The 66,992-nt window shown below is 41.9% G+C and overlaps 1 protein-coding gene across 3 annotated transcripts; it reads right to left on the bottom strand.

Moving 5' to 3' along the window:
• Window positions 1-14,960: 14,960 nt before the first annotated feature.
• Window positions 14,961-65,805, bottom strand: Dpp8 (dipeptidyl peptidase 8). 3 transcript variants are annotated; one of them, XM_048424218.3, is made up of 22 exons: window positions 65,666-65,805; window positions 63,247-63,380; window positions 62,794-62,853; window positions 60,954-61,226; window positions 59,221-59,333; window positions 58,030-58,203; window positions 55,211-55,379; window positions 50,367-50,477; window positions 47,912-48,040; window positions 46,677-46,738; window positions 42,658-42,758; window positions 41,876-42,053; window positions 40,909-41,068; window positions 37,700-37,779; window positions 33,519-33,671; window positions 32,693-32,828; window positions 29,764-29,909; window positions 27,592-27,738; window positions 26,330-26,482; window positions 23,922-24,064; window positions 21,477-21,588; window positions 14,961-19,066 (listed from the first exon to the last, which is right to left on the bottom strand). In XM_048424218.3, exons 2-22 carry the CDS (start codon window positions 63,260-63,262, stop codon window positions 18,944-18,946), a joined length of 2,739 nt encoding a protein of 912 aa, XP_048280175.2. In that variant the 5' UTR covers window positions 63,263-63,380; window positions 65,666-65,805; the 3' UTR covers window positions 14,961-18,943. The 3 variants fall into 3 exon arrangements, with proteins under 3 accessions (XP_048280175.2, XP_048280176.2, XP_048280177.2); XM_048424219.3 differs by lacking the exon at window positions 65,666-65,805 and adding an exon at window positions 65,466-65,487; XM_048424220.3 differs by lacking the exon at window positions 62,794-62,853.
• Window positions 65,806-66,992: the final 1,187 nt, after the last annotated feature.

Here is a 66,992-nt window from a genome sequence, read left to right as displayed (position 1 = left end):
TATATAAGGAGTTCAAGCCCAGGCTGTGATACATGACACTTGGTCTCAAAAACAAAATAAAAGATCTCTTACAATTTCCCCTTCTCTTCCTGTTCTCCTTCCCTGTTTTTGTTTTATTTGGTTTTAATTTTTCAAATTACATTTATTTACTTGTGTGTGTGTGTGTGTAAACGTGCCACAGAGCACATGTGACAGTCAGAGGACAAGTTTCAGAAGTCAGTCTTTTCTTCTACCTTGTAGGTCCCAAGGGCAACAGGCTTGGTGGCAGTCACCTTCACCCACTGACCCATCTCACTGCCCCCTGCTTTGTTTTTGTCTTTGCACTTAGAGCTCTACATTTTACTTAGTCTGAACCCCCACGTCCTCTGTCCATTCAAACTTCAGAAGCGTAGGATTCTTTCTCGCTAGGTTCACAGCTGGCCTCTCAGCATGTAGACGAGTTCCAGAGCTTAGAAGAGTGCTGGGTAAAAGGTATTCACCACTCAGGGGTGTGCCAGTACTGAGAGGTGTGGGGTGGCAGAGAGGGTGGGGGCAGCAGGAAGGATGCAATGTTTGTGGTGGGGACTTTGAGCCATGGACGAAGACTTCTGCAAAAGGTGGGTGGTTCTAATAGGAGTAGCGGAGTACAAACCTCTGGGGCTCCCAGTGCTGCAAGAGCACAGGACACATTCCAGCAGCGGCAGCTTGGACCTAGAATGTGGCCCAGAGGTTAAAGGGTACTTGATGCTGTTCCTAAGGACCTGAGTTCGTTCCCGGCACAGAAATAGTCAAGCAACTCATAACCACCTATAACTTCCAACTCCCGGGGATTCATTACCCTCTTCTGGTACCTGCGTGCACACACACACACCATACATCAGATACACAAACACACACACACACCACACACACATACACACACCGCACATCATATACATGCATCATATACACAAACACACACACATACACATACCACACACCATACACATACATCATACACACACCACACACACATACACACAAACATATACATACATAGACACCACACACCACACACACACACACCACACACCACACACATACATTATTCTCTCTCTCTCTCTCTCTCTCTCTCTCTCCTTTAAGGAGAGAGGGGTTCGGATCCACTGATGCCTGCATATGCATCACCACACCTCTAGTTGGAGCACAGAGCTGAAAAGTGTTCCCTGCCTTCCCTGTGTAGTGAATGAGTGCTTGGACTTCTGAGTGCAGCTCTAACGCTCTGAGGTTTAGACTGGGAACCAGGAGTCAACACACCCATGCCAGACTTGGTGAAACAGGGAGGATTTACTAGAAAAGTCTAGATAGGCAGAACCCAGGAAGTGTGAACTGGGCCGTGCACCGGAGCAGACCATGAAGCCAGCAGAGAGGCTGGGGATGGGCGGGAGGTCATGCATCTTCCCTGAGCAGTTGAAGAGCAAGGTGTGGAAGGAAAGTGTGGAGAAACCATCACTGCGCAAAGAGGGAAATCCCACAGGCCACCAAAAAGGTCCTTTAGCTTTTCTCTCTATTCCAGTCTCAGCTTTCGGGGTTCAGCTCAGGGGCAGAGAATGTGCTTAGCACATGCAGACCCTACGTTCAACCACAGCACCCAAAAGGAAAAAGGAATAACACAAACACATTAGTCCACAGACCAACCTTCCTACCGCTGCACCACTTGATACATATTGTTCCTCTTGCTGTGGTGATCTCTAACCGTAAAGTTATCTTCATTGCTACTTCATAACTTCTATTTTGCTACTGTTATGAATTGCAATGTAAATATTCTGTGTTTTCTGATGGTCTGAGGCGACCCCTGTGAAAAAGGTGGAGAGTGGGCAGGGGAAGGGAGGAGGGCGGGGCAAGACTGACGGGGGTGGGGAGCAGCCAAACCCAGAACAGTGAAGTAGAATGCGGTTCTCTGTAGACTTGGGTGACTTATATCCTCTCTCTGGGTTTTGGTTTATCATTGCTGAATGATGCCACCATGCCCAACTCCATTTCATTTATTTATTCTTTTAAATACTAAAAAAAATAAAAATAAAAACTCTCTGGTTTCTATAATTCCTTTTCTTTAATAGTCTAGGAAGCTTGCAGCCATTGGCTGTTCCGGTGGAATGTCACGTGCAATTGGAAATTCAGAAGCCCTGGGGGAGCTGTTTGTGTAAAGTACGTGTGTATTTTAGTCAGCTCCAGCAAAGGGATCTCTCTAAAATTAACCTCATTGCTTTTGTCTCAGCAAACTGACTTGGCCCCTCTGCACAGCTTCCCGGCTCCTGATGTTAGTGCCTGTTTTCTTTTACAGCAAATTTACGGCCATCGGTAGCCACTGGTTGACACAGCTTCACAGCTACCATGGGTTTCCTCCTCTCCATCCATTATTTCTTAGAAGCTTCTACTTTGATCCCGAGAACTTTAAGGACTTCATGGGGTGAGGTGTGGACACAGCCTGTTATCTACCTGCGTCTATAAGAAGTAGGCAGTGTTTGCTCCCCGTTTTAATTTTTAATCAACAAAACCAAACATTCTATTCTTTTCAGGTGGTCTCACAGAAAGCTTCCAAGTATGTGAGGAATGTTCTAAAGGCCAGCGAAGCTCAGTACAGCGGAAAGCACGGAGAAGTTATCTCATTTGCTTAGGGTCACAGGACAGGTACTGGGTCAGTGAGGCAGAAGGACAACTCTCAAGGTCAAAGCTCACACGCCTCTTCACTTCTGTCTTTTGGGGTTCACCGAGCAGCGCTCAGCTTAGCTCTCTTGGCACTGACACTTTTTGTTTACACGTCTGTCCCCACTACTAGACTGCAAGCCCTTTCAGAGGGGGAAAATCTAATTCTTTTGACAATTTCCCTGATCCCTGGATCCATCGGTGTGAGTCAATGGGATCAGGGTTAGCATTCCTGTTTTGTGGAAGAGGCCTACAATATCTCTGGGCTTCAATCTCATTCTCCGGAAAAATAAAAAACAAAAAAGACCTGGGAGTTTGAGTCTCGCCATTTTTCTTATTACACAGTGGCCAGCCAATTGTACATGTTGGGGCCCAGGCAGTGGCTTAGGGGATAGAGCGCTTGCTGCCGAAGCATGGGGAGCAGAACCAGAGGTAACAAGATGGGAAACCGAGTATCCATGAAGCTCGCCAGACAGTTAACCAGGCAAGTGCTTTGGTGAACAATCAGGGACGCTGTCTCAAACGAGGTAGAAAGTGCGGCTGGCTCCTGAGTTTGAGTTTGTCCTCTGACCTTCACACACCCACCGTGGCACCTTCTGGGAACTCAATGTACACGCATCAGCTGTTTGTGTCACAAGGATGATGTGTCACCTGCTCACTCGGTAAAATGTGTCGTTCTTACCAATGGCCTTGTTACAGTTAGAGTTGCGCGATTCAAAGCAATGCACTGTACTGCAAGATCAGGAAGGTGAGGAGGAGCTGGGGCCAAGCAGAGTCCTGTCATCATGATGGAAGCTTCTAGAACCCTGTCTTGCTCATGACCCAGAACCTGCCAATCTCTCAAGATCCCAGAGGCTGAGTCACAGTCCTTCCCCCACCCAGCATCTGTCATCTCCCTGTGGCTGTACATCCAGGTCCTGGATAGCAGAGGGCTCGCCCCCACTGGCAGCTGTGAAGGGGTGGGGTCAGACCAATGGCAGACCGCCAACTTCAGCTTCACAAATCACGGCCAAGCACCACCTCCTGCTCTCCAGTTTGGCTTCACAGCGGCTCACAGAACAAGTCTGGAAAACCCATGTTAAGTTAGAAACGCTTCAGCGAGGGAAAAAGAGGGTCGCTGGGAACCACAGCTGCTGGGCGTGAGCGGAGCACGGCTATATTCCAAGATGCCTTCTGTTTCCCATGCTCTCCCCCGTCCCTCGGGCAAGAAGACTCATCTCCAACACCTGTCCAAAGCCTGCTTTTTGTGCTAGACAGGTACTCAAGCTCTGAAGGAACTCAAATTTCAAGCAAATATTACACTTCTTTGATTTTAAGATACACATCCCTCGCGAGGTCGTTTCAACGCTGGGGATTGAATCTTGAACTTTGTAAGTCATGCAAACTCTCTTTCTATCCCTGAGGCACATACACAGACAATGTTCATAGTTAAAAAAATAAATAAAAATAAAAAATTAAGGGCTGGGTGGGGTGGCGCATGCCTTTAATCTCAGCATTCTGGAGGCAGAGGCAGGTGAATCTCTGTGAGTTCTGAGGCCAGACTGGTCTACAAGAGCTAGTTCCAGGACAGCTAGGATTGTTACACAGAGAAACCCTGACTCATAAACAAACAAACAAAAATTAAGGACCTGTGATAGGGTCTGTTGGGTGAAGTCAGGATTTCATTCCAAGCCAGAGGACCTGAGTTTGATCCCGGGACCCACCTAGTGGAAGGAGTGAACTTAGAGCAAAGCTATCCCTGCAAATTGTTCTCTGAGCCCGATGTGCATGCCATTGCATGTGTGTGGAGACACACACGCTCAAAATGAATGAATGAACGAATGAATATTTAAAAAAAAGTTAAAATAAACTGGGCATGGTGATGCATGCCTATAATTTCAGCAGGGAGGTGAAGGCTGGAGAATCAGAAATTCAAAATCATCCTTAGTAATGTGTAAGCTTGAGGTAACTTTGGAATACATGAGTCTGTGTCTCAAAAAAAAATTAAAATGTCCATACTATCCAAAGTGATTTATAAATCATGTCAAAATACAAATGTTAGGATTGCAGAGGTGGTTGCAGAGGTGTTATAGCAGTTCAGAGAACTATTGCTCTTCCAGAGAACCTGGGTTCAATTTCCAGCACCCACATGGTTGTTCACAAGCATCTGTAACTCCTGTCCCAGGGATCCAGTGCCTTCTTCTGACCACTAAGGGCACAATGCATGCATATGATGTTGTTGTAGAATATTAGTTAAAGACGTTACTTTTTTTTGTGTGCTGTGGAATATTTGTTTTGTGATGCAAAGATGTGCTGCATTCTTTTACGTTGCATTTGCTTAACTCTGTGAAGCTGTGTTACTTTACTTGTCTAAAACACCTGATGGTCTAATAAAGAGCTGAACAGCCAATACCTAGGCAGGAGAGAGAAACTGGCTGGGCTGGCATTCAGAGAGCATAAGCAGGAAGAGAAGCGAGAAGAGGAGGAGCGAGAAAAGGAGAAGGAGGTTGCCAGGGACCAGCTACCCAACCATACAGCCAGCTACAGAATAAGAAGTAAAGAAAGGTATATGGACTGGAGAAAGGTAAAAGCCCAGAGGCAAAAGGTGGATGGGATAATTTATGAAAAGCTGGCTAGAAATAAGCCAATCCAAGGTGGGGTGTTCATAAAAAAGAATAAGTCTCCATGTTTGGAAACTGGATGGTGGGCCCTTAAAGAGCAAAGAATTAAAAAAACAACTATACGATGCACAGGTATACATGCAAGCAAATCACTCATAAACATAAAATGATAAAATACACCTAAAAAAGTCATCATTCTGACACACTACTAAAGTTCATATAGAAACACAAAGGACCCTGAAGAACCAAAGAAGTCCTGAGCCAAAGGACACATCGGAGGCATGGAAGCAGCTGATTCTAAAGCAGCACAGGGTCACGGTTCTTTCTGTTGCTGTTGTTGTTGTGTTTTTTTTCCAGTTATTTTCTTTTAATTTGGTTTTTTGAGGCAGGGTTTCTCAGTGTAACAGCTCTGACAGTCCTGGCACTAGCTCTGTAGACCGGGCTGTTCTTGAACTCACAGAGATCTGCCTGCCTCTGCCTCCCAAGTGCTGGGATTAAAGGTGTGTGCCACCAGCGCCGAGCTAGTTGTTACTTTCTTAGTAGTATTTTAATTCATTCTTTGAGAATTTGATACTTGTATAAAACACATTTTTTAAAATTTATTCATTTATGTTTGTGTGTTTTGTGTGTATGTATGCATGCATGTACATCACGTGTATGCTTAGTGTCCTTGGAGTCCAGAAGAGGACACTGGATCCCTGGAACTGGAGTTATAGGCAGCTGTAAGCTGCTATGTGGGTGCTGGGCATGGAACCTGGGTCCTCTGGAAGAGCAGCTGGTGCTCTCAGCCCCTGCGCCATCCCTCTATCCTGCACAATGGTTTTGATCATACCCACCCAGTGCTCTCCTCAACGCCTCTCAACACGTTCTCCTACTAACTTCATGTCCTTTTTCTTTTTTAAACAGCTCACTGAGTCCAATTATTGTTGCTCATGGGAAGATGGGTATGGAGTCATCATTGGAGAATTGGCAATCTACTGTTGGCCACACTCCCAAAGAAAACTGGCTCTCTCTTACCCAGCAGCCATCAACTGCCTGTGTCTCCTCAGCGAGGGGTGGGGCCACCCCAATCAATTCTGGATTTTAGTTTTTTTTTTTAATGTGTATGGGTGTTTTGCTTGTATGTAAGTCTGTGTACCACATGCATGGTGCTTGTGAGGTTCAGAAAAAGGTGTCAGATCCCCAGGAACTGGAATTACAGTTACTATCTATTGATCACATGGATGCTGGGAGTAAAATCTGTGTTTTCTGGAAGAGCAACAGTGCTCTTAGGCCCCAAGCCATCTCTCCAGCCTCCAAGCTGGAATTTTCTCCATACCCCTTTTTGTTTATTGTTCTTTCCTTCTTTCTTCCTTCCTTCCTTTTTTTTTTTTTTTTTTTGAGACAGGGTTTCTATGTGTAGCCTTGACTATCCTAAACTAACTTGTTCTGTAGACCAGGCTGGCCTTGAACTCACAGAGATCTGTCTGCTTCTATCTTCCGCGTGCTTGAATCAAAGTTGTGTGCCACTACCTCCCGGCTCAAGCTGGAATTTTAACTGACTTGATCTTGTGCATCTAAGGACAGCGGTGTGAGCTCATGAGGGCATCCGTGTGCTGTGTCTAAAGACGGCATTTCACAGGACAGTGGTGTGAGCTCATGAGGACATCCGTGTGCTGTGTCTAAAGACGGCATTTCACAGGACAGTGGTGTGAGCTCATGAGGACATCCGTGTGCTGTGTCTAAAGACGGCATTTCACAGGACTCCTTGCCATCCTCCAGCTCTTACAGGCTCTACCCCTCTTCTTAAATGTTCCCTAAAACTTGAAGAGAGGGGGCTTGATGTAGATGTTACATTTAGGGTTGAGTATCCACTCACCTAGTCACCATGCTTTGACTAGTTGTGAGCCTCTGCTTTAAGTACTACCCACTGTGAAAAGAAGTTTCTCTCTCTCCCTCTCTCTCTCTCTCTCTCTCTCTGTGTGTGTGTATAAAAGATATTTAGAAGGCAGTTTGAAAAGATGACAGTTTAGTAAAAGACAGTAGATTTCTTCCTAAGGGTTTAGGGACATAGGTTTTTAGAACACAATTTTACTGTGTAGTTCAGACTGGCCTTGAACGCATTATCCTACTGTGTCCTACTTTCCAAGTGCTGAGATTACAGGTGCACATCACTGCGCTTGGCTGATATTCTGTCTCCATTCTCTTTCTCCTCTCTCATTTCTCCTTCCCTACCCCACCCTGTGTGTGGGGGGGGGTGGGGGTGCATGATGTGTGTGCAGGCACTGATGCCATAGGGGCCGTGTAGAGGTCAGAGAACAGCTCTGTGGAGCCAGGTCCCTTCTTACATCTTTCCGTGGGCTCAGGAGCTTGAACTTGGATTGCAAGCTTTGTGCAGCAGGCAGTTTCCTCCTCTGAGCCATCTAAGGCCTTCCACCTTATATTTTGAGGCAGGATCTCTTATTGAACTGCCCGACTTTGTATGTGGGTAGTGGGGATTGTAACTCGGGTCCTCATGATCACACAGCAAGTCATCTCTCCAGCTCAGTTTGGGGCATTTTCATTTACCATGTTTTCCCGTCACTCAGGAGAGAAAGCCCAGCTGCTCAGGATGGAGGAGGGCTAGACACCCAGAGCCCTCCTCACTCTCTATGGTCCACCCAGACACCTTCACTTTGGCGTTGGATCTGATATGACTTAGGAGGATATTGGGAGGCAAAAGCAGGTGGAGTTCAAGACCAGCATGGTCTACAAAGCAAGCTCCAGGCCATCAGGGCTACACAGAGAGATTTTGTCTTGAAAAACAAACAAACAGACAAACAAATATTTATTAACTTTTGTTTTAGGCATAAGAGTGGTCTTTCTGTGTATTTCTGAGCATTATATGCATACCTAGTGTATGAGGCTAGAAGAGGGCGTCAGATGCCCTGGGACTGAAGTTAGAGACAGTTGTGAGCTGCCATGTGGGTGCTGGGAATCGAACCCAGATCCTCTGGAGGAGCAGCTGTGCTCTTAAGCCCTGATCCATATCACCAGCCCCACAGACACGCTCTCCTTCTTCTCTCCTTCTCTCCCCTTCCTCCCTCCTGGCATGGCTGAAGTGTAATCAGCAGTCTCAGCTCCTCTGTGAAGCAATAGATTGGCTGCTTTCTCTATTCTGCGAACATCTTCAACCAGTCCACCTCAGAGGCTCTTTACTCTAGCTGTACGTTAAGATCACTTGGGGAGTTTATAAAAATTAAACGATGGCAGGACCCTCCTCTTTGTTTTGATGTAATTGATCCCAGGAAGAACTCAGACACCACGCTTTTAAAAGCTCCCCAGGCAACTGTAACAGCAAGCAGGCTGAGGAAAGCACTGCTCTTGGCTTGAAGCCTCAGTGGGACGTCATGAGAAAGGATCCCGATGCTCTGTTCTGTTCTGTTGAGCTCAGTGTCTGTTCTTCTGCTACCCCTGTGCTGTTCTGGTTACTGTAGCTGAGCTGAGATCAGATATTATAATGCCTCCAGCTTTATTCTTTTTGTTCAACTGTGTGTGTGAGTGTGTGTGTGTCTGTGTGTGCACTTGAGGAGGCTAGAGGTCAAACTCAGGTCTTCCTCAGAAGAGAGATCCATTTTGTGTGTGTGTGTTGCATGTACATATGGGCTGTGGGTGTGCATACCTATGTGTATTCACAGAGGCCCGAGTAAAACTTTGGATGTCTTTCTCTACCCTTTTTTGCCTCACTGATTCCAGACAGATTTTCTCACTGACCCAGAATCTCATCATTTCGGTTAGGCTGGCCAGCCAGAGAGCTCTCAGGATCTGCCTGTTTCTATCTCTAATGCTGGGATTACAAGTGTGCATTGCCAAGCCCAGCTTTTTATGTGAATCCTAGGGATTTGAACTCAGATCCTCATGCTCTACAAGTGCTCTTAGCCTCTGGTCATCTCAGTGTTTTTAGAGATAAGATCTTTTGTTGGTTTGGAGTTCACCAAGTAGGCTATGCCAGCTTCCATGGAGCCTTAGAAACCCACCTGGTTCTGCCTCCCTGGTGCTGGGGTTACAAGTGTTAAACCACTACACCAGGTTTTTCATGTGGGTTGTGGGGAGCAAATGCAGGTCTTCATGCATGCATGGAAGGCTCTGTACCTAATGCGTTGAGGATTTTCAGCATGAAGGCATAGGCATATTGGATTGTATCAAATACTTTTAGCTTGTTTGTTGTTTTTGAGGTAGTGTTTTTCTGCAGAGCCCTGGTTGTCTTGGAACTCACTCTGTAGACCAGGCTGGCCTTGAACACACAGAGATCCACCTGCCTCTGCCTCCTGAGTGCTGGGATTTAAGGTGTGCAACACCACTGCTCAGCTCAGCAGCTTTTGAGATGACTGTGTATATTTTTTTCCTACTGCTGGAGATTGAACCACTGAGCTGTATTTCATCAGGAACTGATTTTTCTTCTTCATCCTGGTAGATGACTTGCATACATTGAGCTATCCTTGTAACCCTTGGATAAATTCAGTCTGATCGTAGTAAAGGATCTTTCTGTGTGCTGTAGGGCTTGAGTTGCTAGAATTGGATTGCTTTTGTACATGTTTTGCATCTGTGTTCCTTAGGATATTGGTCTAGAGCTTTCTTCCTGTTGTCAACAGAGACCCCAGAAATAAATGCAAATATCTGCAGCCAGCTGGCGACAGATGCATAGAGAGCTCACCAGTGAAAGGACAGTGTTTTCAACAGGTCAAAGAAGATAAATGCTGAAGCCTAACACCCCATACGAAGATCAACCCAAAATAGATCAAAATTCAAAATGTAAGCCCTAAAACCACGAAACTCCGAGAATAAAACACGGGAACTATTGTTCAAGGCTTTGTACAGAGCTGGGCAAAGTGGTGCATGCCTGTAACCTATCACTTGGAAGGCAGGAGGATTGTGAGTTAGACACCAGTCTGGGCTACTCAGTGAGATCCTGTCTCAAAACAAAGTAAGACAAAACAAACAAACAGAAAACCCAAACCCACAACCACCTTCCTAAAAAACAAAAACCAGGGCTAGAGAGATGATTCAGCAGTTGGCAACACTTGTTGCTCTTGTAGAGGACCAGGGTTCAGTCCCCAGCCCCCATACAGTGACCGACCACCACTGGAGCTCCAATTCCAGATCTGACCCTCTTTTCTACACTCCCTGGGCATTAGTCACACACATGGAGCACATACACACACACACACACACACACACACACACACACACACACACACAGGCAAAACACTCATTGTATTAATGACTTCTCCATTGCTAGGATAGAATAACATGACCAAAGCAGCTTCTAGATGAGTTTATTTTGGGCTTATTGCTCCAGAGTCCATCACCATCACAGGGGGAGCACGGCAAGAGGCGCGCAGACACGGTGGCGAGAGCAGTAGCTAAGAGCACACATCTCCACCTACAGACAGGAAGCAGAGAGAGTGCACTCAGATAGCACATGGTTTTTGAAACCTCAAAGTCTGCCTCCAGTGACATTTCCTCCACAAGGCCACACTTCTTAAACCTACTCAAACAGTGTCACCAACTGTGGACAAAGGACTCAGATGTCTGGGAATATGGGAAGCATCTCATTCAGACCACCACAGTCATAGACAGTTTTTATTATTTATTTATTCATTTTTAAATATTTTTTATGGTTTATTTAACTTTTTTATTTTATGTGCATTTGTGTGAAGGTGTCAGATCCCCTGGAACTGAATCATCAGACAGTTGTGAGCTGCCATGTGGGTGCTGGGAATTGAACACAGGTCCTCTGGAAGAGCAGTCAGTGCTCTTAACCACTGAGCCATCTCTCCAGCCCCCCATAGACAGTTTTTAAAAAGTTACAAAAATCCAAACAAATATACAAACAAAAATAAATGGCTAACAAATTCATGAAAAGCACTCAGTCTAATTAGTTTCCAGGGGAAGGCAAATCTATACCATCGCCCAGTCAAACGGCTATCACTAACACAAAACAGAAAAACACATTCTGTGTGTAGAAGGAATGCCAGAATGCAGCCTGGGGCTGAGCACTGCCAACTGAACTACATCCCAGCCCTTCAGTATTTATTTTCTATTTCCTTCATTTTGTGTGTGCTGTGTGCGTGCAAATGCCATGGTTCATGTATAGAGGTCAGAGGTCAACCTTTGGGCATTGGCTCTCTCCTTGCTAGTCCCCAGTTTGAACTCAGGTCACCTGGCTTGGAGGCAAGTGCCTTTACCTGCTGAACCACCTCAGTGGTCATGTATTTATTATCTGGAAAACTCTGGAAGTAAGTATCTAGCAAGTGAATCCTACTTGTCTGACTCCACAGACACCCGAAGAGAAGCCAACTAGCTTAGGAGCGCTACCTCCAGAGTCTGTAATCCAACTAGAGGAAGAGAGCTGGCAGGAACTGTATGGCATAAAATGAAGTACTCATTCTGAGTTGACCGTCACTGAGTCCTCCAGCGCTGCAGGTGCTTTCAGGGTCTGTTGACGACGGATTTATCATTGCCAACTTACACCTAGGAACACAGAGGGTCAGGATACTGTAGATGGGGCCCAAACGCCTAAACTAGCAGGAAGCAAAGGTGCAGCCAGGTTTGAAAGCTAATGTGGCTGCCATTTTGCTTCTCCACCTCTCTTGGGCAACAATCCCAAACCCCATACAGGCAAAAGCTCTGATGGAGACCCATGCTATACTGACTGAAAATGGAAAGCCTCAAGAGCCTCCCACCCCATGTGCTGAGGAGAGGCAAAATAAAACCAGGTCAAGGGACACAATTCTTCCCAAGCCCCCTCCCACTGCCCCAACAAGGTCTTGCTATATTATTACCCAAGCTTCCTCAATATCTTGTACTCCCGTGGCCTCCTACCTTGGCCTCCTGAGTGGGACCATGGTGCATACCACTATACCCACTGGACTCTTCGGAAACTTATGTTGTTGCTGTGGTAGAAATAGGTCTTGCTGTGTAGCTAGCCTGGTCTCCAACTTGCAACTTAACTGCCTCGATCTCCTTAGTGTTGGGAATAAAGATATGTACCATCACACCTGCTCAAATGTTTCCTTTTTTTCCTTTCCCCCTTTTCAGGATTTATTTATTTTTTTATTTTGAGGCAGGGTTTCTCTGTGTAGCCATGGCTGTCCTGGAAATCCCTCTATTGACCAAGGCCTTTAACTCAGAGATCTGCCAGCCTCTGTCTCCCGAGTGCTGGGGATTAAAGGCGTGCACCACCACCGCCCACTGGCATTTTTTCTTTACCCCATCAGGCTAATGCGAGAGCTGCTGCAAGTATCCAGCAGGAGACAAGACCCACCCTGGGGCAGGAGCGGCGAAAGGAATGAGGAGGAAAGACTAAACTGCAGAGACAGCTCAGCAGCTTAACTGGCAAGGCCAACAACAGAGCATTGGACTGAAAAGTACAGGCCTGTGCAAGTGTATGGATATTTATGAACATGTGTTCCTTAACTAAGCCTAAACAGAGGACATGCTTCACAGAAGAGCCCGGTGGTTTCAGGACTCTTCCTACAGGCCAAAGAACTTCCTACAAACAGCAATCTAGACAATCCCAGTGTCTATGTTATAGCCGAAACCTCTATTTCTGTCAGAGGCAGCTTGTTTTCTGAATCGAAAAGCTAGGGCATCAGATCTGTGGAGCACTGTGGGCCAGACTGATGAGCACTTAAATCCCAGCAATTCCTGAAACCATAGCAGTCCTGCATGCTCTAATTAGAAGATTCTCACATTGCTGCTGCTTTAACTCTGCCTGCTTATTCACTGGGTGGGTGGGGTTACGCAAACAACAGTGGAAAGGTTCTGGGGCTGTGTTTGCTCCTGTAACTGTGGAAGCTGTGGCCACTGGCTATCTCTAATACTTCCAGCCCAGCATGCAGGTTGATGGGAAGCTGATTTCTCATCAGAAGTCAGTCCAGGCTGAATTACAGACAAGGTAGTTTCTGTCATGGTACCACACACAGACTATGTGCACATTCAGGGGCAAATCTTGGTAGTGGGGCCAGGGAGATGTCTCAGTTAAAAAGCCTATGCCACCAAGTCTAGTGACGGAGTCCAGTCTCCAGAATCCACATGTTGAAGGCTCAGAACCAACTCCCAGAAGTTGCTGTCTGCCTTCACATGCACACTTACACAATAAACACATAAATGTAATAATAATAATAATAAAAAAAATTTTCTTTAGAGATGGGCTGGGTCTGGCCGGTGACTTCTGGCTACAATCTCAACAGATTATTCTGGTGTTTCTCAGTTTACCCTTGTGTCGTACTTTTTTTTGCCCCTAAGACAGGACTTTTCCTAAGCTGTGTAGTTCTAACTGGCCTGAAATTCACTATGTAGACCAGGCTGGCCTCAAACTCACAGAAATATGCCTGCCTGAGTGCTGGGAATAGAGGCATTGATCACACTGACAATAATTTTGTGGTGTGTGTGAGACATGGTGAAAAGCTTAGAAGAAATAATTATACAATTACTTTAATTTTATTTTATGTGCACCATGTAGGTGCTTTGTGCCAGAAGTGGCACAAAGAGGACTCTAGATCCCCTGGAACTAAAGTTACAAATGGTTATTAACTGCTAAGTGAGCACTGGGATTTGAACCCAGGTCCTTTGGAAGATCAGCGAGTACTCTTAACTTCTGAGCCATCTCTCCAACCCCAAACTTTTATTCCTAATTTTATATACAAAAGACCCTAGCTGGGTGGTGGCACATATCTTTAATCCCAGCACCTGGGAAGCAGAGGCAGGAGGATTCTCTGTGGGTTCGAGGCCAGCCTGGTCTACAGAGTGAGTTCCAGGATAGGCTCCAAAGCTACACAGAGAAACTCTGTCTCGAAAAGCAAGCAAGCAAACAAACAAACAAATAAACAAAAAACCAAAACTAAAACCAAAAACGACCCTGATAGTCATGGTTGGTTCCTGTTTGTTCATGTGACGTTTTATACATAACCACAGAGAGCCACAGAACCCAGATAAACTCTGTTCTGGAACATCAACAAACTCAACTTGCTGTGAAAAATCAGAATTGTTGGCTTGGGGATATAGCTCAGAGGCTGAGGACTTGCTTAGAGTGCCAGGGGCCCTGATTTTGTACCACAAGTGGGAAAATAAGGATGGCAAACCCTCCAGAATTGTCAAAGGAAAAAAACATTACACAGGGCTGGGTAGATGGCTCAGCAGGTAAAGGAGCTTGTGCCGCACGTGACAGCCTGAGCTCAGTCCCTGGGACCCATTTGGTGGGAGAGAACTGACTCCTACAACTTGTCCTCTGACCTCCACACTCATACCATGGCACAAGTAAGTGTAACTTAAAAATTAAAGCATTACACTGAGCTCTCAAGACATCCAGAACTCGTAGATACCCCGATCAGTTGTCACTGGTATGTTCTGAAGTACATAGTTGTCCAGGGGGTATCTGTCAGTGGTATATCCCAGAAGCCCCCAGTTGTCCAGGAGTATCTGTTAGTTCCTGGCTCCAAGCACCCTCTGCCCTGGTTGGCATCTGGGAACCTCAGACAGAGACTGAGCAGCGCTCACACACTTCCCACTCAGTGCAGATGGTCGGTATTTGTACTGGAACTCCCACATAATCCTGCCCCTCAGCCCCAACTTCTCTCTTCACTGCAGTCACATGACCTTGTGTAGCAGTCACTCCACAGGTGTTGAGTCACCAAAGCAAAGGCTAGACAGACAGGGAAGGAGTACTGAAGTCAGTTAATTTTAGCAGCATCTTTATTGCAACCAAGAACCTGTAATAAAATGCAGCGAAACTAATGCTTCACATCACACGATTAAAAGCCCTGGGGCTGGAAATGAGAGACCCATATGCTTACTGGAGAGAGACATGCAGATCATGTACAGGTCAGCGCTGAGACAGCAGGCACTTTATGCGCTAAAATTAAAGATTCCCCCCATTTAACTTTGCTGAAAACAACATAAATTTGTATTAGGGTTACTTAAAACCAAACATATAGACACAGCTGCTGTGTCTGCAAGGGAGTTTCTGGAACAGCTGTCTAGAGCTGAGCACCTTCCTTGCACAAGCGGTCAGGAGGGCAGACTGGAGAGGAGGGGTGGGGCTGGGAAGGGCGCAGCTGGGGATGTTTCCAGTTCCCTCTCATCTGCTGGGAGAGGACACTCTCACATTACATAGTTTAGATCAGGCTGAGGCTCTTGTCTAACATCAAGTAGCTCAAGATGGGCTCCTGGGCCTGAGCAAGCACTCTGTGTCCTTATCTCCCAGGACACCAACCAAGACATTTAGTATTACAATTTCAGTTCACTTCTGAATGTTACACTCATCAGAAGTTCTGCTTCTAAGCAAGCCTAGCATTCACTAAAACAGATTAAATGAACCATTTTTATGTGGTTCCCTTTAAAGTGTTTCATAGGAATATATTAATAAATATTTTTTAAAAGCCCTGCCTTTCTTAACTATTATAACTACCACGAGGCAGGCTGCAGATGGAGGCTGGTCCTGTGTATTAGCCAACTGTGGGGTCTCAGGCAAACAGTCTTTTCCCCTAGCAAACAAAAATACTGGGTTATGCTAAAGATTTGTTCCAGTGGGAAAATTTATGATTCTGTAAAAATGCAAGCTCTGACTGGAGTCATCCCACCTGCAGAGAGAACCATGCGGTAAAGGCAGGAAACACCTGAACAAAAGCACACACCCCCTCCAGGGCTCACGGCTTTAAAGGGCCAGACGTGTATCATGACTGTACCTTCCTGTGTGAGGTTTTGGGAGAGTCAGAAATGGGAAAAGCCATTCCCCCCCCAAATAAAGAGTTACTTGTTTCTGTTTCTACAAGAAGAGGTCCACAATTATCACAGATGACAGTTTTCTTGACTACTGTTTTGGGCTCTTTTTGTTGTTGTTCCTTTTCCCCTGAGACAGGGTTTTTTCTGTAGCTTTGGAGCCTGTCCTGGAGCTAGCTCTGGTAGACCAGGCTGGCCTTGAACTCATAAAGATCTGCCTGCCTCTGCCTCCCAAGAGCTGAGATTATAGGTGTGTACCACCACCGCCTGGGGCCTGTTTTGGGTTCTTAACAATTATCCAAAGTAAAAGTCACCTTTTCTCTGACTCCAACGCTGTTCTTTACAGAACAGTTCCTTAAAGCCATCTACAGTGACCTGACAGAAGCACCAGGAAGCCTGCTGTGTTAGAAGTGCATGCTCCCAGTCTCTACCCAAACTGACGGAGCTTGTGCCCTGTGAGCTCAGGGTCCTGGATGAACCTCCCAGGCCTGCTGCTCTAAATGCTGAGGAGCACTACCTGCTGCTCAAGTGCACTGTATGCACTCACTCCATACAAGCCTGGGAAACTCCACTTAGATGCGCAGTGAGTGCTTCCTGGCTCCCATCAAACTTAGAGTGTCACGGACTGCTGCCTTTCTCGTTGGCATCCACAGTTAGAGGACAGACAGTTCTAGAGTGGCTTCCGATTGCTCCACTAACCGATGTAACACTGTGTAGAAGAGCAAACCCAGGCAAGCCACCTTGGTGCAAGTGAGCAAAGCACTCTCCCCTTGGAGAAGTAGAATGTGGTTTAAATGACATGGTTATAAATCCAAGAGAACCTAGCATAAGTGAAATTCTCGAAGGTTTGTTTGCATAAAATAAGAGATGTCCCATTATAAAGCAAACAAGGGTGAGAGATTTCAAAAGCATGACTGAGAGCTACTTTATGTCATTCCTCTTTAGAATGAAGCAGCACTTGGAGGCTAGCTGGTCCAGCGAATACCACCCTCAACAGCCAAGACAGATACTTAGGTGATGAGGGAAATACTTTGTTGGGGAAGGAAAGTTACCCAAATCAGTTTAATTTAACTTTGAAAAATATAAACAAATTTTGGCACGAGAAAATGTCATAAGCATTAAAGTCAAAATAGATAAGACAATTAAGAAAAACTGTGGACTCTATCATACAGCATAAATACACAGCCAGCAGATATCACCCTCCCTTCCCCCACCTCTGATCACCCATGACTGCTACCACGCTCACTAATGCAAACTGCTCTTGGGAAGGGACCTGCTGTGGAGGGAGAAAGAGACATAGCAAGTTTTTTGGAGTGACTTTTAAATCACTGTAACTTCCTAAACACTGGAGTTTGTGATTAAAAAGGGTCAAACCCACAGGAGCCTGGCTCCAATGGGACTCATCCAATACTGGAAGGCCCTAAAGAGCAGACACCAACCTTAAAAACTAATGTATTCCCTTCATAGTTAAGCAGGAAGGCTAAGCCAGGAGGATGTCATGGCCAAGTAAATAACTGCTGATAGGCTTTCAGCACTGAGAGCGTCATGGTTTGTCAGGGATTAGCTTAACAGCAAAGAAGCGGTCTGGAAACTTTTTATTTTAAACTAGTGATATCTAAATTACATTCAGATAAAAAAATTAGCTGGGTTGTGGTGGTGCATGCCTTTAATCCCAGCACTCTGAGGCAGAGGCAGGTGGGTTCTGGATTCGAGACCAGCCTAGTCTACAGAGTGAGTTCCAGGACAGCCAGGGCTACATAGAGAAACTGTCTTGAAAAATGAAAAAACATAAACAAAAGTTTAGGTTTAGATTTGTAAGGTTTCTAAAGTTGAAAGGAAAAATAACAATAAGTTGGAATTATAAAAGTCCTCCTCCGAATGCTGATCCTTTAGCGGTGCTGGCAAAGCCTGACTTCCTAGTTGATTCCCAGACACGCAGGGAACTTACATTTACCCGGGTTTTCTCAGGAATATTTCTGCTGAACTATTTTACTCAGTTCTTAAGCAGAGCCTGGCTGCCTCCTTTCCCCGTCACTCCCTGCACCAGGGTCTCCCCACTCCCTGTAATCCTTCTACCTCCTGGAAACTCTGGAATAGTTTGGTAAAGGAAAATGGGCATCATTACATTTTAAGAATACAAATGAATGTGTTCATTTTCTGTTCCTAAAAGGAGGAAAATTTGCCTGCTAATTTTCAAGTTCTCAAATAATTTGATTAAATTTTTTTTGTCTGTAATTGTCAACATCTTGAGACTTGTATAAACTCATGCTACATAGCCTTTATGTAAAAGGAAACCCCACTCCATCATATCATCAAAGAAAAAGGAGAATTATTTATACTAGATGCTGTTTAAATTGGTTAAAAACTTGTCAGAGCCCAAGTAAGTATCTTTAGGAGGCCACTAAGTTATCCTTGAAAAATCATTAATGACTGGGAAAGTCATAAGCTTAATAGTAATTAGTTCATGACATGCTGGATACACCCCAAGTGACGAAAAGCATAAGCTATTCAATTAGACATAAGTGCTATCGAATCCATAACTAGTCAGAGATCCTGGAATTGAATCAAACCAATCACTACTATCATATTTTAACAAACCCAGAAGTATACTGTGAAATCCACTAATTAAGTCCAAGAGGCTTACACTGCTAGTAAAAGTGAAAATAGGCTAGTGTGAATATGTGGTGCTGATGCCTTGCTTCTTTCATTATCCTCGTGGTACTGCTGAAGAATCTCTTGGAAATACGTCATTCGTTCTGTGTGGATGGATAAGGTGTTAGATTACTATCCATTAACTGCAGATTTCTGCATGGCACCAAATTTACTTTTAGAAGTAGATCTTACGTGGTGGGTACCAAAGTTCAATCATCAGTCTGGCTTTTCCACTGACTGACCCTCCTCGTGAGGTGTGACAGTGCACACCTGCACTCTGCAGTCACTTATATCACTTTCAGAGCAGCAATGCGTGATCCGAGGTTCTCCTGAAGGTAGTGCAGCAGGTGCAGCTCATAGTGCTCCCCAGACTCGGGGACTCTGATGCTGTGCCTCTCCTGAGGGTAGATCTTCACAACAAAGAGCAGAGGCAAGAAGAGAAAGTTTAGTGATACTCCTCTTTCCAAAACTTTCTAGACACAGTAATTTACTTGTATACTGCTTTTTGAGACTGGATCTTAGGTAGCCCAGGCTGAACTAAAGCTCACCACGCAGTCAGGGATAACCAACCACAAACTCCAGATCTTCCTGTCTCTAGGGCTCATGTGCTAGGATCTTTCCAGAGATTTCTAGTTGGATTATCAATACGGAACAGTCTCTCTGTGGTTTTATATTAATATATATTATCCTATGGCTCCTCTTAACACAGGTTCTCACCCTTCCTAATGCTGCAGTCCTTTGATATACAGTTCCTCATGTTGTGGTGATCCCAACCACAAAATTATTTTTGTTGCTACTTCGTAACTGTAGTTTTGCTATGGCTATAAATTGTAATGTAAATATATGATATGCAGGAATGTTGAGAACTGCTGCTCTAGAACTGGAGTTACAGGTGGTTGTGGGCCATCAGTAGATGCTGAGAATAGAACTCAGGTCCTCTGGAAAACAATAAGCGCTCTAAACCCTGAGTCATGTCTTCAGTCCAAGGAATAAGAGATTTTAATGTGACAGAGCATGGAAATGTTATAAATATGGGTTTAGTTTTCCACAAAAGCTAGCTGGAGGGCTAACTCATTCCTCCCACTTCTTCACATATACTTAGTGAGGCCCAATTTTTCTTCATATACTTAAATTTAAAATCTCTCCCTCTGTGCACGTGTGTGTATGTACCGTGTGTGGAGCCCCATGGAGGTCAGAAGAAGGTGTCAGATCCCTTGCAGATGGAGTTACAGGCACATGTGAGCTGTCTCACATGGATTCTGGGAAGTGAACTAAGGTCCTTCCTTTGCAAGAGCTCTTAACCATTGAACCATCTGTTTAGCCTCTTTTCATATACTTTAGTCAAAACAACACAACACATCAGACTCAATGCAAAAACATGTCTTCTTCAATGGAGTAGTAACAAAAATAAAATAACAGCATTTTTCTCTGTAAGTTGTTTTGGAATTATTTTCTCCCCAAGATGAATGCAATTTGTGTTAACATATAGTAATTTATTATTGTTCCTTTAAAATAAATATTTGTCTCTGTTTTAATTCTCTATGAGTTTTTCTCCCCTCTGGATTTTCCTGCTTCTGCCTGCATGTGTCACCATGGTCACCATCACTGCAGACATAACCTACACAAACAAGGCATTGAGCTATGTAAAGGATTTCTGAGATCAAAATGCTTGAAAACTGTTACTATAGACAAATGTGTTTAACAGGATAGAAATGTCAACTGAAACATCAAAAGAAAAGGAAAGGCTATAATTTCTCATGAACATACAATCTTAAAGAACAAGAGGTATCAAGCAATGAGTGCACGCGCGCGCGCACACACACACACACACACACACACACACACACACACTTGTTCTGGGGAGAATGTATTTCAGTAGCCTAGCCTCTAACTTGCCATGTAGTACTGTGTTCCTGAGCCTCTTGTCTCTACCTTCCAGGACATGGGCGCATAGCTCTGTGACAGTATACCTGGCTAAAAGCAGATTCTCCTAAAACCTTCTCAAAAAATAATTTTTCCCCTGAGACTAGGTTTCTCTGTGTAACAGCTCTAGGTGTCCTGGAACTCACTCTGTAGACCAGGCTGGGCCTCAAAGTCATAGAGATCTGCCTGCCTCTGCCTCTGCCTCCCAAGAGCTAGAATTAAAGGTTGTGCTACCATCGCCTGGCCACTCAAAAATCTTTATTCATTTATTTATTTTGCACAAAGGCGCTATGAAGGAGGGTAACCCATTAGTTTTTATTCACATGGCAATGTAAAAGAAATGAACAGTAAGAGATCTTGAAATCATATCTTAAAAAAATTTACTTATCTTTTATGTGCGTGTGTGTGTATCTAAGTGTATTATATGGAGCATTTGTATGCAAGAGTTCATGGAGACCAGCAGAAGGTGTCAGACCTCCTGGAACTGCAGTTATAGGCAGCTGTGAGTCACCTGATGTGTCATCTCTCAGTTCCACAATCAAGTCTTTGAAACCCTCTTATAACAAAGAGATCATGGAATATTTTCTCACCCATGAAATGGGAGAATGGAAGCAAAGAAAGGCAGTGAGTGGGTTCGGCAGCCATTTCCAGGCCTACAGGCTGAACAAACACAGACACAAAAGCTATTTAACTGGACAGGCCCATGTTTCAGTTAGCTTTCAGTAGAACCTTAATTTCTATCAACTAAAGTCTGGTAACTACGCCTATTACTGCAGTGTTCTTGGGCAGAGTGCAGGCACAGCTGTAAACTTAGCCTTAGTCCTCACTTTGTCAGATTCCAGGGTAATCTTTCACTATTCACCATCACACTGAATTGGAAAATGTGGAACAACTCACCTGTAAGTCATACGGTTTTCCAGCCCTCACTAAAAAACTCAGCAATATACTGGTGTGTGCAAAATGAACATTCTCATCCAAGAATCCATGTAAGAGGAGTAAGCGATTTGGTCTGGAGGAAAAAAAATACTGGAAGATTAGGAAGACAGAAGAAGAGCATTAGGGCTGACCACTTAGCTCCTTTAAACTGATAACAGTTAATGCTACTGTACTGTCAGGTAATGCACGAAACCATCCCACACCAGTTTGGATTCAAAGGGGATATTTATTTTAGGGGAAAACTTACAGAACACCGTCAGTCAGGAACGGAGTCTAGTCGCTGGAGCAAGAGCCAGAACCAAGAGAGAGAGCAGAAAACTGCCCCTCTTTTTAAGAGAGAAATAGACCACATCCCATGGGGTGGTAGCTTGGCGGCTATTGGCTGAAGGAGCGGAAGGCGCTCCTGCAGCACCTCCCCCTGTTGTTTAAGTAAGAGAGTTCTAAATCTACTACAAAATTATATACAATAAGAACAAATATCTTATCCTAACTAGTTTAAGTCTTGCATAATAAATAACTTGGCCAAGTCATGAGAGGAAAGTAGCTACAATTATCTAGTCTTCAACCCCATCGAAGATCTAACAAGGGAAATAATGTTACCTGAGTAATTAGGAAGTGCAGTCAAATAACTTTCAAAACGTGCAACAAATCACAGAGACAACTGGCTACCTGGGCAATCACCCAAAGGCACGTTTGCAGCATTGAAGCAACCAACTTTGGCTAAGGCCTAGAATAATTGGCAGATTATTTTTAACAGGCAAGAAATTTTTCAAAACCATCTTACCCTGTCTTGGCAAGATTTGACAGTTCTATTTATCCATTTCTGAATACTACGTATTTTGTCAGTAGTTGAGGTATGGGCAGTTCCTTGCTCAGTGGCCGGTTTTGCCAAGAAGAAGACAAGCTACAAGTGGAGTGTCTTTGGTGTTCAACAATCTCTCAGGAATAGATCGGTGTTGCCAGGAACAATTGTGTCTCACTACCACAGAACTCTAAGGTTAAATTAAATGCCATTTTCTACAGATCTTTGAAGAGGTTGAAGATTATTTATACAGAATATAATCTTTTTGTATCTAAAGAACCTGATTAGTCTAACTATAAATATGACAGACATAGATGATTATTGATCTACAATTCTTAATACCTATCTAACTTAAAAACTAAGAGAATAAACAACTGTGCAATAAATGAGGACAATGACCTTCAAATGTAAAAAATGTATATCAATACATAAACAACATATAAGTATCTTAATCAGAGGTATAAATGTACACTACAATATGGTAGATATATATATCAATACAATATATATATATATGAATACATAAAAAATGTTTTAAACATTAAAAAATGTTTAAATATTGCATGCATACAATATTCAATATAATTTAACTTTGTATCCATATACAAAAATCTATGCCAATGTAATTATCTATAAACAATAACTCACAAATACCAATCTATTATCCCATTATCCCATCATTCCAATTTTCCCTTTTTTTTCCCCAAAAAGATCTCTGAGCTTATAAAATTCCTCCCCCAACCCTCAACCGTATACTAATTATAATCAATCCCTAAATACTGTCCCTAAACCCGAGGACAAACTTTGCTGGGAGAGGGGACGTCGTCCTCTAGAATTACTTCCAGTTGTTGTGGGCTAGAAGCTTGGTGGCTATTGGCTAGAGGAGCGGAAGGCACTCCCGCAGCAATCAGGTTGAGGACTCATTGTTTTCAACATTAACTCTGTATTACAGCAATCAGATGCCACATGTAATGAAAAGCATCTTCAGCTTCTTATGAATATTTACTGCATGTTCCTAGAACACCTGTGTGAAGACCCTGTTGCTGACACAGACTTCCTTCCACTTTGACACAATTACAAACTTAATTTCCTTCAGTGTAACTGCTTCAAATACTATTTATAAAGATAAATAAATAACCCTAAATACAGCCGGGTGATGGTGGTGCACGCCTTTAACCCCAGCACTAGGGAGGCAGAGGCAGACGGATCTCTGTGAGTTCGAGGCCAGCTTGGTCTATAAGAACTAGTTTCAGGACAGGCTCCAAAGCTATAGAGCAACCCTGTCTTGAAAAACCAAAAAAAAAAAAACAAAACCCCTAAATACATAAAAATTCTTCTCCCAATACAGTATCTGAAATAGCTTTTAATCTGGTTCTGAGTGACATCCATCCCACTCGAGCAGTTTATCAGTTAGTGATAGAACATTTGTCTACAAATGGTTTGGGCTCAATCCCCAGTACTGAGGAGGCGGAAAAAGGAACTTTTTAGTATTTATAAAATATTAGTCTTAGTTTAATTTTCAGTATTTAGTTTTTATCATCACTCTTAAAGCTTTTAAAACACCATTTAAAATCGACAACCTTCATTTTAAAGCATGAACTTACTCTGAGGGGAACTTCTCTGCTTGCATGGCCACAGATCCTAAGTAATAGCCCTGTTCATTCTGGTCAGGGTGACCCATATAACGTTCCGTATATCCTGTATCATAGAAGATCCACAGAGTGACTGGGGCCCCAGCAATAGCAACCTGCATATGACAACACAGACAGTCAGCTGTGTCCCAGAGAAAGAGCGCTAGCAGACAGAACTTACAATGGCAAATGTATAAGCTAAAATTATCTTTGCAAGGCTTTAGTCCCAACTAAACTGGACACACATTTCAGGACATGCAGAAACCTGAAATCAAGTGCCAAGGTCACAAATCTGATACTCTGTGAGTCAGTAAGCTTCATGTGCCACAGGCACAACCGGTACCAACCCCTAAATCTGGGACAGCTGAAATACAAACTGAGTCTCTATTCAAAGCAGACACTGAGCGAAAGTATGAGGACCTCCGTGAAAACTATCCCCCATTGGAAATAGGTGTGACAACTGCCAACTTCATTAAAAATAAAGCACCTACTGTTTCATGTTTTTCCCCTTTCTTTGAGCTTTTTTTTCTTTTCTTCTTCTTATTTTTTTTAATTTAGCATTTAAAACAATTGGACTACACTTAAGTAAAACTTGCCTCGTTTAAGGCTCCTATATAGTTTTATATTTAGATATTCTAATTAAATTTCTTTTTTTAAAAGATGGTGTTTCATTATGTATCCCAGGCTGGCGCCAAGCTGACAATCCTTCTATCTGTCTGTCCCAGGTCCTAGGACTACAGGTGTACGCTACCATGCCTCACTATTTTGTTTCTAAAGATTACTTCTCATAAACAGGGCACAGTTCTGCACACCTATAAGCCCAGCACACAGAAGGCAGAGACAGGAGGATCAGAAGTTCAAGACCATCTTCAACCACACCAGAAAAGCCAGCTTGAGAGCACACACAAACCCCCAAAACAAATGATTAAAAAAACTGTTCTTTGTAAAATAAAATCATATTAATTACTGATATAAAAATTACTACTCTTAGTCGGGCAGTAGTGGCGCACGCCTTTAATCCCAGCACTTCAGAGGCAGGCGGATCTCTGTGAGTTCGAGGCCAGCCTGGTCTACAAGAGTTAGTTCTAGGACAGCCAGGGCTATTACACAGAGAAACTTTGTCTTGAAAAACAAACAAACAAAACAAAAAAATTACTACTCTTAAGCAGGGCATGGTGTACACCATTAGTCCCAGCACTGGTGAGGCAGAAGCAAAAGCAGAAGCAGGTGGATCTCTGTGAGTTCAAGGCCAGCCTGGTTTACAAAGTGAGTTCCAAGACAACCAGGGCTGTTACACAGAGAAACCCTGCCTTGACAATAGGGAAAAAAAACCGTACTGCTCCTAATTCAAATTTTCATTACCTTTTATCTTGTTTATACTTGCTTACACTATTTAGTTGTCTGAGTGTGTGGTCATGCATATGAAGTCAGAGTTTGTTCTTCCACTGTGTTGGGGCACTGAACAGTTCATTAGGCTTGGTACAGGTAGTTTACCTGCTGCGCCATCTCACTAGACCCTTTCTTTCTTTTTTTAACATTAAATAAACTATATCTTTATTTATTTGTATGTGCACAAGTATGTGTAAATTTGTGTGGGTGTACATGAGGCATGTCATGGCTGTAGAGGTCAGAGGACAACTTTTAGGAGGTTCTCTCTTTCCACTTCTTGAGTCCTGGGGATCAAACTCAGGTTGTCAGACTTAGTAGCAGGTTTACCTACAGAGACATCTCATTTATCCATTCATCCCTATTTTCTTAGTAACTAGCATCTTTATATATTTTCTTTATAATGTATAATTTTATAATAATATAAGTTCTAAGAATTTCAAGAATTATAAGCATGTAAAGATTCAGTTCACTCAGTGAGCTGGGTCTGTAGCTTGGTGGTAGAGCATGTGCTTCAGCATGCAAGAGGCCCTAGGTACAAACCTCACTGTCAAATAAATGAAATTCAGTTCAGTCAACATTCTTTTTTTTTAAGAGCTGGAGATCCAGCCAGGGCCCTGTATTGGACACAGATCTATTGAGGATTTACTTGTGCTAAGCAGTGCTAGCTGTTGAGAACATACCAGGGTAGAGGGCAAAGATGTAGTTTAGTAATTAAACAAGTTAACTGGAATCCAGAAAGTATATGTGTCTTTTACTAAGCATAACTATCAATCTTTGGCATATATAAGTAGTTATAAACTGGTGATCAAGCTGATGAGTGTTTTAAATCCGTGTTAACACTAAAGATACATTTCCCATGTTGTAAAACACATAAACCCAACATTCTACAATACCAACAACACCTGACCCTTCAAAAAAATCATTTTCATGTGCCTTCAATTAACAGAGAATTCTGGTCAATTACAAAAACAAATACAATAGTAGCTACATACCCTGAAGATATCTGATCTCTGCATCAGTGCCATCAAGGAGAGGTAGCCTCCATAGGACCAGCCGTGGATGCCCACACGATCCAAGTCAATGAAGTCATACTGAGACGCTAGGTACTGGAGTCCTTCCACTTGATCATCAATTTCTATTTGACCCTGTCAAACACGGGAAAATAGCTCACTGGTTCTGATGCACCCTAGGCTTAGAGAACTCTTTAAAGCTGCTCCATGTTTTTACTAAAAACTCCTGGAGGGTTTCTTTTCTCAGATTAGAGTTTATTAACAACTGATATTCTATTTTCCTTCAAGAAATTAAAAAAAAAAAGCATCTTATAGTTAAGAACCTGCTGCCCTGTGAAGAGTTTAGTTTCCACGGTCATGGAGTTCTTTCCTGTCACTGTCCATGCTGTCCCTAGCTTCAGGGTGTCTCCTACTCTATTTGTTCTGTTGTCTGCTAAGAGGCCAGCAACTTCCTTGTAACAAGCCTTCCTCTATCCAAAGACAAAAATTCAGCCCCTTTAAGAGATTGATGAAATTTACTTCTCCTTTTATCACTTAGTGAAGTAAAGCAAAGGGCATTACCCCTGAAGCCTGACCTTCCTTTCTCCCAGCACAAAACTTCTAGCAAAGCTCTGGATGTCCTAATTCCTATCAGTACCACTCAAGGTGTCTCTTGGCCTGCCAGAGCACACAGTCTCACCTCACTGAGCCAAACCAAAAAGTAAATCAACAACAAAAACTTACATGAGAATACAACATAAGGTCAAAGAACTGGCTGTGGGAGAGCATCCCATGTCTTACTCAGCATGTCCAACACACTGGCAGCCACAGGGACTGCCTTACTGTGCAAAAGGAACATCGGACTGTCATCATTTCCCAAAGCAGCAGAAAGGACCTGGGGCATCTCTAAAAGGTAGCATTTAAAGCTTCCTGCAGAGAGAAAGAGGCTTGTCACAAGGAGGAAACTACCCAGTTGTTTCCCTCTTCACAGAGGACAGAACAAACCTCAGGTATTCCTGAGGAGAATATGGGACTGCCTATGGCCAAGGCCAAAGTACAGGGCATTCTAACAGAAGTGGCTCTACCTCAGCTCCTGGGAGGCAGACAGGTAGACAGGAGTGAGCCTACTGTAAGGTGAACCTTTCATCCCACTGCTCAATTCTAACACATTCTTCCTCACTCTGTCACTCAGGTCCTCCCCCAACTCGAATAAAGTATAAGAAAATGAAAGCATGTGGGAAAAAAAGTGTTCTATGTTCACACACCATTTTATATTTAAAGGCGCCTTCAAATTTAAGCCCTCGGTGACAGGATCCTCTGTTGTCTATCACCACAACCACATAACCTAGGGAGGCCAGGGTGTTCAGGCGGAAATACTTGACTCCTTTAAATCGATTGTTCACCAGCTGCACCTGGAAAAGAAAAAGCTTCAGAGATCTTATGCAAGAGCATATAAACCATGAGACAGAAAGATACTGCAGAAGTCAGAAAGCTGAATGCACTTACTTGCCTTTAAAATGTAAGTGTCAAGTGATACATTTTGAAATTTACTCAAGTCTTTGTATGTTTATGCTGGTCCACGCTTAGTTTCACTCTCAACCCTTCACAGCAAATATACTAGACTTCACTCTAGCGCAGATACTTAAGTTTTAAGTAAGGTAAGAGAGTTACTCTATCCCAAGGAGAAAGTTGCTGAATTATATACTCTGAAGAGTTATGCCATTCAAGTAACAGTGAAAAAAGACAATTAAGAACATCTTCCCTCCCTGCTTGTCTCTTCTAGAGCTGCTGCTGAGTGACAGTGGGAAAAATGTAGCTTGCTTATTTATTTATTTATTTATTTATTTATTTATTTATTTATTTGAGACAGGGTTTCTCTGTGTAACAGCTTTGGATGTCCTGGAACTAGCTCTGCTGACCAAGCTGGCCTTGAACTCATAGAGATCCACCTGTCTCTACCTCTCCAGCGCTGGGATTAAAGGCGTGCATCACCACCGCCTGACAAAATGTAGCCTTTAATAAACACTGCGATCAGCACAGTTATCTTTTTCCTGTTAGACAAATTAGTGTGAAAGTATCATAATTAAATTTTTAAATTACTTTATTACCCTAGAGACTACACTTCAAACTGACCAAGAACATAAATGCATCTTGGTGTTTTATTAGAAATGGAGTTTTATCTAATGAAAAGACAATTCAAACACACGCAGTATGTTCATGTTTCAATCAGCTCAGGGCACTCATGAAATGGCAGTCCCATGGGATCGTGACGGAGCCAAGACGCTCCTGTCACCTAATGCCAGCACAGCTGGCATGACATGGTACATTACTTCTGTGTTTGGGGTAATGCTATATAAACAACTACTGCACTGCTAGTGTTATGAAAGAGAGCACATGCACCGGACAATGGCTGATAGACTAGGTTACTGGTCTATGTGTTTGTTTACGCATTTGGCAAATGTAGGGGCTGAACCTAGAGCCCTGCACATGATAGGCAATTACCACTGATCTGCATCCCCAGGTCCCTTTTTACTTTTTAAGAGAGAGTATCACTAAGTTGCAATGGCTGGGCTTGAATTCACTTAGTAGGTGAGTCAGGTTTTGGAACTTTCAATCCTCCTGCTTCCGCCCCCATCTCCCCCAAGGCTGGGATTACAGGTATGCACCACCAGGCCCAGTTTATATTATATTTTATATCACTGTTTGACAAGTCCTCCTGCTAAAGATAATGAAAAGAGTTTAGGGACAGGTAGTGGTGGTGTATGCATTTAATCCCAGCACTTGGAAGATAGAGGCAGGCAGATCTCTGTGAGTTCAAGGCCATCTATCCAGGTCTATAAATCAAGTTCTGGGCCAGCCAGTGCTACACATTGAGATCAAGTTCCAGGCCAGCCAGAGTCACACATTGAGACCCTATCTCAAAAAAATAGAAAAAAGAAAGGAAGGAAGGAAGGAAGGAAGGAAGGAAGGAAGGAAGGAAGGAAGAAAGAAAGAAAGAAAATGGGGATAAAGAAATGGCTCAGTGAGTAAAAATCTTGCTGTGTCAGACCTGAGTCTACCTCTCTCCTCCCACTGTGAGCTAAGTCCCTCCTACAACAACAATATCAAGGGGTTCTTCCTCCACGACCTTGTTCATTGTTCCTTCTGCCTGGGAAGAAGGCTTAACAGGTCTATTTTCTTCTCAAAGTGTATAAGATAGGACCTATTGCTAGCTACTATTTTGGGAATGAATGAATACAAATATAAGTTACCAGAGATTTGACACTCTCTTGTAAACGTTGCAGGCATTAGGCATGCACACGGTGCACAGACATACATGTAGATAAAAATATTCATAAATATAAAATAAAAATCACCTAAAATACACACACACACACACACACACACACACACACACACACACACACACATACACGCACACGAGTTTCTATACTCACCTGAGGACCACCATATATGAAGAGCACAGTGGGGTATTTCTTCCCAGGTTGTAGGTCATGAGGCTTATACAACATCCCATACAGTGTAAATCCAGTAGTACTTTCAAAAGAAAAAATTTCTGGAGGGGTGTAGTCAGGAAGAGGACCTGTGGGTAGCAACAGAGCCTGTAAAGAAGTTCTCAGAGGCATCTGCAAGCTGAAGTCAAAGAAGCAAGTATCTAAACTCAACTCTCCTCCCAATAACTACTATCCCTCTCTCAGCTTATCAGTTTATTGCTTATCTAAGCAATAAACAGGTATTTTTAAAACAAAATGAACGAACATCCATTGTCTTTTTCAGATTCATACACACTGAATTTTGAGTAACCTTTGGAACCTAGCAGGTGTTTATATGCAGAACTAAACAAATATCCAGTGCTAAATTCAGTCTTCACTTATTGGTGGTTAAAGCACACACCTACCTGATCAGCAACTTTTCAAAAAGTTGTGGGTAGGGAACAAAAACCCTATTTTTAACTTAGTCAATTTAGTCTGCTTATAGCAGGTGCTCAACACACACTTGTTTCCTTTTTTTCTTTTTGGTTTTTCAAGACAGGGTTTCTCTGTGTAGCCCTGGCTGGCCTCGAACTCACAGAGATCTGCCTGCCTCTTCCTGCCAAATGCTGGGATTAAAGGCGTGTGCCACCACCTCCCCTCAATGCCTGTGCACAGTGAAGTCCCCATCAGAGGTTATTACCATATTGGCAATTGTGCTCCCCGACATTAAAATATGCACAAATGCTTTGGTCTACAATAGTTTAAATTTTTAAAAAATTTATCTATCTATCTGTCTGTCTGTCTGCCTATCTATCTTTGAGATAGGGTATCTCTATATAGCCCTGGCTGTCCTGGAACTTGACTTGTAGATCAGGTTGGCCTTGACCTCAGAGATCCACCTGCCTTGGTCTCCTGGGTGCTAAGATTAAGATAAAAGGGGTGGACTACCACATCCAGCTTATTATTATTATTATTTGTGTGTGTGCCGCAATATGATGTGTGCATGGTGACGGTGCAAATGTTCAGGATCCTATCTATGCCTGTGCACACTTACGTGACAGCAAAAGAAAGACATCAGTGTCCTCCCTCTACCTTATGGCCTCGAAACACTCCCTGCATCAGAAGCTTGCACTTCTGCAAGGCTGACTGAACATCAAGACCCTGGGAACCACCTCTGTCCTCTCCAGTGCTGAGTTACAGGCTCACAATTCTGCTTTTATGTGGGTGCTCATGATCTGAACTTAGGACTTCACAGTAGAACAACAAGCACTCTTATCCACTAAGCCATCTCCCCAAACCCAAATTAATGCCTTGATCTCTTAGTCAAGTGTAAGGAGTGAAAACATTTAACATGGAAGTAGATTTGAAGATAAAGTGAGTTAAAAGACACTTTAAAAAGTTTATTCTTTACATTTAAGAAATTGAAGGGCAGGGGCTGGAGAGATGGCTCGGCAGTTAAAAGCACTAACTGCTCTTCCAGAGGACTTGGGTTCAATTCCCAACAACCACATGGCAGCTCATAGCTGTCCCTAACTCCAAGATCTGACAACCTCACATTGACATACATGCAGGCAAAATATCAATGCAAATGAACAGAAGTAAATAAACTATAAAATAAAAGGAAGGAAGGAAGGAAGGAAAGAAGAAAAGAAGTAAGGAAAGGAAGAAGGAAGAGAGAAATTGTAGGGGCTAGAAAGGGGATTTAACGGATAAAAGCACTTGCTGCTCTTTAAGAGGACTCAAGTTTAGTTCTCAGCATCCACACCACGTACCACAATTGCTTGTAACTCCAGCTGCAAGGGATCCAAAGCCCTCTTCTAGTCTCTGTGACATATATGTGGCATGCACACGCACATGTGCGCATACACGCACACACACAAAACTCACATAAATAAAATTTTCAAAAAGATGGTGATAGGTGATCTTGTCAGCTGAAAAACTGAACCCCTGGGCGTGTCTGTGAGGGGTTTCTAGATTAGGTTAGTTGAGGAAGACCCACTCTAAATGTGGGTGGTATTTTTAGACTGGGGTCCCTAACAGTGAAAAGGAGAAAGGGAGTTGAGCAGCAGACCCTCTCTCTTTCCTTTCTGACTGGACACAATGTGACAGTCTACTTGAGCTCCTGCCACCAATTCATTTTAGGCTGTACTTTATATTGTGAGACAAAACAAACCTTTTCTTTGGTTTTCCAAGACATGGTTTCTCTGTGTCCTGGAACTCAGTCTGTAGACCAGGTTGACCTTGAACTCACAGAGATCCGCTCCTGCCTTCCGAGTACTGAGATAAGGAACCTTTGGCATAAATTGCTTTTGTCAGGGATTTTGTCAGAGCAATTTACAAAGTAATTAATACAGAAAGCAAGAGTTTGAAAAATAGATCAAATGGTAGCTCATGCCTGAAATACTAGCATTTGAGAGGCCAAGGCAGGAGATTGTTGAGTTCAAGGCTAGTTTGGGTTCCATAGTAAGGTCAACCCTGGGCTACAGAATGAGAGCCTGGGACAGCAGTCCTCTTTGCTCACACAGTGAGCAAGTGTGCTGGCCACTACTAGGATGGCTACTGCAAAGACTTCAGAACTTATAGAAAGCAACCAACTGGTTATTCCCTAAAGGGTCAACCTCGCTGCTCAAAGGGTCTTACTAAGTTCAGAACACATTATCTCAATCTGCTTTTTAAAAACGTTTTCTAGACATGTTCCTGCTTAGAGAAGAGGAAACCCAGCTCATTCAGCAATTTACAGAACGGGAAATGAGGTTCATCTGAAGCTCAGCAGCTCAGGGATAGGTAGGGCTGAGCAATTGGAAGACAGCCCAAGAGACATTGACACAAGACCCCAGCATAGTGCACTCTGGTACCAATCTTAGTTAAGCCTAGGTTCAGGGGTAAGGGGTACCTGCTGAATCCAAAATGGTGGCCCAAAATTCCTTTGTTTTACGAACTGGGTCATCTTCAGGACTTGAGAGTTTGTAGAGGGACACGCAGTGCGGGTTCTTCTGGTTGCTGTACTTACTTATAAAGAAGTCACAATGCTAGAGAAAAGAGAGACAACAACAGCTTTCCATGGGAAAGGTAAGGAAGGCTACCATGATCATACACACCAGCGCTACGGCAATGGGAGTTTGACAACTGAGTCAAACATGTTGGGGAATATTATTTTAACGTGTGTGACTTTTGTCTATGCTGCATTTGTTTAACTCTGTGAAGCTCTGATTCTATGCCTGTCTAAAGCATCTGATGGTCCTAATAAAGAGCTGAATGGCTGGCCAATTGCGAGGCAGGAGCAAGGACAGGTGGGATTAGCAGGCATAGAGTATAAATAGAAGAAGAAATGAGGAAGAGGCCAAGCAATGAGGAGGAGGAGGTCAGGGGCAGTCACCTAGCCAGCAACAGAATAAGAGTGAAAGTAAGACATACAGAAGTAAGAAAAGGAAAAAGACCAGAGGCAAAAGGTGGTCAGGATAATTTAAGAAAAGCTGGCAAGAAACAAGCTGAGCTAAGGCCAAGCATTAATGAGAATAAAGTCTCTGTATGTGATTTACTTGGGAGCTGGGTGGTAAGCCCCCCAAAAGAGTAAAACATAACACAACACAAACACACAGTGCTTTTCCTAAACAAGGCTTCTGTGGGCCAATATCACCAATTTTCACATTACTCAAAGGGAATTTGTATGAACACAGGGTTTTTCTATGACAGGATCCCTCCCAACTGGGACACAGTACCTGACTGAGGCAGCAGGAATGTGAGTATCCTCGATCAGTCAGCCTCACCACTTCGCCAGGGTTTGCATAACTGGTCACATACAGGTGATGTTCCAAAGGAGAGTCTTTGGTGCCTTCAAAGTACACCAGCTTTCTGACTTCATCAACCCAGATCTGCCAAATCACAGCACAAATCAGTACTAGTGCAGTGCTGACAAGGACAGCAACACGCAGACAGCTCCCCACATACAGAATCACTTGACTCATCTGACTTGGGCTTCTTTGGTCTTTATTTTGCTACTGATAATAATTAGATTGATTTTGCTTATGGCTAAAAGTTGATCTTGTCCAAAAGTTAAAAGGCCGAATTACAAACGATTGGGATAGTGTCCTGATCAGACTGCAATGTGTACTTCCCTTAAAGTAAGAGAATTATTTTCTTATAGTAATTCCTCAGGGAAAAAGATCCTACATCGCACCTCATTTTATTACTTGGAAGAGATTATCTTTATTTCTCTCCTGCAGCCAGTACTTTTTTTAGATCTTCTGTACAAATTTACAAAAGCATTTTTATCTATCAGATTGAAAAATAACTGGAACCAACCAGCTTCAGCAACAGTATAGTTTATAAATAAGCAAGGATAAGATTTATTTTAAGCATCGATACTGGATACGGTCCAGTGTCCCCAGCCTTAGATAAGATCTTACTATCTAGAACTGAATTTACTTATTACACTAATCTAAATAAATTGTTTTCTTTCATTGCTACTTTAAAAATAATTTACTAGCTTACTGAAAATTTACTAGAATTCAGAATGTTTTACAGAGATAAAAGATTCTAAAAGTATTATAAATCTCTCTCTCTCTCTTCCTCTCTTTCTCTCTCTCTCTCTCACACACATACACACACACACACTCACACACCTTTCACTGTTAACTTTTTACAGTAGATTCATCCATTCCTAATTGAACACAATTGCTCTGAGAAACAAACCTTCAAGAATCCCCATGGGTATGTGCTATCTCTCCAGAAAGCCAGCTGGTTTTCCCGCAGAAGCAGTGGGGACTCAGGCATTTCTACACTGTCTTCACCCCCATCTGTAAGCCTCTTTCCTTTGTGTCATGTAAGTATTTATATTCAATAGGATTAGAGTCTCCAGGGATGCTGAACAGATTGCTGGGTCCTACCACCAGTTTCTGAGGAGGACTGGGTCTAGCTGAACCTGAATTGCTGGCACAGTCCTAAGCAATTGGCTTGTTCCATCCTTGATCTGGAAGCACACTGAGTGAGACCCTAAACAGTAAGAGTTCCATGAGCTCAAGCCTGAAAGATTTACTCAGCTGTTGCCGTGAAGTCTGAGTGCAGCAGTGACTTGTAAAAGCTGAGGTGACAAAGGCAACACAAATACAAAAAAACAAAGCAAAGATACAGAAAAATAGAGGAAGAATTTGAGAGAAACAAACATACCACAAAAATTAGCATGAATCAAAAAACTAATGCCCACAGGGGCTAACAGGAGAATCATTTAGGTTGCCTAAATAAGGACCTTCTGCTTACGTGATTTTGGGATTTATGCCAGTATCTAGTAGCTCTTAACTCCAACAACTACAATTCAAGGAATTACAAAAAATCTGTTTTGTTTTGTGTCTATGTAGACCAGTATCTGTGTAAGTGTGCCACAACATGCATGTGGCAAATAGAGAACCACACGAGGAAGCCACATCTCTCCTACTGTGTGGGTTCTAAAAATGCAACTCGGGCTGTAAGACTTGGTGGTGGCAAGCCACTTTACCTGCTGAGACATCTCAATGGCTAAGGAAACTTACCCTGAATGTGATTTTTGTTATTAGAACCTAGAATTCCACAATGAGATTTCTTTCCTCAGGTACTTAGCAGGAGTACCTCAGGCCCAGCCACAGGTAAAACAAACAAACAGATCAAACAGTATTTGGATATATAACCAGATGGCTATTTAAGGCCCTAGTGAGCTCAGACTTACAAGGTCACCTACAGCAAGACTTTATTTTAATGTGTAGTTTTAGAGATCCAAGATGTAGGTACTCGGGCCTGTGCTGAGGTAGCATGTCATGGTGGGAGTGTCTTATCCACACTAGTCTAAGGATTTAAAAAAAAAAAAAAAAAGTGGGACCAGAATCTTCTTGTATGTGTTGTTTGTGAAGTATGCATGTGTCCATGTGAGTGCTCACATATGTACAGGTGTGTTCACAAGTGTAAGGCATGTATGCTCTCTGTGTATGTCATGCAGTTAGAGGTGGTAAGGGAGGGCCAAGCTTAGGTCCTGTGCTTATACAGCAGCCACTTCCCAGACTGAGCATCTCCTCAGCTCCTTGTTCTGTACTTCATTTCATTTCTCTTTTTAAAAAAAGATTTATTTATTTTTATATACATTGGTGTACTGCCTGCTTATGTGTGTGAAGGTGACCTCAGGTCCTCTGGAGCTGGAGTTACAGACAGTTGTGAGCTGCCATGTGGGTGCTGGGAATTGAACCCGGATCCTTTGGAAGAATAGCCAGTGCTCTTAACCCCTGAGCCATCTCTCCAGTCCCTCTATTTCATTTTTTAAATCACCGCAGAGACCATCACGATTTCGAAAGATGTGAGAACATGTAATAAATTCATAAATTTGATGAAATCACACTCAGGCCACCAGTAAATCCTGGTACCTACAGCCACTGAACTGTCTGAGCCAGAGATGGGGAGGGGGATGTCTAGAGGTCAGATCAAACCAAATGCAAACAAAGGAAAGGCACTAGTGAAAGGCCTGTCTGCTACGGAGTGAAGCTGAAGGCCAACCTAGACAGCTTAGCAAGAAAGAGCCAGTCACAAAATAAAATAGAAAAGTAGCTGGGTTATGGCTTAATATTAGAGCACTCGCCCAGCATATTAGGTCCAGTCCAGTTCATAGTATTGACGAAAAGCCACGTGTTCAGAGCTGCATACTCTTCCCTGTTAACCTAAGCTCAAAAAACTTAAATCTGTGAGATAAGATAAAAACAGGTGAATGAAAGAAAATTTCTACCTCAAGAATGCTAATGGGCTGGAGAGATGGCTCAGAGGTTAAGAGCACTGACTGTTCTTCCAGAGGTCCTGAGTTCAATTCCCAGCAACCACATGGTGGCTCACAACCATCAGTAATGAGAGAAGGCATACATGGAGGAAGAACCCTGTATACATAATTAATAAATAAGTCTTTAAAAAAAAGAATGCTAAATATAATTTCCGACGTAAAAACATCAACAGTCTATCATGCCTAAAAAATAAATTTCAGCTTATCTGCTAACTCACAACTTTTGAAAGTCCTAAACCAACAAATTGCTTCCTTACTAAATGGCAGTAAGATATTTAAAAATGGTGATTTTGGGCTGGAACAAAGGTTAAGGGTACTGGCTGTTCTTCCATAAGACCTGGTTTCAGTTCAAAACAGCCATCTGGAGCTCACAACTGTCTACAATGCTAGCTGTAGAGGATCTGACACCGTTTTCTGGCTTCCACAGGCACCAGGCATGCATATAGTGCACAGACATACATGCAGACAAAATACACAATACACAAAAATAATATGATAATTGAAAATGGCAGTCTTTTTTTTTTTTTTTTTTTTTTTTTTTTTTTGGCTTTTCGAGACAGGGTTTCTCCGTAGCTTTTGAGGCTGTCCCGTAACTAGCTCTTGTAGACCAGGCTGGCCCCGATCCACCTGCTTCTGCCTCCCAAGTGCAGGTATTAAAGGTGTGCGCCACCACTACCCGGCCTAGAAAATGGCAATCTTTTGTAACTGGAATGCATCTTATTTTAAAGTCATAAAATAGGTGAATGTTATGATTTAAAATAAGATTTTTTTAAAAATTTATTTTAATTTTTTTTTTTTTTTAAAAGACAGGGTCTTATGATATAGCCCTGAGTGGCCTGAAACTTGCTAGGTAGACCAGGCTGGCCTCAACCTGCCTCTGTCTCCCAAGTGCTGGAAGTTAAGGTATGTATCACTACATTCTGATTGAACTAAGATTTTTCCTTCGTAACAACCTGTATTCTTCTAGGCCCTAACTTAATATTGTAAAACACTGGAGTCATACATACATACATACATACATACATACATATATACTGTATTATTCATTTTTTTCTGCAGTGTATGCATAAGGCAGAGGCTAACCAAACATATCAGTAGAATAAAGAAACATACATTAGATCCATGCCGGCCAAGAACTTCCCATTCACCACTGGTAATTGCTATTTCTTCTTTGATAGGACACTTGAAATCACCTGAAGATAAATACAACCAAAATTCAGTACTTTATTCCAAATCATAAGCAAATGAAACAACGTAGAAAAGTTTTCTAAACTGTCTTTTCCAAAAAGCTGCAATAAAACAAAAGTAAAAACATCAATGTTAGGTTTGAGGTAATGTAAGTGTTTGGAACTAGTTAAAGACAAGAGTTGATAATATTGTATTAAATGGTATTGAGTTATTTCAAATGGTTACTAAAAATTACAGATAAAATATCTAGCTAGGCTTGGTGGTGCACGCCTTTAATCCCAGCACTCGGGAGGCAGAGGCAGGTGGATCTCTGTGAGTTTGAAGCCAGCCTGGTCTACAGTGAGTTCAAGGACAGTTAGGGCTACATAGAGAAACCTCATCTTGAAAAAGAAAGCAAATAAAACAAACCAAACAAACAAACAAAAAGAGTTTCACATTAGAGCTATGAAGGGGAGGATAAGGAGAAAGAAAAAAACAAACATAATTACAAAGTAAAACAAAAACAAAAGAAAACAAAACAAAAAACCCTGAGATGGAGCAATTAAACAAAAACAAAAAAAAAAAAAAGAAGAAAGAAAGAAAGAAAAAGAAAAAAATAGGGCCAAGCAGCATCAGCAAACTGATAGGTGCTGATAGGACAGAGCCCTCCTTCTGAGGCTGTTAATGGAGAGATTTAAGAGACCTTATTGTTGCCGGGAGGTGATGGTGCACGTCTTTAATCCCAGCACTAGGGAGACACAGATAGGTGGATTTCTGTGAGTTTGAGGCCAGCCTGGTCTACAAGAGCTAGTTCTAGGACAGGAAAGCTACAGAGAAACCCTGTCTTGAAAAACAAAACAAAACAACAACAACAAAAAAAAACAAATAAACAAACAAAAAAGATACCTTATTGTTTCAGAGTATGATTTTAGTTCTTTGTTCTTTCTTCATCTATGAGTGAATTTACTCCTGAGCAACAAAGAAACTAGTAAGACAGTTTTAAGTTCAGGGCTAAGCTAAGCTGAAGCTCATGGAAAGAAATTCTGTTTTATAAGACTTCAATCTTTAAAGAAAAGTGCACAGTCATAATTAGTGTTTACTTGGCTGATTTCAAGATGTAGCTCACTGCTCTCCAAATCCCACTAATTAAAAAGCCTTTCAGAAAAACTGAAGAATCCAAAGGACTTGAATAGGTATTTCTCTCAACAAGATATACAAATGGCCAATATGAATATGGAAAGTACTTAATACTCCTCATCATTAGAAAAATCTGTGTCAAAATACAATGGGATGCCTCTTCAGGTGGGGCTTGGTGGCACATGTGTGATGTCAGCTACTCAGCTATATCATCACATTTTAAAATAAAAACTCAAAAGAGCTAGGGATGGAACTCAGTGACAAAGTCTTAGGTTCAATCTCTAATATGGTATATATGAGTTTGAGAAAAAAAAAAGAACACAAATAGAAGATGCAACTTTACATCTATTAGGGTGGCTATTAAAAAAAAACCCACAGCTGGGCATAGTGACACACACCCTTAATCCCAGCACTTGTAAGGCAGAGACAAGCAGATCTCAGTGAGTGAAAGGCAAGAACTCTACATAGTGAGTTCTAGGACAGCCAAAGCTACATATGAAGACCCTGTCTTCAGAAAACCAAGACAAATAATAAATAAATAAATAGGAACAATAAAATATAAACTTATAAAAGCAAGAAAACAGAAAATAACAAGTACTGTCAAGGATATAAAGAGCTAAAACGTGAAGCTGGGTGTAGTGGTACACACCTGTAATCTCAGCACATGGGAACTGAGACAGGATTGTGGAGAATTGGAAGGAAGCCTGAACTACAGAAACTCTGTCTTTAAAAAAACAAAAACAAAAAAATAATCCAGGGGCTAGAGAGACACCTCAGCAGTTAAGAACACTTGTTTTTGCAGAGGACCTGGGTTTGGTTCCCAGAACCTATATGGTGGCTCTCAAGCATCTATTAACTCCAGTTCTAGGATATCTAACCCCCTCTTCTGACTTCTACAGGCACCAGGCATGCATGTGGTGCACAGGCATACATGCAGGCAAAAATTCATACATATAGAAATAAAATAAATAAACCTATCCCCCAAATACAAACAAACAAACAAAAACAGAGAGAAATGAAAACCCTTGCATATTGCTATTAGGAATATAAAAAAAGTGTAGCCCTTACCACTGGTTTGTTGATGAAAAATTAAATAGAATATATGACTCAAGCATTGCATTTCTGGAATGGAAAGAATGAAAAAGCCAATAGAGGAACATACATAGTCATAGTAGTGTCATTCCACCAAAAGAATGAAAGCAACCCAGGTGTCCATCAAGAAAGGCTGGAGCGATGGCTCTGTGGTTAAGAGCACTGGCTGCTCTTCCAGAGGGCCTGAATCCAATTCCCAGCAACCACATGGTGGCTCACAACCATCAATAGTGGGATCTGATATCTTCTTCTGGCATAAAACTGATAGAGAACTCATATACATAAATAAATCTTTTAAGACTATATTCCACTGTAGTATATGTCACATTTGTTTATACAGTGTTTTTTCTCCTAAGATTTAATCTATTTATTTTTATTGTATGTCTGTGTCCACATGTATGTCTGATGTCCCTGGAAGACAGAAGGAAGCATTGGATCCTCTGGAACTGGAGTTACAGGTGATTGTGACTGCCATGTAGGTACTGGGAACAAAAGCTGAGTTCTCTGCAAGAGGAACAAGTGTTCTTAACCACTGAGCTATCTCTATACAAACTTTATTTTGTAAAGTTTTCAAATCCTACTGTGGTGGCACAAGCTTTTAATTCTAGCAAGGCAGGCAGATCCCTGTGAATCTGAGGATAGCTTGGTTTGCATAATGAGTTCTAGGCCAATCAGAACTACATAGTGAGACCATGTCTCCACTAAAAAAAAGAAAAAGAAAAGAAAAGAAAAAAAAAGGCAGAATGGGTAAAGGTCCCTGATATCAGGTCTGATGTCCTGAGTTTGATCCTTGGAACTCACACAGTGGAAGGACAGAAGAGAATCTCACAAGCTATCCTCTACCTGTACACATGTGCCTTGAGATAAATTATGTAAAGCAAATAAAATATAAAACATTGAATACATAATTAAGTAAGACTTCTTACTTGGGGCAGGCAGTCCACCACTGGATCGTTTATATTTGCTCTCCTTTAAAATGGATGTGATTTTATACAAGTGACGGAAACCTGTTTTGCATTCAGAGGCAAAAATAAACTCTATTTCATCTTCATGAGTTTGAGGAAAAACATGAAAGATATCGTGGATCTGCAAAATGAACAGCTTAGTTTATTATATGCATTGGTAAATATACCACATAGGTAACCAAATGAGAGAAGGAAGAATGACTTGAAATATAGACAGTGGTTAGTGCTTGGGATATGGAGCACTGACAATAGTAGGCTTTGCCTGGGCCTCCTACATTTATTTTACTTTAGGCAATGATTTCACACACTGAGAAGTAAATATTTCCAAATGGAAGAAAGTAAAAAAACAATATGGCTAAGACTGCTACTCTCCAGTCTGGAACTGAAGTACACAAAGCTTATGCAACAGTATAAATCTTATACACAAAGAAGGAGGAAAAACATGCTTTACTTTTGTTTTCCAAAGAGAAGTATTCTAACAGTTGAAGGAAAACAGATGTTCATCTGTTTTGGGTGAATTACAGGAAGCCTACTTTCAACTACAGAGAGACAGAGAAATGTTTTTATTTTATATCTAATTTTTATGCTAAATTGGAAAATGCATAACTCAATTAAAAACTAGCATATTTGGTATAGTTTGCTAACTTAAAAGGCAGTTTCTAGACACAACTCTTGAAAGTCCTATCAGAAGTAGAGGCTGGAGCTGAGGCTGTGGGTTCTCTACTGGGGTATGCGGGACCACATCTGCAGTTACTAGTGAGCTGTCGCTTCAATGCTATCTACTCCATTCTGGAACCATCATTCCAACGTGAAATATCCACGGTTCCTTTGAATTTAAGGATGTATTTTGTTAGCTTGCTATAGAATGACATCTGCCTAAGTATCCTGAGAAAATATACAGCCAAGTTCAAGAAAGAAAAATGCATACATTTATCCAAATATCTGTTGTTTCTTCATAGATGATCAGTGGTGTCACAGAGTCAGGAACTGACTCTATGAGTCTCTGTCTGTCCATGGCATCATCTTCTACTGGGATGAATAACTCCGGAGAGATCAGAACTATCTGTAGGTGAGTCTGGGAACGATCTAGTAGAATGGACCAGGCACTGTTCAAAGGAATGAGAAGAAGTAAGAAATGAAGCAAGCTTTCAGAAAATGAATAACCACCTGTTCTCTCCCTTGGTACCTATCAATTTTATTTTATATATTTATTTTAGTTTTTCTAGACAGGGTTCACTGTGTAGCCTTGGCTGTCCAGGAACTCGCTCTGGGGACCAGGCTGGCCTTGAACTCAGAGAACCACCTGCTTCTGCCTCCCAAGTGCTGGGATTGAAGGTGTTGTGCCACAACCACCTGGCTTATTTTTCTTTTTAAAGACAGGGCTTCACTATGTGTCCCTTGGCTGGCCTAGAACTCACCAATGGAGATCAGGCTGGCCTTGAACTCACTGAGATCTATCTGCCTCTGCTTGCTGAAAGCTAGTATTTAAAGGCATGAGACACTACATTCAACAATTATTCCTATAATCACAATACAATACACTTATGCTTATGGGACTGCAGATCTGTATGTTCACGGAGTTCATGGAAAAGGCCTGAGTGGGAATAATGGAGTGTCAATTTACTTGGGAAGACAAAGCCTACACCACAGACATTCTAAAGCTCTGGATCCTAAATTCGTTATAAGAAAGTGACAATTGAACATACGCACTATTTTCCCTCTGGAGTCCATCCAGCTCTGGCAATATATTCAACTCCTTCAAACAGAATCTCAAAAGGCTGAACCAGTTCTTTATCTATGACATCTATAATCTAGTAAGAAGAAAAGGGAATAGTTATAGAAGACAAAGGAAATAACATGCTCACTAGTCTACTTATATCACCATCTTTTCAGACACGGGTACTTAAAAGGGTACAAAAGGACAGTAAAGCAGCAGTCAGACAACAGTTTCCTGTGCTGGTGCTTTCTAGACCCAGCAAAATCCTAGGACAGGCACTGGTATGATCTCAAAGTCTTCCTTAGGGTTTATGCTAACGAAGCCCTTGATATAAATGACAGGCTCAAGTTTTGCTCACTTTAGGTCTAGAGTCTAGAAGTAACAGTCCTTAAGTCTCCAAATCTTAGTCTAAAATACAGCTGTGTAATATGTGAAAGAAATGAAATTGATAGGCAAATAGCTTTTTCCTTTACAAGTTTAGCAAATACAACTAAAAAAAAAATAAGCAATTAAAAAAATGGAGCAGGGCAGTGATGGCACATGCCTTTAATATAGTACTTGGGAGGGCTGGAGAGATGGCTCAGAGTTTAAGAGCACTGACTATTCTTCCAGAGGTCCTGAGTTCAATTCCCAGCAACCACATGGCGGCTCACAGCCATCTATGAAATCTGGTGCCCTCTTCTGGCATGCAAGCATACATGGAAGGAATGTTGTATACATAATAAATAAATAAATCTTTAAAAAAAATAATGGATGCTTTAAAAATATATATATAGTACTTGGGAAGCAGAGGTTGGCAATCTCTTTAAGTTTGAGGCCAGCCTGGTCTCTAAAGCAAGTTCCAGAACAGTGAGGACTGTTACACAGAGAAACCCTGTCTCAAAACAAACAAACAAACAAACAAACAAAAACAAAACAAAACAAAAAAACCAAACCAAACCAAACCAAAGAAAAAACAACAAAACAAAATAAAACAAAAAGTCAATAGCAGGGTGGTGGTGGCGCAAACCTTTAATCTCAGCACTCGGGAGGCAGAGGCAGGCAGATCTCTGTGAGTTCGACGCCAGCTTGGTCCACAGAGTGAGTTCCAGAACAGTCAGGACTCCACAAAGAAACCCTGTCTTGAACTCTCTTCCCCACAAAAGGGGATCTGAATAGGTAGCTCTTTAAAGATAAACACAGGAAACATTAGCCACAGGGAAATGTAAGTGGAGCCACAATGCACTATGGCTTCTAAATGGATGGGTGTGACCAACAACACAGATAAAAACAAGGGTTAGGATGATGTGAATAGACTAGGAACCTCATACACTGCTGGTGGAAATATAATTCTTAAAGCAGCCTGCAGCTCCACAAAAGACTAATAGAGCATTATCACATGACCCAACCATTGTCCCAGGTATATCCCAGAGAAACAAACAAATAAAAAAACTATTACAAACACTTGCACACACATGCAATACATATTCCTAGCTGTCTCTTTCCAACCCTTCCTTTTCACTCTCTCTCAAAAGACACAGTCCTATTATAAAGCCCAAGCTGGCCTCAAACTTGTGAAGTTCCTGCCTCAATCTCTTGCATATAGACATTGCTGGGATAACAGGCATGTGCCACTGTCTGGTTTTATGACGGCTTTCTCTCTCTCCTTCCTTCCTTCCTTCCTTCCTTCCTTCCTTCCTTCCTTCCTTCCTTCCTTCCTTCCTTCCTTCCTTCCTTCCTTCCATTTCTTTCTTGTTTGTAAAGACTGGATTTCTCTATGCAACTGCTCTAGCTGTCCTGGAACTTGCTTTGTAGATGAGGTTGGCCTTGAACTCACAGAGATCTGTGTGCTTCTACTTCCCGTGTTCTGGGATTAGAGAGTGCTGGGAAAGCTGTCAAAATCATAACCTTTTAAGAGCAAAAAACCCCAAAAAACCCCAAATACCCATCAACTGATGAACAGGTAAATAAAATGTGGTATACCACAGCAAAAAGAAATAATGGAGGCTGGGGAGATGGCTCAGTTGGTAAAGTATGTGCCTGACAAGCAAGAAGACTTGAGTTTGGATCTCCAGTACCCACATGAACAGCAGGCATAGCAGCACTGTGCTGTTTCAACACTGGGGAGGCAGAAACAAGAGGAACCTGTAGTTTGCTGGCTGGCCAGTCTAGTCAATCAGTGAGTTTCAGGTGCAGTGAGAGACTATCTCAAAAAGTAAAATGGAGGCTGGAAAAATGGTTCAGTAGTTAAGAGCACTGACTGCTCTTCCAGAGGACCAGTTCAATTTCCAGTATTCATATGGCACTCATCATTGTAGCTCCAGAGGATCTAAATGCCTTTTTCTAGCCACCAGGCATATATATGGTATACAAACATACAAGCAAAATACCCATAAAGATAAAATTAAAATAAAGTGGAGACTGATCAAGAAAAACACTTGACACTGACTTTTGGCTCCCACACATATGCATTTACTGCTCCCACCCCAGCACATACATAAAAATAACAAGAAATGAAGCACATGGGCTGGACATACAGCTCAGTAGCAGAAAGGCAACAAGACTGGGGCCCTTATTAGAGTTCTCGAGCAGCACATGTGGGCACACACACACACACACACACACACACACACACGTACTAATGCATGATGCAGATGCACCTTGAAAGCATCAAACAAAGAAGCCAGACAACATATTGTATGATTTCATTCATGCATTCTTAGTGGTTGCCTAGAACTGGGGGATTATAGCTAAGGGGTGGGGTGTTCCTCTTTGTAGTAATGATAAGGCTCTAAAATGGACTCTGGCTGCCTGACTCTGTGGTTATACAAAAAGTCACTGAATTTGAAACTTGAATGAACTGCACTGTATGCAAATGATATCTCAGCAAAGCTATGTTTTTTTAAAAAGTCTAAAACCAGGCATAGTGGCCTATAACTTAAATCCCAACAGTCCAGTTGGGAGGCAGAGGCAGGCTGATTTCTGTGAGTTTGAGGCCAGCCTGGACAACAGAGTGAGTTCCAAGGCAGTCAGGGCTACATAGAGAAAGCCTATCTCAAAAAACCACCCTCCCCAGAAAAAAATATTTATTTTTAGGTATGTGTATGTGTGTATCTATATGTATGTATGTGCACTTGAATGCAGGTACCTATGGAAATCAGAAGAGGATATTAGATCCTCTGAAGATGGAGTTATTGATGGTAGGAAGTTTCCCGACCTGGGTGCCAAGAATGGAATTTGGGTCTTCCACAAGAACATGCTCTTCTTAACTGAGAAGCCATCTCTCCAGTCCCCCCGCAAATCTGCATTTTAACTAATCTTGTGAGCATGTCCAAATGGAAAGCAGCAGTACAAGAGAAATATGAGTTATTCAATCCACCATAAATGTGATGTATACCCAACACACAAGGTAAACACTGTTTTACGTTGATTGAATAATTAATAAAGGCAAAGAGCAAAAACTACCTGCAAGGAGCAAAAACATGTTTGTGTGGTGAACGCATATGTGCAGAGCCCAGATGACTTGTGTTACTCCTCAGAAATTATTTTTTGAGACACAGTCTCTCACTGGTCTGGAGTTCAATAGGCAGGCTAAACTGGCTGGCTGGAGAGCTCCAGTGATCTGTCTGTGCCCACCCCAGTGCTGGGATTATGCACATACTACAAAGGCCAGCTTTCTTTTTTTTTTTTTTTTCTTGTCTTTTTGAGATAGGGTTCCTCTGAGTAGCCCTAGCTGTCCTGGAAGTTGCTCTGTAGACCAGGCTGGCCTCAAAAATCAGAGATTCACCTGCCTCTGCCACCACCATCCGGCCTAACCGACAGCTTTTTTAACGTGGGTTCTGGGGATTTAATGTGGTTCTTACATAACCCTCCCACAGGCCTAATATGAGTGCTTTCAAGGAAGAAAATTAGGTCAACCTATAAATCACAAATGACAAATGTCTCAATAAGTTCAACAAGTTGACAAAAAGTGCACCAAAGAGTCTCCTACACCAGAAGCCAAAGCACAGAATGCTCAGTGCCTCACACTTACCCCTCCTTCAGCATCAACAAGTATCTCTGACATCTTGAAAGTGACCTTTGGGTTTGCTGTGCCTTTAGAAGGAAACATAAATGAATAATGTCCAGAATTACTCCAAGCAACTTCTTCAGATCACTGTCCTTCAGATTTTAGTTAAATTAGGAATATTGTATATAGTCAGGACTTATTGTGCAAAGGAGAACCTATTTCAAATTCATATGAGTAGCTAACAGGAAAGAGGCTAAAACTAGAGTCAGTAGGAAAACAAAGGGAAGTTGTCTACTACTTTCGTAACTGAAATGTTGCAAACAGTAAAATGAACAAAACAAACAAACACCACCTACTCATTAAGAACAAAATCACTTAAAAGTCTTTGGAAATGGTAAGCCCACAGTACAACTGTCCTTTTGAGGTCTTTGAAGAATTTTGCTGGGATTTTGATGGTCACTGCGTTGAATCTGTAGATTGCTTTCGGTAAGATTGCCATTTTTACTATATTAATTCTACCTAACCAAGAGCATGGAAGGTCTTTCCACTTTCTGGTGTCTTCTTCAATTTCTTTCTTCAAAGATTTAAAGTTCTTGTCATACAAGTCTTCCACTTGTTTGGTTAGAGTTACTCCGAGATATTTTATGCTATTTGTGGCTATTGTGAAGGGTGTTAATTCTCTGACTTCTTCCTCAGCCCTTTTATCATCTGTGTACAGGAGAGCTACTGATTTTTTTGAGTCAACCTTATATTCTGCTACATTGCTGAAAGTGTTTATGAGTTGTAGAAGTTCCTTGGTAGAATTTTTGGGATCACTTATGTAAACTATCATATCATCAGCAAACAGTGAGAGTTTGACTTCTTCTTTTCCAATTTGTATCCCCTTGATTTCCCTTTGGTGTCTTATTGCTCTAGTTAGGACCTCAAGAACTACATTGAATAGGTATGGAGAGAGTGGACAACCTTGTCTTGTTCCTGATTTCAGTGGAATCACTGGGAGTTTCTCTCCATTTAGTTTGATGTTGGCTGTTGGCATGCTGTATACTGTCTTAATTATATTTAGGTATGTTCCTTATATCCCTGCTCTCTCCATGGTTTTTGTTTTTAGAGACTAGATCTCATCTTGTATCCTAGGCTGGCCTGAAACTCCTAACAACCCTCCTACTGCCATAGACTTCCAAGTACTGACTGGGACTACAGGCATGAGCCACCACACCTAGAGGAGGAAATGAATAAATAAGAACAGTGGAATGCAGTACCTGTTTTAGGATAACGGAATGAATCTGCCCTTCTTGTTTCCAACATGGGAGATGTAACATGAATAATTTCCACCTCGGATTCATCGTTTTCTTCATAGAGAATTCTAAGAATTTTACCACCACTAGGAGCTTAAAAGGAATTTAGGTATTGGAAATTTAGAATAATTATTACAGAATACTCATCATTCACTATTCCCTCTAAAACTAGGTTTTGAACTGAAGGAAATAATTCATGCATAAGATACAGCACCATTATGAATTAGGGGTGTTAGAGGTTGAACTCAGGTTCTTAAACATGATAGGCTAGTACTTTACCAGTGGGCTGTACTCCTAGGCTGTGATTTTTGTCTCAAAACAAAAAAATTTTAACTATATTTATTTATTTATTTATTATGTATACAATATTCTGTCTGCGTGTATGCCTGCAGGCCAGAAGAGGGCACCAGACCTCATTACTGATGGTTATGAGCCACCATGTGGTTGCTGGGAATTAAACTCAGGACCTTTGGAGGAGCAGGCAATGTTCTTGACCACTGAGCCATCTCTCCAGCCCTTAACTATATTTATTTATTCACTTGTGTGTGTGTGTGTGTGTGTAAGTCTTATTAGTGATTTACAGCTAGAAGTCTGATAACTTCTTTTTTATTTTTTTAAGACTGAATATTTCATTAATGGAACATGAAAAATATTTAAAAATCATATCTGAGATTTGGACATTTCATTTTAAAATATATTTTTTTCCACAGTTATACAGGACAAGATGTATAACTAAGTTCATTTTCTTCTTCTTTTTTTTAACACTTATTTTTTTATATTTCATGAATATTGGTATATTTGCCTACATGTTTGTCTGTATGAGGGTGTCAGATCTTTCAGTCAGTCATAGACAGTTGCTAGCTGTCATGTGGGTAATGGGAATTGAACCCGTGTCCTCTGGAAGAGCAGTCAGTGCTCTTAATTGCTGAGCCATCTTTCCAGTCCCCAGAGGACAAGTTTTGAGAGTCAGTTCCCTCCTTATACCATGTGGGGTCCCACAGAACAAAATCAGGTTATTGGGCAGCGGCAAGTGCCTTTAACTGCTGAGCCAACTTGCTGGACCCTGTGCTACGTTTTGCACATGAAAACTTCCTCATCTTTACAACTGCAGGATGACTTCTAAGTTCCTTTTACTAGGACTTAAAGTTTACCCTTTTGGGAGGGAAAAAAAGATGTGTGTGTGTGTGTGTGTGTGTGTGTGTGTGTGTGTGTGTGTACACATACATACCTATACAAACAGGGAAAACATTTTGAAGAATTTTGGCATGATAAAACCTAGTATTTGCTATAAAATACTGGGTTAGTTATATAATTATGGGAAACGTCTGCATTATAAAATAAAAGTCCAAATCTAAGACATGGATTAAAATACATATTTTTCAATGCCCTCTAAAGAAATGTTCAGATGCCAGGTGGGCGGGAGAGGCCCACGCCTTTAATCCCATCACTTGGAAGGCAGAGGCAGACAGATCTCTGTAAATTCAAGGCCAGCTTCGTCTACAGAGCAAGTTTCAGGACAGCCAGGATTACAGGGAGTAACTATATCTTGAAAACACAAAAGAAATGTTCAGCTTGCTAGCTGTAAACCAATAGTGATGCCATAGATCTATTAATGAGTCCTAACCAGCACTTAAGAACACCTGCTGCTCTTCCAGAGGACTCAGCTGGGTTCCCAGCACTCATGTAGCAGCTCACAACCAACTGTGACTCCACTTCCTAGGATCGGATACCTTCTTCTGGTCATTGCAGGCACAGGCACACACATGGCACACTTATATACGTGTAGGTTTCCAAATTTGTCTATAAAATAAGTCCACTTTATATTAGACCACATATGACTGTAAGTGAATTTCCACTGGACAGTGGTTAGCAGTGGGCCACTGTTTTAAGCCCCTCAGACTCATTCACACATACTCATCTGCTCACACAGATGCTACTCAACCCTCCCCCCTTCTTTATTATTTGGTTTTTCGAGACAGGGCTTCTCTATATAACAGCCCTAGCTGTCCTGGAGCTAGCTCTGGTAAATCAGGCTGGCCTTGAACACAGAGATCTGCCTGCCTCTGCCTCCAAGTGCTAGGATTAAAGGCATGCGCCACCACTGCCCAGCTTCAATCACATGTGTTAACAGCAAGTCATTAGTGTAGATCCTGTCATAACGCTGCTTGACCTTACAGACCAGCTTTCTAGCTGAAAAATTGGCAAGCAGCACCTGAGGTACTGAGGCAGAGTGTAACTCTCTACGAGGGTTCATGAGGGGGATAAGGCCTATATTTTCTAAATAGCTACTAGTAAGGTCTAATCTTCATCACCTTTTCATATATTGCCCCAGCTTTATGTTCTGTACACTCAGCCAATTGACAGTCAAAACCTTTAATCCTTAGAGTGACCTGTAACATACTACTTTAAACTTGCTTACTTCTTTCAGCTTGTGGACACCACCAGTAGCCAGAATATCTATCAAATTCTTCTTGAAGAACAAAGGTAGCAACTCCAGCTGATCTTGGATCCTCTTCCATGTTGGCTAATTCTGGACAAACCAAACAGGCAAAATTATCCTTCAAACTTTTTTTTTCTTTTACAATATGACAAAGCAAAATATTCCATCACTTCTAAAGAGAGGAAGCTGGCCAGGCGGTGGTGGTGCACGCCTTTAATCCCAGCACTCAGGAGGTGGAGGCAGGCAGACCTCTGTGAGTTCGAGGCCAGCCTGGTATATGAATCCCAGTTCCAGGATAGCCAGAGCTATTACACAGAGACCTTGTCTTGAAAAAACAAAACTAAAAAACCAAAAACCAAAAACAAACAAAACAAAACAAAACAAAAAAAGAAAAAGAAAAAAGAAAAAGGTAACTGACTGTAGTGGTCAACTGTGGAGCCAGACTGAATTGAAGTCTGAGCCTCGCCATTTACCTATTGTATGACCTTGGGGAAATTGATTCACTCCATTATGACACATCAGCATTTGCTTGGCTCTAGTACCCTAAGCACCAATAACTACCTAAACAAATAAATCACAAAGCCATCATTATGTAAAATTTGGTATCATGGGCAAAATGTTTACAGTATAATTTGAATGTGACTTGTTTTTAAAAATCATCAGTGTTTTGACATTTATCAGTACTTAGTTCCTGTTTGTTAAGTAATAATTCATAGATACAATGGATTTTTTTTTTAAGACAGTGGAATGGTTTGAATAAGAATGGTCCCCATAGTCTCATATGCTTGAATGCTTGGTCCCCAGTTAATGGAATGGTTTGGAAGCATTAGGAGGTGTGGTCTTATTGGAGGAGTATGTCACTGAGGGTGGGCTTTAAGGTTTCAAAAACCGAAGCAAGGCCCAGTCTCTCTCTGCCTGCCTGCCCCCACACTTCCTGTCATACTAAACATGGACTAACCCTCCGTAACTATAAGCAAGTTCCCAATTAAATGCCTTGGTCATGACATTTCATCACAGCTATAGAACAGTAACTAAGACAGACAGGGTCTTGCTATGTGATAGGCCATGGCTGGCCCTAGAACTTACTATGTAGACCAAGTTAGCCTTCATCGCAGAGACTGGGTGCCTCTGCCTCCTGAGTGCTGGTACTAAAGGTGTGGGCCACCATGTTGGGTGATATTGTGGCTCTTTCATCCATTCTTCTGCTGACATGTGGGCTGCTTTTGGTGACTGTGAATACAGATGATGTGAACATTTATTCTTACACAGTAATTTCCATGGACATGTGCTTTAATATCTTTGAGCAAGTATCCCAAGATACTTGTTAGTGTATTTAACTGTGCGGGGATGCATTTTTATTATTCTACACTCTTACCAACAGTTGGTGTTCTCAATATTCTCACTTTTGCTTGTTTACTTGGTGGGCAGTAACATATTATTATGATTTTATTTTCTGTTTTAAAGACAGGGTCTTGCTATGCTGCCCAAGCTAGTCTTGAACTGCACGTAATCCTACTTCAGACTCTTATGTGCTTAGATTATAGGCATATACTACCGTGCCCAGCACGGGTAAGATTTAATTTTGTTTTCTTTCTTTCTTTCTTTCTTTCTTTCTTTCTTTCTTTCTTTCTTTCGTTCTTTCTTTCGTTCTATTTGTTTATTTCTGGACTGGGTTTCTCTTTGTAGCCCTGGTTGCCCTTGAACTCACTCTGTAAATCAGGCTGGCCTTGATCTGCCTGCCTTTGCCTCCCAAGTGCTGCAATTAAAGGAATGTGCCATTACAGCTGGCTTTAATTTGCCATTTTTGATCATCTGTATTCTACATTATGTGAAATGAATGTTCAATAAGAACCAATACTTCCCTTATTCAAAAACCGAGTCAGGTATTTGGAATTCAGAGACTCTTCCTACAGTGCACATTTATGAGGTGCTGTGTAACAGCAGCAGCAGCACAGACAGATAAGCTGTAGTCTAACACCCCACCATTCCAGCAGCAAACTAAAGGGAAAGCATGCTGAGCAGGCAGGGCAAATGTTATAAATACTCTCAAGCCAGTTCAGGTCAGATTTTACTACCAAATGAGTTTCAGACCCAAGCTAATGACAACAATGTGTTCTGAGCTTTCTGAAACAAGGAATTAGTAAAAAAGCCAAGATCAGTGATGGGTTTCTAGCATCCTTCAATTACTTTAAACTACACTCCAACTTTCTATCTATTCTGTTCTTCTTTAAATGTGAGGACAGGTAACACTGTTGTTTGTATTTCTGCTACAATATTACAAGTCACTAACTGGCTAACTGGTATCACCTTGTCTTCCCAGTAGAGGGTAAATGAGGGCAGGAACCAGTACTTTTAAATTTCTCTGTCATATTAAGCAGAGAATAAACACACATGTACCCTGACAGACCAAATTCATTTTCTAAGATGGGCTTTCATCCCACCCTCCTGTGATTAACACACTGTTGACCACGTTCCCTCCCTCCATCTCTTTCTATCTAAGCAGACAATTCACAGCCCTTACTATGCTTCAGTCATAATTCTAAACACTGCACAAAAATTAACTTGTTAAGGCCTCCTGGAAATCCTGTGATTATACTCACATTTTTACATATGTAGAAACCAAGAGAAATATTAATTTGATGAGGTCAGAATTAACTCAGAGGGCCTGGTTCTGTTACATTCTATATTCTCTACCTGTGCTCTTAACCACTACACTAATAACAGAAATAATAAATATACCACATCCTTATATGAATAGTAAAGAAAAAAGTAAAAACTATAATATCCTCCAGAACTCCAGTACTTTCTACTTTAAATTCTACCACTCTTCACAAATTCTCTGAGAAAAACAAATTTTTTTGGTTTGTAGGGTTTTTTTGTAATTTTTTATTGACTTTTACTGAGCTCTACATTTTTCTCTGCTCCCCTCCCTGCCCTCCCCTGCCCCTTCAACCCTTTCCCAAGGTCCCCATGCTTTCTTTCAATTTACTCAGAAGATCTTGTCTTTTTCTACTTCCTGAGGAAAACAATTTTATAAAAGAAAGCCAGGCATAATGGTGCACAGCCTTAACAACAGCAAACTTGGGAGGCAGAAGCAGACAGATCTCTAGAGTTCAAGGTTAGCCTGGTCTATGTAGTGAGTTCTGTCTGAGACAACCAGGGCTAACAAAAAGAAAAAGAAAGCCTGAATTAAAAAAAAAAAAAAAGATTTTAAAATGCCTTATTTTCTGACAGTTTTTGTGAGAGCTTCTAGTCTCAGTCTCAAATACAGTAAGTGGTGTGTAGTGATCAGTGTTTGTTGACAGGATGAAAAAGGGCTTCAATTTTCAAGACTTGTGACTTCAGTGATGACAGCTGCCAAGCTCTGGTGTCATGGTCTGTAGCACCCAAACCCTTTATGACAGTACAACCAGAGCCACCTGGCTCATCTGCCGAAGACTCCTCCATTGATCCCCACCAGTACTGGACAATTGAGTGCTTCCAGCTCCTCACAAAGGCCACAGCACCTTTCAGAATAAGACTTTTATCACACAGTTCGCTTTCTGGAATACTTTGCTAACATATAGGCACCACTTAAGATCAATTACAATGATCTCTGGAAAGTCTTCCCCAAATACTGCTTCTCTTGGTGCTCTATAGTACTCCTCATTTGACCTACTCTGAATTGCTATGATTGTTTATTTAGTTGCTTGATGGCCAGCATCGCCTTATTCAATTTGTACACTTGCCACAGTTCTCCTTTAGATCCCGTTCAAATACCACAAGTCTTTTTATATAAAACACTAGTGTTTCCGCAGAGCCCAAGTGCATCCTCATGCAGATTTTAATGAGATTACTGACTTACACTGTAGACAATGTAATCAGTTATTTCACTGCATTGCTGAGGGAATGACCAATAATAATATCACAAAATGCATGTGTCCATTACAGACACACAGTTATCATGGGCCTAACTGCATGTAATATATGAATGAGAAGTACAGCAAATGACCCAGCAATGCAGAGACAGTGAGGATGGAGAAAATGCTGGGAAGCTACAGGAAGGCCTTCATTCTCATACTTCCTCTTTCTTCATTCTTCTTCTTTGTGAACTCAGTCCAGCAATCAATCTATGACAAATTCAAGTTCTACCTTTTGAAACTTTTTAGTTTTGTTGTTGTTTTTGAGGCAGAGTTTCTCTGTGTAGCTCTGGCTGTCCTGGAGTTCCTTCTTTAGACCAGGCTGGCCTCAAACTCAGAGACCCGCCTGTCTCTGTCTCCCAGGTGCTGGAATTAGAGGCACCACTATGTGTGGCTGTTGTTTTTTTGAGACATAATTGAATTTGTATTCCTAATGCCTCAGACTCCGTTTGTCACTCAATAAATCCTACTTAAATATTTCCACAATGCACATGGTTCTGCCACATTCCATTTTTTCCACTATAAAACAGTAGCTAAATAGGCTCTCCAAAATGGGGAGATTGTTTTTCAGGGGCTATCTAATAATGTGGAACTGTTTTTTCTGTCTGTATCTGCCAAACAAGTCTAATTTTCTTAATTAAAATTTCACTTATTGAGAAAGGTTTGGGGACCTGGGGCCAGCCCTTCTAGGCTAGAAGAACAAGAGATGCACTGTGGTACTTGAAAAGGGCTGAGAAGAGAGTGGCATTATCTAAGGGGTGCAGACCATGTATTCTCTCTCCTTCTCCATACCTTCCAATTTTTAAACATCTGAACTTAAAAAATAAAAATCACCCAGTTTGCATTAATTTCAAATGGAAGTAAAATCAAAACCAGCTTTCCACACACAAATCAGCAAATCCAGGCTGCAAAGCTCTGCCTTACCATTGTGCACATAGGTGATCCTCCGTTCTTCCCTGGTTACGAGGTTCGAGATCCAGATATCGTTGCTGTGAATGAAAGCTATCCAGTCTGGGTCAGCAGGGCATAATTTTGGATCCATTCGTATATTGGGACAACTCGTTTCCACTAGATTGGGCCGTAAAGGTTGTTGCTAGAAAAGTCAACAACATTTTAAGGTAAGTTATCAGGTTCACAAATACAAGTTTGTTTTCCAGTTTTTTTCCTATAAGATAGATGCCCTTTCTAACTAAAATGTCCAAAGCAGCTACATCCCAGAAAAAAAAAAAAAAAATATATATATATATATATATATATATATACTTTCAATTGTTTTAACTTATTCATGGCTCTTTTTGAAAGGATGAATGGAAAAGCTAAGAGTAATAGAGAATAAATACTGCATTACACACCAAGACAGTGTAAGAGTATTTTATGAAGTCTGCTGCTCAGCCTGTATAATGGTTATTATCTGTTGAACGTCTTTTTTAAGCTTTATAATTTTTTTTTTTTTCCCGAGATAGGGTTTCTCTGTGTAGTCTTGGCTGTCCTGAAACTCACTCTGTTGACCAGGCTGGCCTCAAACTCATAGATTCACCTGCCTCTGCTTCCTAAGTGTTTGGATTAAGGGTGTGTTCCTCCACCACCACCACCACCACCACTCTTGAACTTTTTTTTTTAAAGATTTATTTAAGGGGGCTGGAGAGATGGCTCAGAGGTCTGCAGACATACATGCAGATAGAACACTATATACATAATAAATAAATCTTTTTTTAAATCTTTAAATTTTTTAGAAATCCTTTAAAAAAGATTTGTTGATTGATTGATTGATTGATTGATTGATTTTGTAGGCAGTCTCTGCCTACACGCCAAAAAAGGGCACCAGATCTCACTATAGGTGGTTGTGGGCCACCATGTGGTTGCTGGGAACTGAACTCAGGACCTCTGGAAGAGCAGTCAGTACTCTTAATCTCTGAGCTATCTCTCTAGGCCCCAAACATTTTATTGAGACAGGGTGTCACTATAGCTTTTAGCTAGTCTGGAACTCATTAAGTAGACCAGACAGAGATCCACTTGCTTCTGTCTCCTGAGTGTTGGAAGAAAGGGCATCTGCCACTATGCCTGGCGTGTTGAATAGTCTCAAACACAATTTCGAACATATCATGAAACATTTAAAAATTTTACCAATAAAAATAAATTCACTTATAAAAAATGTAATGAGGCATGGTAAGATGGCTCAGCAGGTAAAGGCTCCTGTTGCTCAGACCAACAATCTGAGTTCAGACCCTGGGTCCTACAAGGTGCAATAAGAGAACTGAGTACTGCAATTTGTCCGCTGACCTACATACACACCCTGTGGCATGCAAGTATACACATACACACCAAACAAACAAATAAATAAATACATGGAAAATCTTAACTTTTTAAAAAGTTTTATTTTCATGTTATGTATATATATGGGTGTGTTGTCTGCATGCATGTCTGTGTACCACAAATGTGACTGGTGCCTGGTAAGGCCAGAAATGGGCATTATATCACCTGGAATTAGGGTTACAGGCTACTGTGAGCTGTCATGTGGGTTCTGGGAATTGAATCCAGCTCTTCTGGAAGAACATCCAGTACTCTTAACCACTGAGTCATCTCTCCAGCCCTTCCAAAAATTTTAGTGAAATGATAGCTAAAACCAATACAATTCTATGAAAAGCATAGCTTCAATAGTTCATAAATAATTACTTTGAATAAAACCAAACAAAAATTCATCTATTAAAATAATAAGCTTTTCAGGGAAACCAAAAAGATAAAACACCTTGATAATACCTTTCAAGATCTCCCTTATCACTTAGAGAAAATGAAAATTGATGCCATTTTCTGTATCTCTCAACACAGAAAAGATTTTGAGCATTTTAAAATTTCTACCTTGGGGCTGAAGAGCACATACTGCTCTCGCTGAGAAAGCTTGTTTAATTCCCAGCGTGCATATCAGACAGCACACAACTGCCCCCAACTCCAGGATTTATACCCTAGCCTTGAGAGCACCTGTACTCACACCTCCCCAAGACACATAAAGTAAATTTTTAGAAAAATGGAACCAACCTTTTCAAAATTTTTATTTTTATCCTTTTTTGGTTATTGGAGGCTGGGCTTCTCTGTGTAACAGCCTTGGCTGTCCTGGAACTCACTTTGCCGACCTGGCTGGCCTTGAACTCAGAGATCTGCCTTCCTCTGCCTTCTGAGTGCTGGGATTAAAGACATGCAACACCACTGCCCAGCTATTTTAATTTTAACTATGTGTGTCTGTCTATGTTTATGCATATGTGGGTGCAAGTACCTGTAGAAGCCAGGGAATCCTCTAGAGCTGGAGTTACAGGCAGCTGTGTGTTGCCTGATGTAGATGCTGGGAACTGAACTGCCATTTCTCCAGTGCCTATCTGTTTTTCATTTGTTTGTTTAAGATTTTATTTTTATTTAACGTGTATGGGCGTTTTGCCTACATGCATGTCCGTACTGCTTGCATGCCTGGTGTTATGGAAGCCAGAAGAGGGTGTAGGATCTGGAACTATGATCCACCATGTGGATTCTGGGAATTGAACTTGGGTCCTCTGGAAAAACGGCTGGTATTTTTAACTGTCCAGCCATTCTCACTGGTCCCAAGCTATCAACTCTTAAAATTAAAAACTAATATTAATTTCTTAGCTGGTGGGTAAACTGACTTTTTTGGTTTGTTCATTTATTTCCTTTCTGATTTTGGGTACAAATTCTCTCTAGGACCCCAAAACATTTCACACACAATAACTGCCACTTACTGTAAATCCGTGTGGGCCTCCATCTTTGATATGGTAAATTCCACTACCAGCTTGGAACAGGAATGTTCCGCTTCCTGGGTGATAATCGTAAGCTGCGATTCCCACGGTTCCGATGCGCTTTCTTTCTCTGAGTAGCTCTTCCTCTCGAGAATACATCCCATAGTCTAGTGTCGCCTAAGACAAAAGGAAAGTCACCCATTCCAGTCTCCCAAGAACAGGCCTTTGCAACTCAATGAAACTCTAGCATCTCTCCAGGGCTTAGTCTGTGCCCTGAATGACTCTAAAGTTGCCAGTAAGTAGATTAATTTCAGAAACTCTCCTGAAATTTCGTAAAGATCCATTTAATCACTATTGCAGACATTAGAAAACAAGAATAAAATCCATCATCTTAGTAGTCAAGGCCCTCTATAATCTAATCATAATTAGGTAATTTTGCATACAGTTAGTTGTAGAGCAGGGATCTAACCCAGCTACCTAGGTAGGGACTGAACATAGCAGCTGAGCATACTCTAGGCAAGTCAAGAGAATAGACTGTTGTGAGCATGTGTGGTGGGGTACTGGCTAACCTCAATCTTCTGATCTTCTGGCTTTTCTACCTCCACCTTTGCTAAGTACTGGGATTACAGGAATGTACAAAGTTTCAGAAGACAGAGGCAAGAGGATTGACAGAAGTTCGAGGCCAGTCTGGTTTACATAGTGAGCTTCAAGGCCAATCAGAGTACAGAGTGAAACCTTGTCTCAAATACAAACAAAATAGGGCTGGAGAGATGGCTCAGTGTTTAAGAATATTTGTTGTTCTTCAAGGGACCTGAGTTTGATTCCCAGCACCCACATAGATGACTCACAACTATCTATAACTCCAGTTTCAAGGGGTCCAATGCCCTCTTTTGCCACCAGTCATGCAATGGTGCACAGACAGACATGCAGGCAATCATTCATCCATGCAACCTAAAGAAATCTAAAGTATTTAAAATAAATGAAACGAAAGACCAAAAACTTGAATTGTAATGTCCTATGGTTTTAGATATAAGGAATTGGTTGATTTTAAGGTCATACATGTAACAATAATAAAATATTTTAGTTCCTTTTAATTCACATCTACTTAAAATATAAAGTCCTAGATGAGTTTTTGTCCTGAAATAAATGAGAAAATATATACCAAATCATAGAAACAAGAATATTTTTTCCAACCTGAAAAAGGTCCAAAAGAGGCTTCCAAGAAAGCATTAAGACTGCCGCTCTGTTGATGGTTTTAGGGATTTCAGAATAAAATAGTGTATTTTCTCTGTTCTCACCAGACATAGCTATAAGGGGGAAAAAAAACCCATATTACTAAAAAAACATATTACTATTTTGTAATACTGTCCTTATTACAACAATAGTCATAAATACATAATGTCTTCTACATATTACAATGTTTTCCATTTCACAGGAACCAAAATGGTGTTACTGAGTAGGATGTGTACATGCCTTATGCCTTGGAAATTTTCTTCAATAAAAACAATGTTTCATAGCTAGAAGAGAAGGCTCAGCATTTCAGAGCACTTCCAGACTGCTCTTCCAGAGGACCTGAGTTCAATTCCCAGAACCCACATGGTGGCTAACAACTGTCTTCAGCTTCAAGATCTGACACCCTCACACAGACATACACATGCAGGCAAAATACCAATGCACATAAAATAAAAATAAATTATTTAAAAAACAAAAATTGTTTCAAGCTGGGCATGGTAGCCAAACACCTGTAATCTCGGAGTTCAGGAGATAGAGACAGGAGAATCTGGAGTTTGAGACCAGCTGGGGCTAACTGAAACCTTGTCTCAAAAAAACTAAGTAAGGAAAATAACAACAAGCTCCCCAAGGATTCTATGGTATCAGGACACACGTCTACAATTGGCAGGATTGTAAGTTAGATGTCAGTCTGGGCAGATGGACAGTCTCGGAAAACCAGAGTAAGAAGTAAACATAAAAACAACTCCCCAAATGTCAGAAAAAAATGCCCTGATATTAAAGTTTTCTTTTATGATTTTTGTGTGTGTATGAGCACGTGCACACACACTCATGCATGCACGCCACCACCTGGCTAAAGACAAAACTTATTAAAGTTTTTAAATTCTTATATTAAAACAATATAAGAATTAAGACAATTTGGGGCTGGAGAGATGGCTCAGTGGTTAAGAGCATTACTGCTCTTCCAAAGGTCCTGAGTTCAATTCCCAGCAACCACATGGTGGCTCACAACCATCTGAACTGATATCTGATGCCCTCTTCTGGCCTGCAGACAGACACACAGACAAAATATTGTATACATAATAAATAAATAAATATTTAAAAAAAAGAATTAAGACAATTCATTATCTTATTTTGTTGTTAGTTTCAGTAAATTACAGGATGAGATTTCAGTGTGACTTTAGATTAGAAAATTTCTTCTTTTTAATCCCAGCACTCAGGAAGCAGAGGCAGGTGGATCTCTGTGAGTTCGAGGACAGCCTGGTCTACCAGAGCTAGTTCCAGGACAGGCTCCAAAGCTACAGAGAAACCCTGTACACACCAAAATACAACCCCCCACACCAAAATGAGTTCCTACTGGATGTGGTAGAGCACATCTGTTATGTCAACACACAAGAAGAGACTGAAGCAGGAGCCTGTGTGCCTGGAGCCAGTCCCACCATGCTTGAGTTTCTTCTTGTAGTGTTCACAGGTCCCAGCACCGATGGCATTCCCTTTGCCCTGGGTCTACAGCGGGTTCCTTTTGTGCTTCCTTCCCCTCAGGTAGCCTCTCTCCCCCTGGGCTACTCCTGGGGGTTAGAGGGTTACCCCTTCCCAGTTTTTTTTATTCCTGTGGGGCACACCCCAAAGTTTGGGGGAAAAAAAAAAGAAAGAAAAAAGAAAACGCCTCCTCTCCCGAAGTGCAATTTCACACTCACCAAGATAATAGACCCTGTCTGAGTGAGGGCTGTCTGGATCCGTCCTCTTTACAAACATAAAATCGTGCGGGGCCTTAGCCATCATGTAGCCATGATATTTTCTGGTATCAGCAAGCAGCTTTTTTAGCTGACTCCAAGAATATCGTTCGACATAAAATGGCTCCAGTTTAGGTCGATCCTGTGATTCAATAGTTCCCTCCTCACACTCTGCAGTTTCAAATATCTCAACACCCAGCTGTTCTGTTTCCATTGCTGCTGCCATGTTGCATTTTCCTGGATAAACAAGGCACAAGAAGCTGTTCATATATTATCACATCACAATGATAGGGCCAAAAAACCAACCAAACAATCAAACAAACCAATGACAGGCCTTACAACACAGCTGCAATGAAACCCAATAAGAAAAGCAATAGTGGTGCCTCCCACCCCCCACCTCTGTGCTCAGTTCCAAAAAGATTTTTTTTTTTAAAAAAATTCAGGTCATGTCAATTTCACAGTGAGTATAAATCCCTCCAGGAACTTTTATAAAAGGCCCTCCTTGGGGTATCTCTTTCCAAAATTCCTTTTCCTTTCCCACACTGGAAGGAAACAGGCCATGTGCCAGTTGGCTGCTACATTCCATCCCAAAGCATGTCAATACTGAAGCTATGTGCCAAGGGAGGTAAGTGTTTTTGCATTTTAAAAAGTAACACTTCTATCAAATGTTGATCACTGTTTCTAAAATGTAATAAATTAGAATAGTAACAACATTGTTACAAACATTGAATTTATAACTAGGGCAGTAACCTAAAAAAGTGCACTGTTTTCTCTTGCAGAGAAGGGCTCCAAACAACTAAACACTTACAGATTGATACATTCTCAACCTCCTGCTCTTCTCTAGACACTATCAAGTACCAATGGTACTTAGTGTTTTACTGATAACTACATGACTATTTTTTCTCATTATATAACTTCTATACTGTTCAAAAAAGAAAAATATACTATCTTTAAATGACTTTAATTAGTTGAAGTAGTTAATGAAGAAAGCATATAGTGTTCACATTAGCATTTTGTAAGTCTGAACTCAAATTACCAGTTTAACACCATAATTACTTAATAGCTTTGAGAACTGATTGTACTTATTTTACAAACCCAGAAGATATACTTTCCCCCTTGATTTTTTTCCTGATATTTCAACTAACATGAGCAAAGTATTAGAGAAAAATAACCACCACAACAAAAAAGCTATTATAAAACCACGTAGAGATTTAACTTTGTGGTGGGTTCAATTCCAGTTCCACAAAAGAAAACAAACTACTTATGTAACCATGTTTCACATAATCATTAACTACTTCTCCAATAATCAATACATGGCTGTGTATTTAAGATGATGTCTTTTTTTAAAGCTCAGCTTTGCAGGTTAACATTAATTCATGCTCAGTTATCTGGGATCTAACAAGTTACTGAGAAGTGTGGGCTGTGAGTCAGTCCACCTAATTTGCATTACTGGTATGCAAAAGTGCTGAACTGTGCACAGGGAACAGGGTATCATCTTCCTTGTTACAGTGCATGATACTGTTACTTCTAATGTGACACTGACAAACTAGAGCAGTCCAAATACTGTTACATCAGGTAGAGTTGTATCACTGCCATCATTGGCATCCAAGGTTCCACCAACTAAAATCCGGCAGAGAACTGAGCTTTTAGATAGCTGGGACTCAGAGTATCAAGTGGCAGTATGTGAAAGTAGTGGCTGCTGGCCCGCCTGAAAGCTAGTAGAGGCCTATTTTCAATCAAGTGTGTCAAAGGACCTAGTTTTCTGATGGAGCAAGGGACTAAAATTAGAAGACTCTATACTAACCTGACTCAGTTCTCTTACGTGTGAAATCCCATCTCCACTCCATCCCTTTCAAGTACAAGGCTGAGGAACAGAAGAGAGCCACTCAGAACAGACTTCCAGAGCCTTATTGCTCAGCTGGAGTCATTACCAACTTTAGAATCCTTCATAAAAACTCCCATCAGTTTCTATTTAAAAACTGAGACTTTCTGAATGGTCTGTGCTATTTGTTTCCACACATATACACATTGCATAGTTCAAATGACATTCTGCAGCTCTGTTCACACTAAATTATTTATTCTGCCATTTCTACAACAGATGGGGTGCAATTTGCACAACTATGTAACTAATTTCCATAATTCCCTGACATTCTATATACAATACATTCTCAAACAGGGTCCTAGTCATTCCCAGCTCAGTGCATACATTTCACTGTCCCACCAACCTCTTCACCTGTGGACCTTCCCTGGTGCCTACCTGATTGTATTTTCATCTGCTCAGATCTCTACTTTGAAAGAGATCATTTTCACCTGGCCCAACTTTAAGCACAGAGCTCTCCGTTCATCCTGATCTCTTCTCACAGGAATCTTTCCTTTTCTCACCATCCAATCCTGTTTACCAGATAAGAGATTGTTGGTCATTAAAATGGACCATATATGGCCAAAAAATAAAGCCTAAAAACCCCAAAATGATATTAACTGATAGACTTCCTTTTAGTGTAATATGTAATGCCTGAATTATTTTGGATCTTCAACTTATCAAAATTGTGTTTGTATGTGGATAGGTGGAGAGAGAGAGAGAGAGAAAGTGAGCGAGTTTTCTTTTTGGATCAGTCTTGCAAATCCCAGGCAGGTTTGAATTCTTAGTCTTCCTGCTTCAGCCTCCTGAGTGCTGAAATTACAGGCCTTTGCTAATAAGCCCAGTTCCAAAATTACTTTTTCCAGAAATGTATGGCTCAAATTGAAGAGTTAAGTCTAACAATAATGTAAATCTTGACACCCAGACACATTAAAGGGAAAATTTTAGAAGGGTTTGAAAAAATTGCAAAAGTGGACTGGAGATGACTCAGGGGTTAAGAGCAAGTAATGCTATTGCAGAGGCTCCAATTATGGTTCCCTGCATCCACTTCCGGCTGCTCACACTCACTGCTAAGACCAGTTCTAAGGGGGAATCCAACACCTGTGGTTTCTACAGAAATTGTACTCACAGGTACATACCCTCACATATACACAATTGAAAATTAAGTTGGCAATAAATTGAAAATAAAATAGATGTGAGGTCCCAATTGTAATGCCTTGAGAGTGGCAGATGCAATTTATTTCTAAGATCAGGAAATTGGTTTAAAGAGTAAAAAGCATTTGCAACAGAAGCCTAAGGATCCCTTAAAACCAGGAAAGTGTTGGCATATCTGTAAACCCAGCATCCCTAATGCAACAAGGGAGTCATAGATGGAATGGGCCAAAGTTGGAGGGTCAGCTAGACTGGAGTATGCAGCAATTGAGAGTGACTCAACAAAGGGTAGTTGGGGAGAACTGACTCTCAAGAATTATTCTCCGACTTCCACTTGATCCCCAAGATGTGTGTGTAGAGCCGCGAGCGCACACGAGCACACACACACAAAGATATAATTTATTTCTATGCACCTATGTTTCTTTTACATGATGTCATATCGAGTTGGTGAGAAAATAAATTCAGTACGATAAAAATGTGCATTATGCGCTTTTTTTTGAAAGAAGGAACTTGAATTTAATCATCTAAATTGTGTTCATTTGTCTGTTTGGAGACAGGGTCACTCTGTAGCCAAGGCTGGCCTTGAACTCAAGACCTTGCCTCAGTCTCCCAAATACTGGGGTTACAGGTATGCACCACCATACCCAGCTAGAATTCTTGACAAGGTAAAGGATGCCCTATTTATTATTGGTGCATTCCATTTCTGCCCTCTTTTTCTTGTCATATTACTGAGAATAAGTGAGATGGGTAGCTTTTCTGGAGAAACAATCACTAAGACGGTTGATAATCTAGCTTAGAAAAAATTTTTTGTGTATGTGATTACATCGTATTTGTCACCAGGTTAGACTCCAAGCTCCCTATTCCACATAGGAGATGGAAAGGTGAGAAAAACTATATGGTCAAAGGAGGGAAAAAAAAAATTGGACAGCAGCAACAGGCTAAGATTCAAGAGATACCTTCTCAAAGCGCAAAGTCCCTCACTCTGAGAATGGTATGTTGGGTTAAAAGGGGTTTTGAGATTCTTGGGGTGTGGTCCACTGATACAGCATCCAACAGTTTTTATGGTAAGGGCTGATCAGTCATCTAAACTCTGCACACCCCACTTGAAAGCTATGAATGAAGAAGAAGAGGTGTGGTAGGGAATGTGGCAAGGAACGACAGTCTGAACACTAAGGCTTAAAGAGGATGAGCAAGCTGGACAGGAAGGGCAAGGACCCTACTGCGAACGGATGGGTGGAACAGAATGGCAGCGAGAGAGTGAGCGCGGAGGAATGGATCTAGAGTGAAGCAGGAGAGAGGAAGGAACACCGGCTGGGAAAAAGCAGCGAGTCCGAAGGTGAATCCCATCCGCCACTGGCGGACCTCAGGCGAACCCCTTCGCCTTTGCAGACTTCCGTTTCCTCCTCCGTAAGCCCGGACCTTCCCCGGCATCCCAACCCAAGCCAGGCTCTATCAAGATAACGGACGTGCGAGTCCGAGCGGGCAGCAGCCAGCGTTCAGAGGCGCCTAGCGAACGTTGGCGGCCTCGCCATCCGAGTCTGTGCTTCCTCTTCCGGCCAGCGGGGCCCAGCCACCCGCTCTGCCCCACGGGAGTGGCCTGAGGTCGGCCGGCCGGAGTACCGCGGCCTCGCGGGCGCAGGGGAGGGAGAGCGGGCGGATACTGCACCTTCCCCCGGGCCCGCCCGGACCGTCCCGACGCGCTATGGAGCGGGCCTACGCCGCTTCATGCCGCGCCGCCTCCGCTCCCGTCCGGGCCACAGCAGCTTCCTCGGCGGCGGCACCGGCTGCACCCAGACGGCGGACGAAGAGACTTAAAGGCGGCGGCGACCGAGACGGCGGCAGAGGCCTCGGCACTTCCGGTTCCTGGAACCCCGCCCTCCGACAGGGAAAGGCTAGCGGCCGGACCAAGAAGGACGACTGTCGCCACTGCGCACGACCGGGACCCCACAGCGCCGCCAGGCGACCGGAGGAGGCGCGCCAAACAGATTTGCTAAAAGTTCTGAGAGGAATCAAGCATTCACCCCACCACACCGTCAATGTATCTACAATGCCTACTTAAAATAGACATACTTCCTGTTCACGGGCCGGTGAGATGGTTCAGCAGGTACAGGCCCTTGCCACCAAGACTGGAGCCCGAGTTCAAAAGGTTTTGGAAGAACACCGGCTCCCTCAGGCTGTCATCCAACCTTTATATAGCGAGCTGTCTTTCTGTCTGTCTCTGTCCCCACCCCTTTGCATTAAAGCAGGAAGCCAAAAAGGCAAAAATTCCTGCTTTTTTGAGATGACAGAGGCTCTGGCTTTGGCGATATCAGCATTATACAGTTATGATGGAAAGAAACCTGACTTTAGGTAGAGAAATTTGGCTTCAATGTAAAAGATCTTCAGTAGGCCACCCAGTCTTTGTTAGGCCAGGGTCCACTCTGTAAAACAGGTACAACAGCATGCCACTTAGTTGCAATGAAAGAGAACAATGTCTATGACACTGATACTTTAGAAATGGAGAAATAAGGCTAAAGGGTGGCTTTTATAGTTGGAGGCTGATTCCTTGACCCATAATTTCTTTCCTAATCTGCACTATACATTAGCTAAGGGAAAGGAGGAGGAGGAGATCAGGTCAGTGGAGAAGCTAAGCCCCTCCGCTGTCTCTGTTACTATTGTGTGTGGGAGTTGTGTGTCATTGGTATTGCTGTAATGGCACTAATGATGCACAGGCACCATGTCATGCACAGAGAGTACTGACCCACTGTACGGTTAAATGAGTCTCCACTCGAGTTTTTGATGTTGAGTTCCCTGAAAGAAAGGACAGTGGTTTTCTCTAAGTGTGCCTTAGGAAGCTTCTGACCTGAGAGCAGGCGTTAAGAAGTCAATCACACACCCAGTTCATTATGAAAATCCCATGAGCTAGCTTGTGTTTGCTTCACACTCATGAACTCTCTCCTATGTGCTTACACTATTCTAAAATGTGGGTCCACAAAGAGTGGGGGGAAAGGACA

Source organism: Myodes glareolus, chromosome 4 (genome assembly GCF_982192425.1).
Source record: "Myodes glareolus chromosome 4, mMyoGla1.1, whole genome shotgun sequence".
In the NCBI taxonomy this organism is placed as follows: domain Eukaryota; kingdom Metazoa; phylum Chordata; class Mammalia; order Rodentia; family Cricetidae; genus Myodes; species Myodes glareolus.
The sequence above is the reverse complement of the archived record's forward strand: the minus strand, read 5'-3'. Positions and strand labels throughout refer to the sequence as shown.

Excerpts from the sequence above, each read along its gene's own strand:
- Dpp8 (XM_048424218.3), bottom strand. Across the intron at positions 48,041-50,366 it reads GTGTCCACAAGCTGAAAGAA|CTCCTAGTGGTGGTAAAATT; the intron begins GTAAGCAAGTTT and ends ATTCCTTTTAAG. Across the intron at positions 29,910-32,692 it reads CACCATTTTGGATTCAGCAG|GTCCTCTTCCTGACTACACC; the intron begins GTACCCCTTACC and ends TGCTACCCACAG.